Here is a 72,089-nt window from a genome sequence, read left to right on the forward strand (position 1 = left end):
CACAAGCTGTCAGTGATTAAAACTGGTGTTAATATATAGACAACTGTATTTTCTTTTAAGACAAGCTTGTTGTTAATTTTGTTATACTCTATCATTATTGATATTATTATTTTAAATGTTTATAAACTTTCTTATTAGTTTTATTTCGTTTTACTTCTCATTTTATCTGCTGTTTATGCCGTTGTGTTGTTATGAACTTAGAATTAAATTCAGAAAATGAAAAATGTCACTAGGCTGACTCAGTTCTTTTTTTACAAGCTTCATTTACCCCATAAAGAGGCGCAGATAGAGACAGAGCAAATGCTCGCAAAAGTAGGAACGCACGACTAATAAAGAAACAGTTTTCTGATGTGGCTCATTTTACTAGAGTCAGGTATGTTTCTTCAGCCACCAGAAACATGTGGGAGACATCTGTTGCCTGTGGCTCGCATTACCTCACACAGCCGCTGTTTATCAGAGTGCTGGTTGCCTCTCACTGCATTACGAGGGCAAAAGGGTTGTGCTGGGTCTTCTGTGTCATAATTAAATTAGACTTTATTACAGTGACAGGCTGGCTGAGCAAAACACATACGCAAGATTTAACAAAACAGCATCGCTGAATAATGAGAGTTGTATATCACACTGCCATATGTTACGTATAATCCTCTCTGTAAATAGAGGGGACAGTTTATATTCATAAAATTAATAATAAATATTTGTTGTGCCTGAATATTGCATGATGAGCCTTTTTTGTCAATTACAGTAGCCAGCACAGTAAGGCTGGTGCTCCAACTCACTGCCTAGTTGCTTTGTCATCAGTACTTCTCTCACACAGCAGCAATCAAAATTATCAATATCAATTAGAATACACACTGTACTGCTTGATAAATGTTCTTCATGTGCATATATTCAATAAATATATAATTTCACACAAACCTTGCGTGTCAGTTGTAAATATATGCACAAATTATTTCAACATTAATAAATGTTTTTCTTAAGCATTTAATCATAATACGGGAATGATTTCAGAGATCATTTCGACATCGAAGACCGAGTGATGACTAATTTAAATTGTCCGGAATAGCATTATTCAACAATGAAACACTTATTTTACCAGTAACAATATTTTCACATCTTCATTTCATCGTATTTCGCATTAAACATTGTCTGCGAGCAAAAACATTTCAACATGTCTTGGGACTAAATGTATTGCTGTTAATGTAGCAGCACAGCACGTACCATCGTTCATTACATCATTCTCAAACAAAACAGCAGCAAAAATTACAAAAAGCAGGTGCTGACAGGTGTCGTCATCATTAATGCATGCCTGCGATCAGACACGCCGCACAAAAGTTAATTTAGCACATCGAGCCGTATTAACGTATTAACGCAGAAAGAGTTTGAGGCGGACATCGCGTCGATTATGTGTTGTTGCTCAATAAGCTTAAAGTACTTTAGTTAGATGTCAAAGCCACAGATAGAGACACAACTGCACTCAGCCGTTGTGCCAAGCGTGAAGGTGTCTCTGTGCAGGAAGGACATCTGTAGAATTACTTAAATGTGCAAAACAGCAACACACATAATCGGCCGCGATCAACAGTGACTTCACCCTGTGACTCCTTTTTCTGCGTTAATATTGCTAATACGGCTCGATGTGCTAAATTAACTGTGCAGCGTGAACCGTCTGTCCATAGACATCATTAATGATGGCAACTCCGTCAGCACTTCTTTGCCAAGTGAGTTTTTCTCTGTTTTGTTTGAGGGTGGTGTAATGAACGGTGAACACGTGCCGCAATATTAGCTGCCATTCTTGTATGCATTTAGTCCAAAGATCACATTAAACAGCCTTGCTCACAAGACCAACAAGTATTTATTCACAATGCAAAATACAGTAAAATGAGAAATGTAGAAAATAGTATTGCAATTTAAAAATAAGTGGTTTCATTGTTGAATAATATATTTCAGACGTAATTTATTTGTGTGGATTTTCATTAGTCATCACTCCAGTCTTCAGTGTCAAATGATCTTTCTGAAATCATTCCCATGCTGATTAGGTGCTTGAAATACGACAATGTTGAAATAATTTGTATATCTGTTACACAACTGTTACACAAGGTTTGTGGTAATTATATATTTAGTAAAACATATCACACATAGAGTAAACTTATTTATCAAAACAGTACAAGAAAAAAAGTGAACAGTATGTTCTAACTGATATTATTAATCTATTGCCTTTAATGTACTTACCTGAGAAAGTACTGGTAATAAAAGCCAATCAGGATTGAGTGTTAGGTTTACCTACCAAGTACCTACTTTGTACCTAGCTACTGTAATTATTAAAAAAGGTATACACACGAGTAACAGGACTGTAAAATATTTATTATTAATTTATGAATATAAACTGTCCCTCTCATTTTAGGAGGTTTATAATGAATAATACATGGCAGATGTGATGCAGCTCTCATTATTCCAGCGATGCTTGACATTTAAGTGCACGAGATGTGTGTTTGCTCAGCCCAATGTCACTGTAATAAAGTCTGAATTTAATTATGACACAGAAGACTCCAGCACAGCCCACTTTGCCCTGCATGGTACAGTGGAAGCAGTAATAGCCGCCTGTACTCTGATAAGCAGCGACAGTAATTGGGTGTCAGTGAGCCACAGGTGTGATGTCCTCCCACATGTTTCTCTGAGCAATGGTAAAGAGCTATACCTGACTCTCTAATTAAAATGAGCCACATCAGGAAGAGCTGTTTGCTGTGAATCAGCGTTTACTACTTTTACACGAGCAGTATCTAATGTACTGTCCTGGGGCGCATGTCTTGCATTTTATTAGAAATTAAATAAACTTTAACTAAAAAAAAAAAGGACTGAATTTCGCTTAATTCAACATTTTCATTTTCTAGTTTTAGTTCAGTTCATGTAGCTTAACTTGGCATAAAACAGACGGAAAATAAAATGAGAAACTAAAACTGAGGAAATAAAACTAATAAGAAGTTTATAAACATTTAAAATAAAGAATAATAATAATAATGATAAAATTATGGCAATAAAAATTAACAATAAACTGTCTTAAAGTAATGTTGTCTATATAATGTCACTTAATACCAGTTTTAATCACTGACTTTAAGCCAGTGAGAAAAATGGGCAATATTTAACTGTAATATGTTATAATAAATTAGGTTTTCTTATTTATAGTATAATATAACATGATATAATATTAATATTATAATATATTGTATTATATTATACTATAAACAGCCTGGAATTGATTTCACTGTAACCCTAAAATACACTTTAGAATAGGTAACATTTGTTACCAAAGCCTTCAACATGCAGCACCTTAAACACAACACAATGCATGATGCAGTGTATATTTCATCTATATCACACTCAGAAAAACAATGCAGAAAATCGTTCAATGCATTGGGCTCTGTTCGTTATTTTTCTCCGAGTGTGTTCCTCTGAAGCTGCTCTCAGCAGCTGCCTTAGTAAACCGCAGGAACCACTACTACAAAAATACTGTAAAGGTATACGCTGTAAATCCATGTCATCTACCACCTTTAGAGAGAGAGGTTTGGCGTAGTTAAATGACTGCTCGACCCACTTCTGCCAACATGGTGACAGAATGACAGCAAAAGAGTACAGGTGTGACCATCAGCAATGAGCATTTAAACGTATCCCATTAAAGCTTAACAGTCGAGTTCTTCTTGGTTGAGCTACCTCAGAACAGAACAGGCACACAACCTCTGATTCAAGAACAGTCGACTTCACATTCATTATATAGTCGGACAATGACAAAGGCCCAAGAACGAAACTGACAGATGAGAGCCCAATTGTGGTTCAAAAATATTGTTCATGCACAATAGAGAGTCCGCTACTCAACACAAGCAGCGAGCTCTGTACATCCAGAGTCTGCTCTTGATGTGCGTGTCTACATTGTGATTCTGCACATTAAACATTATTAAGGACCGATCAGTGTGACTTCGGGTCTGCCCACAGCCGAGTCCTCACGCGTGCTGGGCATTCATCCTGAAGGGGTCAAGCAGAGATGAGTTTAAGGTCCACGTAGTGTATGCATGTGACTAGAAATCAACCATATTGTGTTTTCAGACACTGTACAAAGAATTGCATTCAGCTACATTCTCATCAGAGGATGGAGGGATGTTTTTCCATTGTTGTTGTGAATATACTGCCATCTACCGAGGCAGACAGTTTATGGTTCAGTCACTATTTGTTACAGACCTTTTTGTGGTGTTCTCTACAGACATTAGACAGTAATACACTAACATATAACCCCAAACGGTTTCAGTGTTTTTTAACTCTTCTTAAGCCAAAAATGCTGATAAAGAACAGACCATGGCAGTGCTGCTGTAGTATGATAAATCATTTATTAATATTTTGTATTTTTTTAGCATTGATCTATTTTTTGTCCTTTTTTGTTGCTAATTTTATGTGCTTCTACTATATTCTTTTTATTATGTTTAGAATATCTACAATTATTTCATTTTTATTTAAAATGTAGTACTTTCATTTATATCACGTGCCTGACAAAGCAACATTTTAAACGTTTAGAATTAATTTTATTGTTTTTCAACAATATTGTAAATATTTATTTCAAACAGCAAAAGGTGTAACTTGAAACAGTTTTAAGTTTTATCAGTAGCCTGTCAAGCGGCGTTTATGGAATAGATTAACGTGAATGGGAGGCCAAAAGCTGATGTTTATTTCATGTCACTCCAAACCTAATAATGTTACGAGCTAAAGTTGTAGCATTGTACCCTACTGCCCCTCGTTTATCTAAACGCATTGCGCAAAATTGCAAAATGATTACTGAACAATGTAAGCATTATAAAGCAACACTGTAATTCTTGATCGTGACATTTTAATTAGCTGTAAGACTTTTTGCGTCACTTTACAATTGAGGGGCAAAGTCTAAAATGGTTGTTTCTAAAGGTGGCCAGTAGATGTCAGTCGTGTCTTAAAAAACAGAATATGATTAACGAAGGTGAGGAAAAATCTTAGGTTGAAAAGTTCAAAATTGAGGAAAACTTTATTATTATTATTTATTTATTTTTATTTCTTTATTTTTTTGCCATTAAATGTTGTTAAAGATATGACTTGTATTGCAAGTGCAATACATACATTATTGCAATATGACTGAAGTGCTGTTATCAGTATGACCGTTTGGCTCACCTATAACGGGAGTGGGAAAAGAAAGTACTCCCAAGCTCTCAAGGGAGTGGCCTGAGCAGCAGTCTCTCCTGTCTGTCTACCTGAGAGTCTGAGAGCTGGACTTTGACTCAGGAACTTTAAGGGAAATAGGAAAACCTAGAGCAACAACTTCTGCAAGGTCAGTGAGCAAATCCTATATGAATACATGGTTGATTATGGCGGGCGAAACATCGCACTAGCTTTTATTTTACAGCAATAGTCGCTTAATAATTCTTAATAATTCACTCATTAAAATTTCAACACAAATTTTGGCTGGGATTGGCCGATCCTGTATGTCGATATATGGCTTAAAACAGGCTGTACAGCAATTGTATATTGTAAAACACTTTAAAACACGCAGATGTGTAGGCTATATGTGTTTTGCAGGGCAAGTCTGCGCAGGTACAGTTATGCAATGCGCATTCCTTTAAGTGGAGAGTCTGTCTGAGAAACTGCTATCGACGATTTAATAGTGAGATCTGCTCGCGTTTGTTTAGTGTTTAGAAGAAGTTTACAGTCTAATCCAAGCTTTTTCCACCCTAAACTATAAGTGCAAGGCAATACAGGACCTCCGTATTCGGCTCCTTTGGGGTGAGATAGATTATGTTCCAGTAAACTATATGTAAGTATAATTAAAAGCTTAGTATTATAAAGGTGCATGTACTTTTTTGTCGTAGAGATGATGGTAGAAGAATAAACTTAGAACAACAGGAACGGTGAGAGTCTGTCCATATTGATGTGTTTATTTACTCTGCCTCGCCAGTGTATACACGTTTAAAAAAAAAAAAAAAAACAACAACACAGAACTGCGTAGATCCAATTACTAATAAACAGATAATAAAACGTTACGACATGTTAAACCAGCTCTAAAATCATCTTGGTGTTTTGAATTTAATATCGAATACTCTCCGTACCCTGCAGGTAAATATAGATGTGTTTTCTCTTTGTGCTCTCGAAGGGGAGCTGTGTTAGCTTACAAAAACTATAGCCCTAGAGGTCAAATCCTACATACTTGTTATCTGTGCTGATTAACCGTTTCAGAACAAGTCAATACTTTCTGGTTGCTAATCGAAGGATCATTTTGTTAAACTAACTAAATCTTTAAAAACAATGCCATTTCCTCTAGTGTGACACTTGACATTTTAGCCCCATGTAAGACTTAAACCAACAATTCAAATAAAACTAACATTAACTCCTGGCGTTCATGACACGGGTTTAAAAATAGTAGCAATGAGGGATTATAATTAATCTCACATTATTTAACGACAGGTTTCATTACATGCATACTGTACAAGGTGGAATTCATGCTTGAGAGCAAAAGCATATAGCCTACTTAGGGAATTCATTGCCTCAGGCAAACAACATAGCAAGACAAGCTTAAAAGGAATATACACATACAGAAACATGGACTCACATGCATACATTCATAAACTAGCATCTTGCTGCGCTTTAGATTTTATGTCGGACACTCATTTCACCAGTATGAAAACCACACTGCAAATCAATCCATACTGTATCTCCGCATTCCAGTAAATACAATCACACGGGGCGCAGAGATAATTATTTTGTTATCGGAAACACTACCACTGTGGGAGCAAAAAAACATAGCAAAGCAACCTTGAATTTTGTCCTGTGGGATGCACTGAACTAGGTATGTGAAGGCTTTAATCTGGTAAGGTTTTAGGTTGTCTAATAGCTATCTGGCATTATACGGTTTCTTTATATTGGAAGTTTTTAAAATGGCTATATTTGTATGCATCTTGATTGCTCGAGTTTTTATGTCTAGATCTCTGCCATTATCTAATGCTCACTTAAAGTTAATCTAAAAAAAAATGTTTTAGAAATCTCCTAATGAATATCTATTTTATGTTATTACTTATGTTACATGCATGAATCAAATTTCTACTTTTAAAATGACTGCTTTTGTTATATTTTAATTTATTTAGACAAAATAATATGTGTGTATATAAACATTATTGTATTGCCATTCATGAAAAATGCCTGTATACGTACGCACGTGGCTCCACCAATGTTAACCCTGTTTTAGGTTCAACCTGTCTTTCTCCCAGATGAGATGATTATGTAATGGGTGTGTGGATATCTCTTTTTGAGGACATGGCGAGCGATGCAAGCACTCCTTTCCTGAAGGTACCCACGCAGGACTGGGATGGGGGCATCAAAAGCACCCTGACCTGGTCCTGTTGAGATGGCGTCCCAAGTGAAGATCATCAAAGCCAGTTTCAGCAGCAGCAACAACTCTCAGCAAAAACTTCAAACTGGTCAAATGTGACAGCTCATGGCAGATGAATATACGATACTTGCCCCAAAATGTTAATATATTTTAGAATTAATTTACTACAGATGTGATGCTTATATATATGTTGAGTCTAAAAATTACATAATTTATGTGGAATTTTGTTACATAGAAAATCGTACTACCCCAAATGTTTGATTGGTTATCTGCATGAATACAAAACTGAATCATGGTATTTATAGTAATAATATGCCAAACGATGGAACGCCTATGTCTTAAAACTCAGGTTTTTGCTTATTCATCAGACAATAATTCAGTCTATTCTGATCAGTGGGCGTTTGGGGCCCAAAAATGCAAAACCTCGGATGCTTTGGGCTGAGGCTTAAACACCTCAAATCTGAGGAGCTCCACTGGCTTCATCCAGACCTGACTGTAGAGAGGTTGGAGAAGCGCCATTTAAAGCCATCACGCTGAGGCGGAGGGAGGTGAGGAGAATGAAAGCGGTCACCGCTGACTCATCTCACCATTATTTGAACTTTCATAAACGTGTGTGTTTCTTTATTACAGATATGATCTTAGGATTCGCCATATATCTCTACTGATTTCAGCGAAGAGGTTAAAAGAGATAGACATTCTTTGTATTTATCATCAGGTCAGCAAACATTCCAGATATCCTTTCTGTCTCTGCTCGTATGTTTTGTTTGTCAGTTGATGTAAACACTGTCTTTTCTGGCAGGTGCGTTGTGACTACATGCAGCATCATGCTAGCAAAGAAGGATGGCATGGCACTCCAGCTGGGCTGTTTGGAGATCAGGTAAAGCACAGGCTGTTACTCATATTGTCTGATTATCCAGCTTAAATGCAGGACTTCATGGCAGGACAAACGCAGTATACCTTTCAATGTTATAACCAGAGCTTTCCCAGAAGTAAAATGAGCAATAAAGTTCAATTATTCACTAATCTAATTTATATCATTTCTAGTTATGAATTATTATTGAATTGTGAGGTAATCTAAGAGTTGCATCGTTACATATGGCTTGTTCTGTTTCCAGGAGGTTTTATAAAAGACATGAATGCCAAAGGTCTAGAGAAAAAGTCCAATTTTGACTTGTTAGAGTAAGTTTAGCTTTTATTTATTATTATTTCTTTAAAAGGTGATATATTTTTTTTTTTACTGTTTACAACTGTTTGCTGGTGATTATTTATTTAGAAAAGATGTTGGTCTGACCTGTTCTTTCCAAGGGACTTATTGACAGTATGAAGGTTAGATTTGTTTTTTCCAATTTTCTTCTGTTTGTCATTATTTTATTATTGGAGAACTTTGAGCCCAGAATGAACATTTCCTGATAATTAAATCGCTTTCATCCATCGGTCCACAATATTTGTGTCTTTCTTATTTCTGCTCTAACAAAAATTCCTCCACTGGATGACATTCTGGGTGAATAAATTATCAGAAATTTTCATTCTGGAAACGAATAACGAACAGGGAAAATTTGAGGGGATTATATGGCAGCTTATACAGACTTAACACAGAGAAATTCTACATCTAAACGGTCAAATTTTTGGTTTTACTCAGCCTAAGCCGCTTGAGGAAATCCCATCCAGCAAACGCTTCAGCAGTATGCATTACTAAAGGAGGACGAGTGTAAGGGATCAAGTTCTTCGAGACCTATAAATCTTCCAACTTTGACGCAGGAAATATTTCAGGAGCAGTGGTAAGTCTTTCATTAGGTGCAAAAATGTGGGGTTTATTCAAAGTGGAAGAGTTAATGCGCTAAATTGAATTTACTTTGAAAGTCCTCTTAATCTACACAGCAAGGTTGAGTTTAGCAGGATTTAGTCATTGGTCCCAAAGGTATTCGCAGCTAATTTTAAAGCAGACTCCAATTTCATGAGCAACTTTGCAACACTTCCAATCACATTATTTCTTCATGCCAGCTGTCATTGTCCAAATGTTGTTTCAAGTTCATGCTCGTTTATTCTCCCCAGGCTGTTTGTCTTTGCTGAATTTAACAGATCCGATGTATCAAGTATAACACACAGAGTGATGGCAGAACGTTGTTGCTTATCGAAATTGAGGGCGCAACAGGTGAGAACGCTCGCCGCAGTATTAGGCTGTTAAACTTTTTTTTTATATGCACAGTGCCAATTCTCGCGGTAAACTAGCGTGACCTTTTTCTCCCCATTCCAAAGCCTCTTCCATCAGTGTGGCGCTCTGGCCATTGCGGAGAACATGGCTGATCTGGATCGATGGCTACTGTCGGTTGCTTAACCACACAGACTCATCTTTAGATAGCTGGTCCAAATAAAAGTAAATCTTAAAGGTAAGCCCCAATTAACGGGATCCCAGAATGTCATTAGTCATTTTAAAAGAGTCATTTAAGAGTTAGAGATTGTGTGAACTACTTCAGGGAATTAATCGTTATGTATTTTTAGATAAATTACTAGGATTTTTTCTGGAGTTCATGGCAGCTCTCTCTGAATTTTGTGCATTTTGAATTACGCCCTTTGTGATTAATGTGGGTTTGGGATTGCCATATTTCTCTGTATTGAAAATTGAGATTTATATTTGCTGTCTTAGGTGTGCAGTTGCAACTCTCTCCTGAAATTCCCTCCAGGTGAGTACATCAACATTCCTCTGTCTCGGTTTTCTTCTCAGACTACAAATACAGAATGAATATTAATTGCTATAACCTAAAGTGATCTCTATGGAATAATTTACGACTGGAATGGATTTGTACATACATTTTAGATAATTTATTTGACTGTCTCCATTATATTCACTCATTCCTGCTGTTAGTAAGTAAAGATAAAAGTCAGATACAGCAGTGAGTATCATACCCTTAAGTTGATCTTCACTGTACATGATAAAGTTCAAGGACAACGTGACAACATCAATTCTATCTTCAGACTTGATATATACTCGGGAACCTGATGAAAAGCCGCCACTACCTGGTATGCATGGGAATTGTTTTATATTCTGGTATTAAAATTGTGCATTTAGTGTTGTTTATTATTGTTCGCACTGATGTGCTCTTGTGTGTTTTCACTTTAGCTAAGGTTGGGACTCAACAGGGAAAGATATTATCCTGAAATGCATGCTGGGCATGCTTTGGGGAGGTCTATGGCTGAGCTACCATAAAAAGGCAAGTACACTAGGCACTTTAGCCAAGTGTGGATGATGCAATGACAATTAAAATGTTTTGCAGGTCAAACCTGGATTTATTCTTTTTGCTAATAAATGTGGCATGATGGAGTTAGATGTCTTACAATACAGCAAACTCATTATTGATGACTCTGGTGTTATTTGTACAGAACGGGGAGAAGATCAGTGTTATGTGAAGACCTGTAAAGAAATGTGCAATTTGACGTCAGAGAGAAGTTTGTGGTGAAGCTGGTACGAATGAAAACTCAGGGTAATTGTTATAGCCTCTATTAAATCCAAGAAGTTTCTTCAACTACAGACATTTTGGATCTGTGGAATTTTAGATGATAAATTATCACAACATATTAAATTGGTGTGTACACAACGAGTGTGTATACCATCAATCACCAGATAATTCATTTTCATCAAGGTCACTGTCATTGTTCTAAAATACGTTTTTTCTGACATATCTCAAATGATATATTGGGTCATTAACATTCCATGGTGAAATAACATTTTAAATATTTTTGGATTTCTTTTGATTTGCTAAGGATAAATTATAAGGTAGGTTTGTGTATTTACATAAAATACACAAATATGATTGTATAATTTCACAAATCACAGCCTGAATAGAAGGATGTGCAAGAAAAACAATATTCCACACAGTATTGTTGTTGATATGAGGAAGCCTGAATTCAAAAGTTTAATTGCTACTTTTCTAGATATTCCAGGTGCAGCTAAAATGTTTTATTTTGTATAAAATGTGAGATTTGTTTTTGCTTATCCTTATTCAATCAACTGTTATAAAGGTTTAAATGGAATGAATGTAGGTAATGGATAGTTTTGTAAAGGTTGAGAAATCACTGGTTGCTATTCTGACAGTGAACTTTGAAAACCCGATCAGTTCTTTTTTATATTTTAAGAAAATGTATGCTCCATATTTTGAAACAATATTATACATTTGAAATGCAGCAAAAATAAAACAATAAAATCTAATAATGAGTAAATTCAAGTATTCTTCTTTCCTGAAATCAGTAATCATGAAGAACCTGGAATTCATCCCGCATATAAACACTGATTGGAGGGATTATAAAGACCCATGGATCGCCATGGAGCTGTGTCAGCACGGAGGTAAACAACAGCCCAGATGTTGGATACATTACCTGTTTGCATTACACGTACAAAACACGCCTTTGGAAAATTCCAGGACTAATAATGTTGTCACTATGAGTGATTATTTTGGGAGGGCGGCATTAAATTGTGGCTGAGATAGAGGGGTTTACGAATCCCTTTAAAATTAAATCAATAAAATTCCTTCAATCCAATGGGTGTAATCCCATTTGCCAGGACCTCGGTGTGATTGATCGTGTATAATCTCAATTAAGGGAATGCCATAGGATATGACTCTATTAACATTTACAGTCTCTGTAAAAGAGCCATAAATCGTTTACAAACTCACAGGAAGTTCAGCATTGAACGGATTCACAACACTGCGTCTCACAAGTACAGAATGACTGACTTGAGCAGTCGACGCATGGCCAACTCAGATGTGTGCATGATTTAATAAGCCAACCATCAGAGGGTCTGAAAAACATCTCAGGGCAATCATAAAGCCTAGCTTTATTTCCTTCACTTTAATACAATTTATTGTTTTGCTATACTAATCCTTGAATGGCTGTCAAAGCTTATAGCTGGGGTATTTGACAAAAATGTCAGCAGAGTTTGACTCAGGTATAACTCTGGGTACTTCTTCTAGCCTACAGATCTGCAAAGCGCTTGTTTACCTACAGGGAAATGAACACATCCACAGGCAGTATTTTCATTCCTTTTATCCATCTGATTTATACTGTGGTTTAAAGGTTTGGGGTCAGGGACAGTTTATGTTTTTCTGCTTATTTGATTTGTGAAATTTAAAATAACTGATTTATTAATGTAGTGTAAAATGTAAATTATGGGTGCAGCCGAATTGTACATTATTACCCATTAATCTGATTTGATGCTCAAGAAACATTTTTATTATTATGCTGAAAGCTGATGTGCTGCGATATATCTGTGCAAACATTCATATATTTTATGTTTCTTTGAATGAAAGTTCAAAGAGCAGCATTAAATGAACATTTTGTACCATTACTGTAACATTATATTTACTGTAACTTTTCATCAATTGAATAAAATATTAATTTGTTTAAGAATAAAATGTCTGTTAATGTATCAAAACATATTTACATTTTAACATGCACTTCATGACGGTGGAAAGAAAGCCTGAGACCATCCCTGGAAATAAATTGTTTTAATGATGTTTTTTAGTGATGATGTTAAATGCACCACCTTTCTAATCGCATTTTTATGCTGATGACATCAATTTAATATAGACAAAGCTACAAAACAGAATCATTTTCATTGGTGGTGTAGTGAATCTAATTTTTATTAGCTATTTGTGTTGATCTGTTGACAGAGATATAGCTGGTACTAAATATACTTGCTTGCCACACCTGACTCGTAGCTGGGTGACTTTGGCCTTTCCAGATACATAGAGGATGAAGAATATTACAAAGGTTAGTCTAGCTGTGTTACACTACAAACGTTATGATTTTGTTTAATCATTTAAGATTCATCATTCATTCTCTGCTGCAACTGTAATCATCCTAACTCCTCTGGTCACGCTATAAAATCTCTAAAATATCATTTGCTGTGTTGTTTATATTCCACTTCTATCAAGCACGGAAATTCCTCATTACCTTGCATTATGTCTTCAGCATCTGTTAATGCTTACTGATCAAATGGATGGCTCCTGAATCCATTAATCTCAGACGCTCACCGCAAAGCCAGTGACGGTGGATGTAATGGGTGAGTTTCCTAGATATAACCACAGATTTCTAACATGTCTATGGTACTAAACAAATTTAGACAGACATCAGCTTGTTTAATTAATCAATATTGCCACATTTTGAGTATATATTTAATATATGAGTCTGAAAGGGTATTCGAAACCAGTATTTCTAAAATTGCTCGTGCTCTATATTAGTCATCGTAAAATTCTCACAGGGCATAATCTTACTTTATGAATCCAATTTCCAGTTTTACATCGCTTAACCGCCCAAAGCTACAAACATTATCAGCACCCAGGCCACTATTAAACTTAATTTATACAAATTCCCATTTCCTTCACAACTTTTACACCTACAGTTCGTTTTAATCAAATTCCTTGGTGCAAATTCACGCTGACGAAAAACACAACTGTAAAATTTTCTGTACTGTAATTTATATTTCTTTTTCAATGAGCATTATCTATAATGCCAGGCTATTTCTCCCTAACTAAAAGACCGGTTAAATAACACACGACTAGCCAGACAGCTTTAACCCTGTCGTGCAGGGAGCCTCAGCCGCTATGTTCTGTGAACTTGTTTCACTTACTTTTTTCTGATTGATGGCTTTACATAAGAGTGCTGGCCTCACCATTAGTACTGAAGCAAGTGGAGAAAGTCGTGGATCCCAGCAGTTACTTAAGCCTACTTAGCCTTTTTCAGAGAAGAGCAACTCGACCATCATTCGCCCTCATGTCATTCCAAACCTGCATGACTTTTTTTCTGTGGAAAATCATAGAAGATATTTCAAAGACTGGTATAGGATTTATCTTGCATTGCAGGAAATGCAGACCGGTTTAAATGACCTGAAGGTGATTATACAATGACGATTTTAATTTGGGTGTGAACTTGCCTTAGCACTTACTTATCCTTATGGGATGATATGATGTTCCTAAACCCTCACTTCTGTTTTCTACCCTGTTGTTCCCTGTCCAGCTGTGTGTGTGTGAGATTATGAGTCGGGTAAACAGCCGGCCCACTGGGCTGACAACCGAGATGTGATTAACTAGCTGGAGCAGGGCAACCGGGTTGCCCAAACCTGAGCAGTGCCCTCTCTGCCCTGTGTACTCTCATGACCCACATGGGAGCCACGACCGGGCGAGACCCACCTTCACCGAACTGGGCGGCAAGATCAGGCTTCTCCCTTCGTGGCTCTGTAATAATGTAGCCCTGTATCATTTGCATTGATGATCCTGATTAAAAAAATCAATGTTTTCTAATATGTAATCAGTGTAATTTGTACAGTGATGTCCACTAAATGGAGAAGGAGTTAGAGGTGGAGAGAGAGACAAATCCCGAACACCCGGTCCTGACTCCCAAGCTTAACATTAGTGAACTCACCAAAAGTAGCTGTCAGCTTTCATACACTGTTTGTTTGCCTCACTCAGCAGCACACAGACCTAACGGTCAGTGTATTTTGTTTATACCTCCAGCCTTCCAGAGTCAATACCAGCCGCTTGAAATAATTCTTGGTGTCAGCCTACATCTTCAGGCACCAGAGTGTGTTCATTTTGTTTAAAATATCAAGACACAAAGCAATAAATTGTTTCTACAGAAATACTGATATTTAATTGTATATCCATTTAACAATAGTATTTAATGAATAATATACTTACTAATTACTAATGCCCCTAGAGTTTACTTACACTGAGAAACGGAACCTGCAAAAAGAGGAAGTATTCCAGAAAGAAAAAATGTATTCATAATTGAAAAACACCAGTTAACTGCAATTGCAAACTAATAACGCTTACATTCATTTATATAGTATACTATATATATTAAAATAGTAAATATAAACATTATAGCTTCCTTTTCGCTCACTCTATAACAAATATTTAAAATTTTACTAGTATTCAGAACAGATTAAGAATGAAAAATAAGTAGGCTAGTTATAAAATTGTATATTTAACTATAAAATAAAATACAAATTAGGCCATTGGCAGTCATTATTATAAAACAGCATACAAATGGTTTCATAACAGCATATGTAGTCTTTACTTCTCTTATGTTCTAATATCTGTAAATCCAATAAAATGTTTGTTTGAGCACTGCACTCTGATTTACAGCAAGTGGAATCTTAAAATATAGCGTTTATTGACTGCATTTTAGTTCTTATGATTTATTAGCAGAAATACTGGTGTGCACTAGAACTAATGTTGTTTGTGTGCATGAGGCAACTGTGTATCAGATGGACTAATAAAATAGCGCACATAAATGCAAAAACGAGTGTAGCCTATACTGCTAGATTTTGGTTTTTTGTTATGTTAACTGTATAGCCTAATATATGGTCCTATTTATATGCTAAAGCTAAATATAAAGCTAAAACCCTTCAAACGATTGACTTTGGTTTTCTACGGTCAGAAAAATAACCTACAAAATTTGTCTCAAATTCCAGTAGATTTAAATACACTCAGATAATTCAAAAACTCATGAGACGAGACCAGATGTGATTCCAATTTTTTGTTGTATCGCTCGCTTTGTAAATGAAGCCCATTATGTTTTTAGGTATATGCTGTATTCATTTGATTTGTTTACTCTTTATTTTCACCAGCTTAATGAGGCTTTATGTGCCAGTTCACCTCAGACCTGGCCAGCCCATGATTACCAGTCACCTGTGGACTCAACTAGCATCCTCAAGCAACCACATCCCCACCCTCGCCGCCGCAGTCTTGGGGTAAAATTAGCCTATTATTACATTGTATTATTACGGTTTACTAATAATTTATTTTTAGCATCGTAAGATTTCTATTATTTATTTTTTTTTATTTTGAAATTAGAAATAATTGGCTTTACAGGAGTTTTTTTAAGTTTTAATAACTGATATTATATTAGAAGCCATCTAATATCTGTGTGTGCATGGGTAGGAGGCTGAGTTCAGTTTCAACACTCAGTAAGGGAAGATGCTCAGCGGTTGCAGGTAGAGAAGGATGCATGCAGGATACTCAAGATGCAGAAAGAATGATGGAGGAGGACACAAAATGGCTAAAAAGGAGGAGAAGTTTGGTAAGGACGACAGACTATTTAATATCTTAAGTGTGTATGATAATATAGGTTTTCCTTATTATTAATATTATACACATTGCAAATCTTGTTTTTCTGCATCAGACCTAATGGTTCAGGAAAACACAAGCATTCCTGAGGTTTGTTTGTTTAGTTTTTGTTGTTTTTTTGCTATTACATTGGCATCTCCATTAATAACATTTTCAGGTGCAAATAATTTACTGCATAATGCTCATTGGTTAACGTTGGTTATCATTAGTTAACATTGCTACCTATATTTTCATTTGATATATTTTATGCATTTTTTATTTATATATTTTATTGTAAAATGTAATGATTTTATTTGTATTACATTGTGACACCTGGAACCACCACTTAAAGCATGTAAGTCTTCTGCATTCTACAGGAGACAACAAAATTTAAATAATTAGTTGCATAATAAAGTCTAAATTAACACTATTATTAATATTTAATATTAATGTGTTTCCTGCTATACTGACTCTGTCATGTATCATTTAAAGTCAATCACAACCTCCTTCAAAACCACCTAGAATTGCAGCAGGTAAGGACTCGCTTGACACGCATAATACAATATGCAGGCCGAAGGCGTTGTAAAGTGCCCTATTATGAGTAATGAAAGGTCGATATTTGGTTTCTGAAGTCCCAACAACAGGTTGACATGCATGCAAGGTCAAAAACAATTAGTCTTCTTTCTATGCATTTAATTTTACCTTGTTTTTTCGAATAGCTCCTTAAATGATTCATGAAGCTTATCTATTTTTCCAAACCCTTGGTCAATTTCCCATTTAAAGTAATTGTTTGTGAGCTTTTAACGCCCAATGCAGAAAGACAGGCAAGGGCGGGGATATGCTAATATTTTCAGACAATGCCGACATTAAATGGCATGGGACTTGTTTCAAAACGACTAAGCCAATGATTCAGAGTCAAATCTAAATTTACAAGACGCGGCACTTTCAGCCTTAAAACTTTGCAGGATGTTTCTATCTGCTTAGAGCTGTGTTACACACTGCATGAAAGGTCATTTTCAAAAATCCATAATAGAGCACTGACTCTACTTCTTGATAAGAAGACACCAGTGTCATGTGTCTCAGCCTGGTGCTTCACAGCTGAGCTGGACCGCCCAGAGGAGCAAATGCAGGCCATGGACGTAGGAAAGTGGTGTGCAGCTAAAAACGACATCAACACACTGAGACATCTACTGATTACATATCCTCAGTCATGACAGAAACCAGCCTCATTTAAATCTGATTCCGCTTATGAGCAATATTATCGGCCATTACCTCCCGCTTACTGTCATTTTAACATTTTTGTCTACAGACTGTGGGACTTCAGTACAAATCTGATCAATAGTGTAAGTGATATATCAATAACCCTGCATGATTCCTGTAGAATGAGGTAGTATTGACCTTGTTTGAAGGTTCTGCAATCATATAATGTCTGTAATGCTTTTGTAAAATATGAAATACTTGGTATAAATCAATGCATTCAAATGTGGTGCTGAAAGTGAATTTAATCTTCTCCGCCCGGACGAGATTATAATAAGAGTATAAATGTTTCTCTCAGATCAAGGTACTCAGAAGCTGTTGAATAAGGACCTGGCTGAGCTCATCAGTAAAATGCGTCTGGCCCAGCAGAACGCCATCACCTCTCTGAGGAAGAGTGTAAGTAAACAGATGCCAGCAGCAGCCCACACTTGGCCATGGATGCCAAGAACCTGCTAGATGCTGTAGACCAGGCCCGGCAAGGCCTAAACTTGGCCAAACCTAAACCTGATGACCCAACCACCGGACAGACTAGAAGTTATAATCTTGGGGACATGCCGACCACAGCTTCAGATAGACACTTGATACATCCATATAAGTTTGAAATGCAGTAACAGGACAAAACCAACACCAGTGACAGAGACATGAAACAGCCAATAGAAATTGAGGCAGCTCTTGCACTGCAGTTATATCACAAAGTGCTTCGTGCAAACATTTAAGATTTAGAACACCCGATCAAGCCGAGGGGGTATTCCAGAAAGCAGGGTTATCTTACAGTCACTCATATCCAGAACTGGTTGATTTAAATTGTGCTTGCAGTTTGCTTTAGCCGTTTTTCTTCAATGTTGAGTAATGTGTTGTATTTTATAATAAAAATACATTACAAAATGTCCTGTAGAAAAACACTACATTTTGAAATACATTCAAAATGTGTCATGGGAATAAATTTGATTTAACTAAATGTTGATTTGTTATAATAGTGTTTTAAAACATTTGTCACTGAAGCCTCATCAAAAGTTTAACTTGCATGTAAGTGCTGAATACCCTGAAATTATAACCTTCTTATATAATGAGCTCCACACCAGATAAATGTCTCAGAGAATTTGGTTATAGCTACCTGAAAGCCTTTGGTTTTGGAGATGAAAGGAGGTTATTCAAGTGTACTTATCCAGAACTATACTTGCTTACCCCCCCAAGCATTTTTGGTTACTTTGATTCTAAATCTCTTTTAAGAAAAGTCTTGTACAAATGTTAATAACGTGAGCTTGCTGAATCCTCCACACACGACTCCAACATTCATCTGACATCTTGTCTTTATTAAATATGTGTTTATATTGTAGCAAAACAATGCAAGAGAGATTCACGTCATGCACAAATATTCTTTTTTATTCTTTGAAAACAACATTAAAGTGTGTCACTTGTAAACGTGACTTTACGAGACAGAACAGAACAAGAGACACGTAAGATACGGATGTAAAGTCTTTATATCTCGTGTCTTTATTAAAGGGAACATTTCCTCCAAATGAGTATTCTGTCATCATTCAGTTTCCTCATGAAATTCCACACGTGTATTAATGATTTTCTTCTTTGGTATGTAAAAGAGGTTTTAAAGAACATGTCCACTGTATGAAAAAAAAAGTAAAGATACCTTGATCATGTTTTACAGAAGACAGACATGCATACCATTCTGTAACTACATGAGCAATTACTTTAAATTAACTTTTTTTTTTTGGGAAAACATGCCCTGTCATGTCTTGTGCCCTATGAATTGTATCAGGAGGTTAGTACCAAGACAGACTCCACACACACACACACACACGTACCCAAAGCACTTTTGTCTAATTTCTTCAGTGTGCACTTTTTAGATATGAAGAGTAACAAGACATGAGGAAATAGCCACCTCAGAGCTTTTATTTGTGTAATCAGTTAAATTAACGTAGTCCTTTCCAGTTGGCACTTTTAATTTTTACAATAATATTTAGGGTTATACATTCAAATACAAGCATAGACAAGCTTCCTTTAATATGTGACTTTCCTTTCAGTAACTGACCTAAGAAAATGTCAGGTATTTGAGGCGCGTTCTTGTCAAACATGACATCTGACCCCATGCGTGGCGTTCCTGCTAGAAGGCGTTCTTCCAGTGGAAGCCTAAACGTTAGAAGTCCTTATTGTTCATACAGTATACTCACTAAGGTGTTTTTTAGATCATGCCCGCGAGCCAGGGCGGAAGAAAAAGTCCGATTGTGCCCAGCAAACAAACTATGATGAACATCCACAGGAAGATTCTGTCTATTACCATAGCAACATACTTCCAGTCCTCTTTTACCTGTGAGAAGAGAAGACAAATGAGCGGATTACTACAGCAGTAACAACACACGTGACCAGAAACTCCCTTTAAGTCATATCAGGAGGGTGGTACTACACACAGGCTACACACAAACCATCTGTTTAGTGTGCACTTTAACTATAATATTTATGGTTACACTCATATAAGTGTTTTTATGGACAAACGTTTGCTCAAAGGTATAGAATAATTCTGAACAGGCTGTATGTCTGGTAAAAAATGTAATGTACTGTAGATTAAAGCCATTGAAGTTATAATTATATTATAAATATAGTGAATAAAAATATTTAAATCAAAATTAACAATATAATTTAAAACGTTTGTTTATAATTTAAAAAGTCATTTGTGTTTTTTAATAAAATTAATACTATTTGGCAATAAAAATAAGTTGCAATAAATGGATGCAAAAGGCCAGTAAAGACATTTAAAAGGTTACAAAACATTTATATTTCCTGAAAAATGTCATAGTTTCCTATATCAAAAAATATTAACCTGCACAAAGCTGGTTTTCAACAATAATAATAAATATTTTTCTTGATTAAATCAGCATATTAGAATGATTAATGAAGGACCAGGAGTAATTACTGCTGAAAATGTAGCTTTGCCATCACAGTAAAAATTTTTATAAAATATGCAAATATTTTTTTATTTTAGAATATACTTTAGAATAGCACTAGTGTCATTTATTTTTTCTATTTATTTTTCATGTTAGAGAATCTGAAATAAACTTACGCTAAAGTCAGCATCTTCTGCTCTCAGGTGGTCTGCTATGTAGTGAACCCCCTCCAGAGCTTGCAGGACACTGGGGGACAGGGGGAATCCCGGGTTGTCTGGCATCATGTTGTCAGGCCGCTTTGTGACATTAACTCTTCCACCAAGCTGCCTGGAAGCCAGGCCCAACTCCAGTCTAGAGGAAGGGCCGAATTTCTGCAGAGTAGGCGGAGTCGTGGCTAGAGGGCAGGGCGAAGGGGTCTGGAGTGAAAGCGAGATCGCAGAGGACAGCGTTCCCAGTTCTAAGTCCTTATAACAGAAGCGTCTGCGGGACTCTTCCTCCCCTCTGAACCAGCTGGTAGATGTACTGAGGGTCGCGTTTGCCGGTCCAAGCACCCGTGGCGTCATTCCTTGGCCCTGCCGCTGCAGGAGGAGGAGTTTCTGCCTGCGACGGCTGTCCGGTGCAGGTCTCCGCATAAACAACCACCGCGGGATCAAATCCAAGAAGACTGAGTGAACCCAACGGGGCATCTTATGAGTGCTGGGCGAGCGGTGGTGGACGTTAAGCACGAAGACGGTGATGACGATGGACAGGGTGACAAAGATCATAGTGAAGAGGAGGTATTCGCCAATGAGCGGGATCACGAGAGCGAGGTGGAGGGATTATTTCAGTGATGAGCAGCAGGAAGACGGTGGTGAGCGAGAGGAGGACCGAGATGCACAGCGTGATCTTCTCACCGCAATCTGACGGGAGGTAGAAGACCAGCACGGTCAGGCAGGAGATGAGCAGGCAGGGGATGATGAGGTTTATGGTGTAGAAGAGCGGCAGACGGCGGATGATGAAGAAGTAGGTGATGTCTGGGTAGATCTCGTGGCAGCAGTCGTACTTCTTGGTGTTGTAGGTGCCCACGGCATTGATGATGGCCCACTCGCCGCTCTCCCAGTAGTCTTTTAAGTCCACCGTGTTCTCGATGCGCTCCAGGTCGATCTTGGCTTTGTCGTAAGTCCACGAGCCGAATTTCATCTTGCAGTTCTGCTGGTCAAAGGGGAAGAAGGTGACATCGATGCTGCATGAGCTCTTGTAGATGGCAGGTGGTACCCAGCGCACTTTACCTGTGTGGAAGAGGTGGGCTTTGGTCATGTGGGTCACCGCAAACTCTCCGTCTGCACTGAAGGAGACAACAACATTTGATCAGATGCCATTTTGTTAAGATAAGCAGTGAAATAATTTCACGCATCATACATTGTAATATTAAAGCTTTCATGTTCGCTGTTTCAATGGCTGTAACAATGAATATGATGTTTTATATTTTTAGTGCTGGACAATGATAAATCATGATTAATTGCACCCAAAATAAAAGTTTTTCTTTATATAATCCATGTGTGTACTGATCATATTTACTATGATAAACAATATATATACACAGTACACACACACATTTATTATGCACACAAAAACTTTGGATATGATTAATTGCAATTAAGGAGCCTAACCCACTACTATTTTTATGCATTATATAATATAGTTTAGATGTTATAATATTACATAAGAGGAGCATAGATTGGATATACACAATTTGGATATAAACGAAAAGTAAATAAAAATAATAATGAAGCCTTAGGAGTGAGTATTTTGACAATCTCTTTTCAAAATATGAGTAATTTTATTTCCTGCTAACAATATAAATCACAAACAACGGAGTTATTATAACTAAACTTTTGACATCATAGAAATTTCAAATTCTGTTCACCAGTGTCAATATTACAAAAAGCTCTGCATATTTTTTCTATATATATATATATATATATATATATATATATATATATATATATATATATATATATATATATATATATATTCTTATACTTACAAAGTGATTCATTCAAAAGCAGTGAGATTTTTCTAATTTCTCTTCAACTACCATTAATGACAGACAGCAGGAATATTAGATTGCTGTCACTTTAAGTGCTGCCTGGATCCAATATACTGTACACGTGTTTTCTTGCTTAGCTTTTTGCTTTCACTTAACACCTAAATTACTGTGTTTAGGAGGATACTTGTAAAGACAGCATTTGACACGCAAGTGTTTTTAAACCACAATACTTAAAAATGCATGCAAATTATACATTTCTGTGTCCACGTAGCACAGCAACGTCACGTGAAGTGACCACGATGACAGTCCAACTCTACCGGGTTGACAAATTTGTACCAGTTAATGACATCTACCTGTATATCTGTATATCTACTGGTCTAATTGGATTCAAGCTAAAAGTGCTAAGCTATGCTAAAAGTGCTATCACCAGGTCCAGAGATCGGCTGAATGGGTTCAAAAACAGTAAAACTCAACTTATTAACTCTGGGGGAGTTTCCAAAAAAAGCGGAGTGTTCCTTTAAACAGTATGAACTGAAATCTATGATGGTGTAGTGCCTCATTCAAACAGTGGGTGGCAGTCTAAATAAGTGTCAATAAGTTCATCTCAGTACACTTCAGTGCATCTCTAATGGTATGGTATTGCATACAGTACACCGTATAGATCATGTCACTGCTTGTGCATAAAAACGAACTCTGCATTTAAAACAGTCCACGCAGCACTGCACAGATAACATCTCACGCTCTCTAGCTGATTTCCTTGCATTTAACTTGTGGGAATTTATGAGTGTTGTTTAGCTCAGATAAATTGTTACTCACTTGTTGTACAAAACTATATCCGGGACCCAGATTAGTTCTGACGGAACCCTGATGGAAGTCACATTGTCGAAGTCTGAAGGTTTCCAGCGTAGTTTATAGTCGTTCCACTCCTGAGTGAAAGGCCACAAATGTTCAGGAAATTAAAAACTAAATCACTACAAACAAGTCTGCCGACTTTGCTCTTATTTTGCCGTGCCAGATTCTTAACATTTTTTTCAACTTTCCTGCTGCACGCACCTGCTTTAGCCAGACATTTGTTGTCATCATCTGATTCTTCTCGTCCTGTGGAGGAGAAAAAGAAGGAAGGACAGTGAGTATTAGATGAGTCAGGATGCTGGGTTTGCTCCAGCAGAAAGCTCTTGGTTCAGAGAGGTCACAAACACCTTATGATTTTAATCTTCTGATGGACTTGGAGCCTTCAAGGACCATGTACCCTAATTCATCAAAGATTCTAAGGGGTTTTTTATAATTACTGCCATTATTTATTGCTATTGACACTCTAGACACTGATCTGATCTTCCACTATAAACATTAAGCAGCACAACAGTTTTCAACATTGATAATAATATGTTTCTTGAGCAGCAAATCAGCTTATTGGAATGGTTTTCTGAAGGGTCTTGTGACATTGAAAATAGGAGTAATTGAGCTGAAACTCAACAAAATTAAATTAAATAGAAAATGTAACTTACCACATCAATCAGCTGGGCAATAGACAAACCAAACTTGACAATGACAACATCAGAGGTGTTTGGTACGGGCCTTGACCACTTGTTGTATCCATCAAACAGCTTTTTAAAGAGTTCATCTTCAGCGTGTGAATGAGTCTTCTCACAACAAGAGACTGCAAATGGAAAAGAAGATGTTAAATTCAAACAGTTAATACTTAGACATGACAAATGATATGTTTCAAGAGATCACCATCGAATGCTGCTACTGTTTGATGGACAGAACTTGGAGTTAAATGTTTAGACTTGGCATATACTGAAAAGATTTTTTAACCTGTACATCGTCTATATTGACGTCTATATTACAACATACGATGATAATATTAATAAAGTGGAGGCATTTTAAATTATTGTTCATCTGTCGTATCCACAACTTGGCATATAAATGGCAGCCATAAAGTAAATTACATAAGCTTGAACTTGGTTCATATACTGGCTTATTTGGAAAGCTTATTTCTTATAGATTTGAGTATAGCAATGCAAATGATTAAGAAAGTGTGTAAATGTGCAGAGCTGAAGTTTAAATATCTAAATGAACTAATGGGACAGAGAGTCTATTAATTTATCTAGGGCTCACTGACCGGGCTATTTGCATGTTAAATAACTAAAACATATAGTATTAAAGCGCTTCATCAGGGGATTAACTCCCATTCATTTCTTTAATCATATATAATTACACGCATCATCACTTCTCATCCGTCGACTGTAATAGATTTGCTCAAAAATATTTCCATACGGTTAAACTTCAGCAATATCACGTGAGCAGAGAGCCGCGTTTCAAATATCAGCTGCAGTGTCGACTGCCTCAGGTGATTACAGCCGAAAACAGCATCGTTTGTGAGTGTTATCCTGCTTGTACACAGCAGTTTAAGAAGTTAATACCGATTAACTCGAGTTTCAAGCTAAAATTTTGCCTGTTGGTCGGTCTGTTGTTGATCTGAGCGTCGCGCGTGCGCGTCTCAGAGCGAGCACGTGCTTTCGCGTTTGATCGCGTGTGACGACTCCGTTGTGAATGAGCTGCTGAACTTGAAATATCACACCAAAAACACAGGCCTATATATAAGATATATTATTTTAGACTATTTGTAGCTCACACAGGGAAAAACGTTTATTCCACTCCCTCGCTTTTACACTGTTTTGTATTTAGGTGTACGGTAAACGTGCGTTCTTGTTGATCCTCTTTTAACGCAGTGTTCAAAGCTATATTATGCAAGTTTTCTATGAAAAGAACAAAATTTGAGAGTGCAAAAGAGAGTAGCTATGCTGTGGGTGAAGCTCAAGCAAACAACAAATACCATGCGTCATTCAAAATGCCATGTCTGTTTATTTTGAGCAAAGATCACACAAAGGTGTGTGTGTGGATCAAAATATATAATAATATGTATTCCATAAAAGATAAAAATTGTAATTTTGAACTCTCTTTGAAAGTGGTTTATTTAAAAATAAATAAATATAACAAAATTGCATGCATATGATACACGCTTTGTTGGTGTCCATATAACCCATTTTTTGTAGTAGCCTATATATTACAGTCGCCTACCCCATACCCTTAACCTACCAATTGTGTATCATACTGCATGCATGTCAAGGTCCATTTTTGGAGTTTAAGTACGCCAAATAGAAACAATTGTGTCAATTGTACCACACAATCGAAATTTCTGAGATTGAGGCCAATGCTATCTTTTCTTTTAGCATACTGTTTTTCTCAAACTAATAAGTAAGCATGTTCAGATGCAGTGAGTACTAGTATGTTCGTAACCATGTGACAGCAACTACATGCAAAAAAAAAAATGTTTTTATACTGCTAATATGTTCTCTATTTAAGTTTTATTTGGACCTTAAAAATGCTCTGAAGAACATTACTTCAAACACCTGATGTGTGAGAAGCCGATAATGTTTAATGATACGCGGGCCAGTGTGGCTAACTGAATGATGACTGATTCTCTTCTTTTTCTAAGAGGAGATCTCCTGTAATCTCTGCACCTTTGCTTGACACCTCTGCAGGATAGTGGCTAGACACCATTAAGCCGGCCCACTCAGGTCTCATCTCTGAGCTGAGGAGGCATTAACACAGAACCCTGAGGACAGTGTTTGCACATAGTCTGTGTCAGGCCTGCTATTTGAGTGCTGCGGCGTGGCTGGAGCTGCTCTCTGAGAGCAGTCATTTGCTGTGTGGAGAACTGAGCTCCCTCGGGTCATGCTTGGCACAATGAGTCACACTCTGAGCGAGTGACAACATGTCATTAACAAGTCAGATTTAGGGTCTGCACCCCACAGGGCATTAGCACAGTGGGACATGATATGAAACCCAAAGCACAGCACCGACTACAGTCAGCGGAGGGAAATATTTTCTCACCTCTGGCACATTTCTTGCTTTTTTAAGCATATTATGGACAGGCCGTGCAGTTCAAAGTTATTATTACTCTGAGGCTAGGAATTTGGTATTTTTAGAAAAAAAAAAAAAAACAAAACAAAAACTGTAGCGATGATGTAATATATATACTTATAGCTTAAAGTAAAAAAAAAATTTTTAATATGCCCACTAGAAATATTGTTTAATTAGAAGAATGTGTTTTTAATTTAAATTTCATTTGAATAAAATAAAATAAAAATAGAAATAAACAAATTAAACTTTTTTAAACTGGTGCAAAAGCGCGTTTTCTTGAAGAGTTAGCATATTATTATTATTATCTATATTAATTCATCAGAAATAAATGAAATTATTTAGAAAAAATAGGTAATTAATAGTTTTCACTAAAACAAGGTAAACTGCGTTGACTTGGTATTTTTATCTTTGTCAAAAATAAACAAAATGATGGAAGGTTGATAAAACTTTTACACTGCAAAAATGTTTACAGTTGTTTTATTTTTAAAGTTAATTAAGGCTAATGAACTTATAGCCTAGCCCTGGATATAGCTAATGCACCACAATTTTACTTTTCACGTTATTTTATATAATAAAAGTTGTATTCTAAAAAATAATACTTTACTTGTATTACTGTAGACTATATTTTTAGTTCATATGAATATGAATTAAGTGATTTTTCTACAGCACGCACTAGGCTACAACAGAACCTGCTGACATGATGGTTTTTGTATTCAGAGTAAAAGAACATCAGAATTCTAGGCTCGTTCTCAGTTCGGCTTTGGAACGTTGAAGCGCGCGCGCGTCCGTTCTCCAGCCTGCGAGGAGCGCAGCAGGTCTCAAAGCCTCGGACCTGAAATCGGATGGCGACCTTCTTCTTCGCGTATCTCCGTTCAAAGTCTGGAAACTTTCCAGAGCTCGGGATGTTCTTGAGCAAATCCGATGCAAATAGCGGCGGTAAAGCGCGTCCAGCGGCAGGCTCGCCGGATGCCCGCAGTGATATTCATTCATCAGGAGTCCGGCGGCTGCTGACAGCGAGCGGGCGCATAAATGAAGAGACGCTCGTGGAGAGTGCGAGCGTAAACGCGGAGTGATGAGCAAGACCAATAAATCTGCCTTGATTTAAGCGGCAGCTTGGCCGTGGAGAGCACATTTCATTTTACTGGCAATCGTGCGCGCCATCCTAATGCCTGCGCGTCTCTCACTGTGGATTGGTGAAAGCATCTGCATCCTAAACCAGCTCGTGGTGGACTGCTGGTTTAGGATAAACTGGTCTCCCATTGTTTGAGCTGGATGTTTTGACATTTTCGACCCAACCAGACCGATCGAAATGATCAATGCGCGTTGAGGATATATCAAATGCACAATCAAAACAATCTAATATAAACTTTGTCCTATTTTTAAGGCTCCTTCCTAGAGGAGATTCTGGTTTAGGGGGACCAGAGCTGGTTTAAGTTGACCAGCTGCTATAGCAAGATTAATGTGGTCAGTAGATGTGCCAATAGTCAGTTTGAACGAAACTAGATACCAAAAAAAACTGAAGTGAAACTTACTTGACTCACATAGGATAATGCAGAGAAGAGAAATCCTCAGGAAGAACCGCTGATTCTCAAAGCGCTCCATCATACAGCCAATTACTTTCAGTACATTTCTACGCTTTCATCTGCATTTCCGTACAATTCAGTGCTTTCTGTGTTTTTCTGTCATGCTCTGCATCCTCTGCCGGTCGTGGTTAGGTGCTCTCGTCAAGTTTTTATTTTTGTTTTAAATTACATTTATCACTGTTGGCAAAAAAAAAAAAAAAAGTGTTGACAAAAATAATTTTCCGTAAAATGTTTCGAGCGAAGCAGCTTAAATCCACCGTGTTTATGAACTCGAACGAAGTTTCTTTCTCTCTGCGCGAAAAAGCACGGCAATGCGCTTTCTGCGCACCTGTTCAGCGAAAGATCAGGAACACGGATTCCGAGTTGCGTATTGCACAGAAGTGTCATTCATTTCCATACGCATCCGAAAATGAGGGTTTTTAGAAGAATGTGCGTCCCGGAGTAACTCCATTTGTGTCACAGGGTGTATAGATGCACTCATGACCTGGCTCCTGCTGTTTCCAGGGTTTACTCCGGACTGAGCATCTCTCTCCGTCCTCCCATCCGCTTTCATGTAAGACGGAAAGGGAGGGAGGGACCGCATCGAGAGCTCACGAGCCTGGAGCAGTCCAAAGGGCCCGAAGCACGCGAGCAACAAGTCTAAATTAGTATTATACTAATACTATACTAATTAATAAAAACAAGACAATTAGCTCACGTTTAGTTATAACGTTCGCGAACTCACATGAACGCAATTCCTGTCAAAAAAGGGCCAAACCTGTATCATAAAGTAACTGAATTGTTATTGCAGTTAATTTCCGCTAGAGGTCAGGGTAGATGAATAAATCCTGATGGGGAGCTAGAACTCCGTAAGAAGGTGAATGCAGTTTTTACTGAGTTTAGAGACATCTAGTATTAATAATATCGTGCTGATTAAACACACGAGACCTGTAATCATGAAGGCACAAGTAAGAATGCATTAATTATGTTATTGCTATTTTTACATAATACAAGCAGCCTAAAAAATCCTTACTGTAGTTGCAGTTCAGGGTACTTATATTTTTGACCGATAAATAGCCTATGTCTTTTCAGCGACATTTACAGTCGTTTGTGGCAACTGGGTGGTATATTATATCAATTTACAGAGTTCACACTCACAACAAGCAATTTCTAGCAGAGGAATTACTCAAAAGAAAAGTTCTCTAATTGTACTTAAAAAAGGAAGCCCTGATATTGACTTTTTTGGATATCATATATCAATACTATATAGCATTTAGTTGATGTCCCTGAAATGAATTCTTTCACACAAGCTGTGTATGAGCTGCCTGCACACACACAGAAATCCCTTCAAAAGTATAGATACAGCAAAAGTGACCACAGTTGACCAGAGTTATACACTTATATTTTAATAGTATACTTACAGTATATTTTAATCATAGACTCGAGTAATCACAACATATTTCAAAATAACATTCTTTAGTCCCAAAGACATTGGATTCTTTTTTCTTCTGACTCTTTTAGTCACGTTTAAATTTTTTTCTTAGTGACATCACTTCCTTTCTTTCTTTTCCATCTTGCTCTCTCTCTCTCTCTCTCCAGCACATAAGAGTTCATGCTGCTGATTTCCAGACCCTCACACAGTCTTTTCACCATCTGCTCCCTAGCGCCAAGACAGCCAGACCATAGCTGCGGGGTTGTCTGTGCTTGGAAAGAGAATATTCTTTTAAGATGTCACCTCACTGCCAAGATTTTTTTTTTTTTAATTTCCTTGTACACAATGCCATTATGTCTTCATTATGGCTCGCAAATGAACATCGAACGAGACAGAAAAATATAGTTTGCATTTCTGTCTATTCTCTGCATAAAAGTGCCTTTAAAAACATAAAATATAAAATGCAGTCAATTGGTCCACATATGGACTGTTGAAGGTGACAACATTGTTTTACTGTTTGTGGATAAATATTAATGTGACATGCCATATAACACTTTTATCTGTTTTTCCTGTCATTTAGCTTTGCGCGGCTGTCTCGTGTTTTTCCTCAGCTGTTCGATCATCTCCACATGCAGGGTTCGTGAGGAGCTCTCCAGTCGAGTGGCGATGTCTGTCGCAGTACGCAGCATTTCTTCAAAGGCAAGGGACTCCTCTTTTATTCTTAGAAAAAGACATAAAGTAGACACAACATCAGAAATACTCAGAGAGAGAGAGAGAGAGAGAGAGAGAGAGAGGCAAAGAAGGAAATGAACAGGGGCCTCCTTAGGGCCTTAGTTTGGTTTTTCTTGAACCAGGGGCCTCAAAGGGGCTGAAATTCACATTCCTTCCAACTGTCCAGGCTGGTGATGGAAACCCAAAAACCAGAATCAAAGTCGCGTCATTGTGGTCTCTGTGAGGCTCTGTGAGCTACAATGTTTTTTCGCTGTGTTTATAAGCATCTATTTCTTGATTATGATCACTTTAACTGAGAATTTTATTTGGTTGTAATTTATTTTATTTATTATTATTTATTTATTTTATTTATTATTTGATGCATTTATATGTTTTACCTTGAATGAGCTGCTTTATGCAGCCTTGAAACACTTGTGAGCAGGCAATTTAAAATAAAAATAAACTCTATATTTGGATATAATAATCAGCAATTAAATTGATCAAAGTGACAGTTAAGGGAATAAATTCCCTTATTTTGTATTTTCTATTCACCAAAGAATAAAAAAAAAAAAATTAAGCAGCACAACATTTTCTTGAGCAGCAAATTAGAATGGATTCTGAAGGATCATGTAACACTGAAGACTGGAGTAATGATGTTTTACATTTTCACCTCTGATGTTCCTTCACCATTTCTCATGTCTAAATAGCAAATTTTACAAATTTGTAATATGTATTAGATGTATTAGACTTTATCCATTTTTTCAGGTTTGTCGCCTTAGCTTCTCAAATTGTTAAAGCCCTTGGAGTTTAGCCTGGAAAACAAGGGCATACGACTGCCTTATTAAGATTCAGCTCAACTCACTTCTGAATTCCAGCCAAAGTGGCTTGAGCATCTCCCTCCAGCTGACTCTCCAACTCTTCTGCCGCTTTTGTCACCACGCTCTCACAGCTCACGTGATCCTCTCTGATTCCAACGACGTTCTCTTGGATCACCTCCTCGTAGCGCTGATCTCCCATCTCTGCTCCTACAAACTGGACCAGGTTCTCCATCACTGCCTGGTTGCCATGTTGAAGGGCTTTCAGATAAGTGACTTCTTCTCTGAAAGCTCGTAACCGCCTTGACGTGACTTGACTGGTGTGAAAGTTGACATAACAGTCGCCGCCTTCTGTCTCCGGCAGGCTGTGAAAAACCGGCCCGGTCCTCTCTGGCTCATCCCCGACTGAATGGAAGACCAAAGAGGAGGAGTTTCCTGTGACCGCAGGCCCCGAGACGTCCCCTGATCCCCACTCTCCATCATCGCCGCTCTGGCAGTACACTGGCATCACCAGAAGCGTGAAGAGCCAAGTGACCAGAGCGGAGTGAAGCCTCATCATGACCCAGAAGAGAGAGGAACTCTATGACCTGGGACTCGACGGAGTGATGGATGAGAAGCCAAGCAATGACAGATGTGAGGTCCCTCTTGAGCCCCTCAAAGCTTTTCCTCACAATCACCACTGTTGCAAAGCTCTGACCTCATCTGTGAAGAAATAAACAGACGCTTAAATAATGTTTTGCTTTGAAAACAGACCAATGCTTTTCCTCAATGGAAACTATTCCATTATACTGGGTTTTTTTTATGTTTCCGAAAGAGTCTCATGCTCACCATGGTCAGATGCATTTAATTAAAATACAGTAAAAACTGTAATATTGTAAAAGGTTATTACAATTTAAAATATCTTTTGTATTGAATATATTTAAGTATTTAATTAGAATAGAATAGAATCTATTCCTGTGATGACAAAGCTGATCGGTTTGAATTATTTGTTCTTGCAATTGTTAGTTTATATCTCACAACTCGGTTACACTTTATTTCGATAATCCACTTTAGACACTTCTACTAACTGTATACTATTTTGTAACTACATGTCAACTAAATGCGTAGGTTTAGTAGAATAAGTTGACATGCTGTATGCTGCATGTTGTGGACCCATCAAAATAATTAAGCAGACAGTCTACTAATACTCTGATTACTGCTAGTTGACATATAGTTGCAAAGTTACTTACAGTTTAGTAGTAAACTATCGAAATAAAGTGTTACCCACAATTTTGTCCATCCCATAGCAAAGCAAGCTTCCATAGAAAATATCTGTGCTGCTTAAAGTTTTTGTGGAAACTGTGACAGATTGCATTTATGAATTTGTTTATTTATTTTATATACAGAGTAAAAAAAAACCTAAAGAACAGAAATATTTGTTAAAATTTTGTAACAATGTACAAGCCTTATCACATGTAATCAAATTAGTAATAGTACCAAACTGGAGTGTGTAAAGTGATATATTCAATATTAATATAATATAATACAATATGATAGATTCTACATAGATACCAAACTGAATAGTAAATAATCGAGAAAAATACACACATCTTCCAGTAATTTGCTGAAACTTACAGTAAGACGTGGAAGACAATGAGAGGTCAGAGGATGAAAGAGGTTTCTGTCTTTGAGAAACTCTACTGTCTGCCAGCTGTACAGTGAATGCTAAATGAAGCAGTAGACTTTTACAGGGTTTTCCGGAGCATGTGGAGGGGGCTTCCTGCTGGTGTGTGTAGTGAGCACATTCATTTATGTGAGGGCCCTGAGGTGTAGCACATGACCTCTCTGGAAGGGGAGGCTGTTTGTTTAGTCTTCCATGTACAAGGATGAGTGCCCTCCACCCTCTCTCTTTTTTCACTCTTCCAAAGAAAAAGTGTATGGCCCATCTTAGATTATACAATCACATAGGCTTCAGACTCTTTCCTGTCCTTCTGCATAGTCTCCAGCATCGTCTTGGGTTAATCTCGGAACGATCATGAGTGTTTTTAATTGGTTTTATGAATTCAAAATACGTTTGCCTTTCATGTTGTGTAATAAAATAAACACAACAATCAATAAATAAAAAATAGAAACGGACGGTTCCGCGGTTTTTACATTTGCTCTCTTGACGCAGTCAGGTCTTCACTTCATCTCTCATGGGTCCAGATGTGACTGAACTGACAACTCAAACAATCTCTTTCAATGTCCTGTCTTACTCCGGGGAGTCCCAACGCTCCTCTCAACATCTGTAAATGTGTGAAATGCGATATCTGTCTTCGAGGGAAGACGGCAGCTCTTTTCCACAGAGTGAGCACTTTTGGATTCTGTGGTAGCAAATCTTCCTGTGCGTGTTCTGGGCAGCATGAAATCGTGTATTTACGTTTTTCGCATTAGTGCAGAATATCAAACCTGTTGGTTTATTGCAGTCATTTTTTTTTTTTAAACGTTTGATCCGTGGGGTTGCATTCGTACATACCTGTCAAATACCGTTAGTAATTAAAACATTTCCAAAAACAAATGCACTATCAATCACTATCAAGCTCTTTTAGTAAAGAACAATTTAAAGGAGTACCATCAAGAGCATCTTTGCCTCTCTGTAGCAGTAATTTGTTGTTCATGCTCGCTGATTGGCATTTGTGCTTCATGGAGGAAGGATAATATCTGTAACTCAACAGACCGACACAGCCCGTAATGAACTTCTGCTCTGCTGTGCATGCAATGATGAAAGCAGTGATTTATTTCTCATTTAGTCCTGAAGCACGTTGAGAAAATGAACGAATCTCTTTTATTTATTTATTTATTTATTTTTTTGCATTAAACGCTGTAATGTTTTTTGCAAGGTGTTTTTTTATTTTTTAATTAAGTCTGAAAGTGTCAAATGTATTGAGATGAGAAAAAGAAACACCGAAACTGTTTTTCGTGTCTCGAAATGATGCATATTGCTCCCTAACCAAGCAGAGCAAAAGGCCGTCATATGCAAACATTATTTTTAGATTTACTGATCAACACTGTAAACGAACGACTGCACAGAAGTCTTGATTTGATTAGTCGCTTCGTTTTGATTCCGCACAACTGCTCGTACTGCCAGTCCAGAGCTCGTAATGTTTTACAACGGAGAAAACAATTAAACCTTTTAGACACTCAAGTGATATTACTGGAACCATAAAAGCCTATTCAAACAGCGCTTTTGACCTTTACGTTTCCTTCGGGGCACCTTTTTAGTAGCATTGTGTCATTTCGAAAAATACATGCCAAACCAGTTCAAAGCTGTGGAAATGCAGTATCTTTTTTTATGATGACTCTATCTGATGCCGAGTCATGATTAACCTCGGGTAATAATGCCAAGTGTCTGGAAATCGTCGCGTTCACTCTTGTGCTGGAACTCAACCTTCAGAACACATCTGCAGCGTTGGACGACTACGCATATAGGCCACGAGTCTTTTCAAGTTCTGGTTTTTACTTTTGCATTAAAGAGAACTTCGCGTGCAGCTAAAAAAGGAAGTGTTATTATTTAAAGGTTGAGTGTTGTGTATGTTAAACTGTAAGGCGGTGTTCCCATAATTTAAAAAATAACAGATATATATTTACACCAATCACTAATTAGTCAATCAGTGGCCAGCTTAGACCGTGAATGCAGACAAAAGAGCTCTGCCATATTAATCAAGACAGGTCTCGTTTTTTAAAGTAGAAACATAAATAAAATACTTGACAGAACTCACCAGAATCTTCTGCCATGTCACAAGGTAAAGCCATGTGTCTGGTCAAAATGTTCAAAGTGCTGTTCTTTGCTTTGCCATTCAGAGGCAGAGAAGTGGAGCACACATAATCAGCCTGCCTTAGACTTCTTTTCACTCCTTCCAACAAAGTTTGGGAACCTGAAAGTCTGTGTCCCTATTTGGAGACTACTGGAAGGGGAGGGAGTGTTTATAAAAAGGGAGAAACTCAATGATTTCTTTCTTTGTGGTCAGAGAGTGAAGGAGAGAGAGAGAGAGAGAGAGAGAGAGAGAGAGAGAGAGAGCAGGAGAAGAATATTAGGGGGAGGGGGAATAATCTAGTTCACATCTGTGCCCTGATGTCTGATAATGTATGAGAGTTTTCGCAGAAAAGGGTCTTTTCATGACCATACCAGATTTTCACACAGCTATTCATTTTAAAAGATGCGACAAGATATGAATGAATGAAAGGAAAGCAAGCAAACCAAAAGCTCTGAAAAGTACAAAACATGTTTTTATAGCGGGTGAAAACCAGCTATAAAAACATCACATGAGCTTTTCAAACCTAAATTTTATACATCATTAACTGTCAAAAGATATTAATATAAATGTGTCTTGATTTGACACTTATTCAGGTGTTAGTCAGATGTTATACCACCCTGATATTAAATGCATTTCATCTTACAATCTCACGCCACTGACTAAGTTTCACTTATACGTTTAGTCTTACGTTATACATAAAGTCAAATTGACCTAATGCAGATTCCAGTAATGTAAGCTCCTGAAAACTCACCATGCATTTTCCCAGCTTGTATCTGATTCTTCCACCGGACACAGGACACATATAAAGAGCTTCTTTATGAAAAACAGACAAAACAGAACAGTATGTCTTGTGGAAGTATTATAATATTCCTGCCTTAGATTTCACTCATTAGAATCAGCAGAGCTGTCCGGTCATGACTTCAGTTTTTAATGTTTTTTTTCTTTCTTTTTTTACTTTTGATTCATGCGTAAAATATGAAATAAGAAGTTAAAATCTTTATTGCACAAAGATTTAAAATGTTGCAAAGGAATTTCAAATTCTCTCTCTCTCTCTCTTTCTCTCTCTCTCTCTCTCTCTCTCTCTCTCTCTCTCTCTCTCTCTCTCTCTCTCTCTCTCTCTCTCTCTCTCTCTCTCTCTCTCTCTTTCTCGTTGATGTTATATTCATTAAAGAATCCTGAAAAAAAACTGCTGGTTTCTACAAAAGTATTGCATAGCAGAAATCTTTTTAACAATGACAATAATAGCAGGTGTTTCTTATTAGGTGTTTTGAATATGAGGTGTTTCGGCAGAAAATCTGCATATCAGAATGACTTTTTTGAAGGATTATGAGACACTGAGGACTGGAGTTATGATGCTGAAAATTCTGCCTTTTCACCACAGGAAGAAATTATATTTCAAAATGCTTTTTTAAAATTAAAATTGTACAATTATTTCACAGTATTATATATTTTTGATCAAATAAATGCAGTCTTGGTGAACAAAGGAGACTTTTTTTAAAGAGATTAAAAAAACCTACAAATAGCAGGCTTTTAAGTGATATTGTGTTTCAGTATAAGATCATAAAAACGTATTTTTAAAAAAGACCCAAGTGACTGTGTGTTTACTGCCAAACATAACGACAGACATGCACATACATTATAGAGAGAAAGAAGAAAACAAAACAAAGTCCATTAAAATAATTGACCTCCACTGGGCCTCACTGGGCCTGTGAAAAATAGGAAGAGGACCGAATCGTGTTATTTTTCTCCTCATGGTTTATATTTTGTCATCACTCTGATTGCAAAGTTGTTCTGGCAGTTTGAGAAGTACACTGTTTATTCATTGTGTAAACTTGCCAGTGCGCTTTAGATTTGGATGAGAAATACATACGAATGTCATTAAATACAGTAATGTTCTCAGCACAAAGAATTAAACAAATGAAACTATATTATGTAAACGGCATTCTTTCGACACAGTTAACGCAGGTCAAAAACAGGACGCCTGTTAGATGAACGCTGGGAAAAAAATTACCCAACACACACTTAAAAGCTTGACGGTAAACTGTAACTGTTTGAAAACTTTAACAAATCATTTGTAGGTCTGATGAAAGATGAGGATTACTTTTCAGAAGTTTCAGAAGACTGACAAATCTGCAGAAATGAAGCAATAACACTGGCTAAAGGTTTCATTTACAGCACAGCCGAACTTCAGTGAACGGCGAAAGTCATTGATCAAACCAGCTAAACATATCACGTTTGGCAGACACTATTATCCAAGTGTTGACAGAGTTGCTTTAGGTTGTATTTTGTATGTTTACCTGGTTGAGTTCAACTGTATTTGTTCACTGGTGTAACATGGAAGGACACAAAATATACACGTTTCTGATGTGAAGTGTGGACCTCTAATCATCTCTGGAGAGCAAATAAATAATGTAGTGATATTTTGAAAAATAAAATCGAATAAAAAAGTGACCTGGTCTCATGAGATCAAGTTACATAAACCATATCCTTAAACATGAATATATTTACTGTGAAGCTTAAAAACGAAATTTAAATAGAGTATGTGTGTGTGTGGGGGGGTTTCTTTGACCTACATTATGCTGCTTAAAGGTATTTTTACAGAAAAACAAGGAAAAAAAAGTACAAAATGATACTTTGTAAGTATCTTTTATGACAACACAAAAATATCACAATAAATATGTACTCAGATGTACCCAGCAGTTATTATTCTCTTTAATATAAACCTATATAACACCATGGTAGTCTATGTAGTTATGATGTTACTACTATGACGTTCTATACACACACACACACACAAACACAAATTTGGTAACTCTTTATTTTTACATTCATTTCATTTTACGGTTACACCTACTAATTGCTTATTAACATGGCTCTAATCCTACCCAACACCTAAACTTAACAACTACCTTACTATTATTAGCACATTAAGAATTTATTGAGGGAAAAGTCATATTTAATTGTTAACAAGTGTTAAAGATTCTTAAGTGTTACCATGAATTAAATATACTTCATTTATGTGACAGAATTTGCTTGTTATTCTTATACAGACATACTCCATAGGGATGGGAGAAAAAATGCATCGTGATTCTCTCTTTAAAAATTCTGAACCGATTTTGAATATTTGAGAAACGATTCTGAGCTTGTTTTTTCCCCAGCATATAAGACAGGCTTCATAGCACAGAATTTGTGATAAAGAAAACCCCATAACTAGCACTGTAAAAAAATGTACTGTTAAATAACAGTAATTTACCGTTAATTTTAAAGCTCTTCATTTTGACAGCATTTTACTGTTATACTACCATAGAAATGAACTCTGCTCCAATTGCTTTAAGCAGTTTGAGTTTAGATTGGTATTCATGCAATGTTAGTAATGTGAACTTATATCATTGGAGTCCACTGAGAAAAAAGATGTCTTAGTACAAAACAGCAAGCATTTTAAATTACCGCACACATACTGTCTTTAAATAAAGCAGCAGAACATCTGTGTTTGTGTCTCTGCATTGACTGAAGCACAGACTCTACTCTCCAGCACTATGGGGGCCAACAAAACACATTAATACAATTCAGTTAAATATTCACTCTCATTATCAGTCCACGCCTTTCCATAACTGTTTTCTGTGGATCTTAACCAATATTTCATTTAAAAAATTTGTTAGTAAATTGCTGTTTTTCATTGAATTTACAGGCAGCACAGTTGCCACCAATGAACTGTTTTTCTACAGGTTGTTGCAATAAATTACTTTTAAATCACATTTCATGCTGGGTTTTTTTCATCTTACATCTTTAACCCTTTAACCACGCAAAAAAATACTCATGAACACTTATAATGTGCACACTACAGAGTGTTAAAACACTGAATCAGTGAAGTTAATGAGATAATTCTGTGATGATTCAGCATTAGTGATGAACGGCTGCAGAAACACTTTTAATCTACTTTTAAGATGGCAATAGACTACCGACACACAGATATTCCAACTATAAACAAAAAGGAGCTCAGTTTCGGTTAAGACGTAAAGTTGCAAAGATGCATCTGCACAGCAGAAGAATTATTTGGGGAAAAAAGTGGATCAAGAATCGTATTGGAATTGGATCGTGACTCGCAGAATCAGATCGAATCGTGATGGTTTCTTTTATTTAGGAGCCAGTCCTCTGCCCCTTGTTATCTAAACTCAATTTTAAAACTCTGTGTAAATCTGTTTCATATTGAATTTACTTACCATTTTCCTCAGAGGGTGCAAGCAGCAGAAACCAGATGTTTTCTGATTTGTAGATCCACCGCAGGATGCATAACGTCACATAATTGTCATTACCTCTGAATTTAGCCAAACAGATGTGCATCAGAGCAGCTTTGTGATTCTAATTCGATCATAAGTGTATCAGTTCCTGATCTTTCTGAAATAAAAAAGATCATTTTGTCAGTCATTTAGAACAGAAGGGTTTGGAATTGGCCAAAAGAAAAAAAAACCTGGTAGATAAAAGGATTCAATTTAGTCAGTCTCCAAATTTAATTTGAAAGCCACATATATTTCAGTTGGGAGCTCTGTTCTCTGTCTGGGAAATAATAATTTGGCCCACTAAGCAGTCAAGCGCCCAGTGGAGAGTTATAATTGGCTGCTGGTCCTGACTGCTCTGAGCATGTATGACTCATCATATCTTCTCCATCTAGAAACAGTATGATCAAATCTATCTATAACCGTTACTTATGTTTATTTCCTGCCCATTATTTCCATCTACCTGATTCTTAAACAGTCCATGTTTACTGTGTGATGAGAAATATTTGCCTCATATTGGCTTGAATACATGCGATTAATCTAAAATAAATAATAGTAGTAAAATAATACACTAATAGAAAAATACTGAAGTGAATTTAAATGAATTTAAAAGTGTAGATGTCTCTTCATCACAACAGATTCTGAGAAATTTAGCTTTACATCACTTGTTCGTCAGTGGATCCACAGTAAGTTCTTCATTACACATCATACAAGTCCATAGATATTTTTTTTTTTTTGCATGCATGATCAGTGTATATTTCTCTCCTGCTTGACACAAGATGTCTTCTGCACAGGAGAAATCATCTTAAAAACATCTTGATGGATTAGATTGTTATAAACATGACTTTTTTTACTGAGTTGTGTGTATTACTCGTGGATTATTGTGGTGTTTTAATCAGCTGGTTGGACTCTTATTCAGACGGCACCCATTCACTGCAGAGCATTTATTAGCGATGCAACGCTAAATTTCTCCATGTCTTTTCAGATGAAGAAACAAACTCATCTATATCTTGAAAAGGCTGAGGAAAAGTACATTTTCAGCTAATTTTCAATGTTGGGTGAACCATTTCTTGGTCCTACAGTGAATCTCTCTTGCAGCTGATGCCGTCAGGTGATGAAAACGTCTCTTAAGACGCAATTATAAATAGACAGCTCACCTCAAAATAGTACATATGCCTGCTATGGTGTGTAAAAAATCCAGTGGGTCAGCATTGTTCCACACACACATATGGGTGTCACATCCCCGGCTGTCAAAGTCAAAGGGCGTCCCAGTCAGCATCCTCTCCTCTAATGCTGAGGTCGGGGGGTGGAACATGAGCCAGACAGGATCTAATAAAGTCCTGCGTCAGATATGATTCACATTTGTCTTATGAAACTGAGACAGGTTGTGTTTTTAAAAGTCACATGTTCACTATTCAAATGTCCTTGTCTGCAGTCAAAAAAAGCATCTGTGAACTGAAATTCGGATTCAGTGTTATGAATGCATTTAAAGCAGGGCTGACAATTAAAATAAAATGTGGAAGTAAATTAAAAGAGAGTTGTTTAATTCTAGATTAAAATATGTTTAATCATCCAAATGTTTCAAGGTTTTGTCAACCCTAGTGAAAAATAAATAATGTATGAATGTATTTATATATGTACTTTCAGTATACTAAACTGGTGTAATTAAACTCTCCTAAATTGGAAGAACAAAGTTTGTACTTTTTCAATTGTGTGGAAGTTGAATTTTACTTTTTATAGGAAAATGAAATCAAATGTAAGAATAATTAACAAGTGAATGAATGAATAAATAAATATTCAAATGTTTTATTTATGAGTTTAAAAACGGCAAAAAATAATCATTTTAATTGAAATTATTACATAAAATTATTAAAATTCAATAATAATTAGAGTTTTGATTAATTAGCTTAAATGAATCCCAAATTAAGGTAATTCTACAACATTATGTTACGACGGCAGGGCAAACGCAATGAACAAATTGTTTTATTTCCATATCATTGAATATAAACCTGCAGTCCACAGCAATCCTTCCATTTAATTAAATGAACACATTAAATTGACGGTCCTAAATCAAACACACAGCTTCTTAGAGACGGCTAACAAGCAGCAGAAAATATGACCAAACCAAGCATGTACGTTGACGTAATACACTATTGAGCGCAATTATGCTGCAAACCAGCACCCCATATCCCTTAAAGCAACGAGTTGGCTGCTTAAATGCAGTGTAAGAACTTCATATCTAATTGCTGGCATGCTAATTGTGTCCCACTTCATTGCACAGAGTGCTAAAATCCTGCACGGCTCATAAAGCACAAGAGATTGAATGGGCTGATTGGCTTCTGTTCATGATTTCATGGCTGCTTCTCTCTATCCATTAAGAATAATTTTATTTATTTATTTTCTTTTCAATCTGTTTTTACGTGACTCTCCTCTTAAGACTCCCAGACTGAAGAGGCCCATGGTACCACTTCAACCTGAAATTCAGTACCATTGAAAACAAGCGTGTTGTGGGCAAAATTGAATGGGAGCTTGATTGTGCAAACAGTTAGGTAATCCCATCTCATTTTGTAAACACCAATTAATTGCGTTTACCCTTGGCCCCTCGCTGTTAAGGATCAAAGATGTTTAAAAGACAAGAAAATCATTTAAAATCCCCAAGTGCTGTTGGAAGGAGTCTTCAAAGCTAAATCTTTGGATCGCTATATGGCAGAATATCCCTGAACAGGACACCCTTTATGCTTTTCACATGATGAAACAGCTGCATATGGCAGAAAAAGAAGTCTGCCAATAGAAATAAAACTTATTAGGCAGAGATTTATGTCCTCCCTAAATCAGTGCAGGAGGTTAAAGATGCTGTGTAACATTTGAAACATAAAAAAGACAGGCTATACCTCTCTTAGACTCCTAGAAACCACTAAACTGCTTTGCTTCTGTCAGTCTTCTTCTCAAGGACAACTAGTTGCCTTTGGCTAGCAGTAAAACCTTTTGCTGAGATTGGAAACATGTTTATGGTACATCCAGTATCGGTCAACGGATTATATAGCAGAACATCTAATATTTATATATATATTTATATATATCTTCCTCACATTGAACACAAGAGCCTAGTAAAGAATGTCTCACGTGTCTCTTCAAACATTTTGGACATCTTAACTACAGGTCTATAATATTTTTTCTCTTTCACTACTGTAACTAGGTAACACACAGAAAAATCCAATCCAAAATCCAAATTTTCAGTGCTGTTACATAACTTTGAACACACAATTCCTATACTTGAAGTGCTACTGGGACAGGTGAAAGAGTGGAGACAGGTCACCGTTAGCTCCGCCAAGCTGGTCCACCAGCTCCTCCAGACTTGGGCAGACCTTGAAGACTAATTTTACAAGCTAACGAAGACTGAGGGAGACAGTAGATTCATGTGCCGGCTCGTTCATTTATAGTAAGTTTGCTTTAGATTAGTTTCTTCATCGCAACAGTTTTGAAGAAATGTAGCTTTATATCACTTGCGTACCAATGGATCTTCTGCAGTGAATGGGTCCTGTCAGAATTGGAGCCTAAACCGTTGGTAAAAACATCGCAATAATCCACAAGTAACCCACATGACTCCAGTCCATCAATTCATGTCTTATGAAGTAAAAAGATGCATGTTTCTAATAAACTAAATCTAATAAATAAAACATATTTAAACTATTGCTTCTGGCTAAAATATTAAATGGCTAAATGGCCATTTCTTACAAAAAGAAAACAGTCTAAATGGTACTAATCATTTATGTTGGTGGATTTTGATGTGAAGGGTGAACAGGGGGTGAACACTTTCTGGGTCATTGACTGGTATTTTGGCCAGAAGCAATGATTTAAAAGTTAAAATGCCTTAAGGATGGATTTGTTCTCTACAAACATACAGTTTCACAAGATGTTAATTGATGGACTAGAGTCGTGTGGATTACTTGTGGATTACTGTAATGTTTTTATCAGCTGTTTGAAGTCTTGGCTTCTATTTCCCCCTTTTTGTCATTTTTGTATGTTTTGTCCTAGAGCTCTTCCTCCAAATGTTTACATTAAATTTTAGCATTTGTGGAATACTTTATTATATTATATTATATTATATTATATTATATTATATTATATTATATTATATTATATTATATTATATTATATTATTTAGAGCTGTTAAACAATTAATCACAATTAATCATTTGACAGCACTAATATAGTATATGTAAATATAGTAAATGCAATAAATATTTATATAGTAAATGTATTTATATATAAAATATAAGAATATATAAACGTGTATATAGATTTTTTATTAAAATTGTTCAGATGATATACTGCGTGTATTTATATATACATAACTATATATATGCAGTATACACACATATTTTATATTATTATATACATATATTATGCAAACGTATATTATTTTGGATGTGGTTCGCCCTTTGACAACAACTATATTATGTATATGTATGCCATGTAAAACACACTCACACAGAGAACAGTCTGTCTGCTTGGGATCCGACTCACTAGATTTGCGATATTAATTGTTTTAAAGTGCCATGGCAACTGTTCCGAATATTGATTTCATAAGCACAGAGGAGCAGCTGCTCAGCTTGAACAGAACATCTTCACGCTTTCCTCTCAGCAGATCAACTCTGTATCATAAAACCACAAGGATTCCCAGAATCAGAGTTGAGCAACAGGAATCTGAGTTGGGCTGTAATACATTCTGGCTCACAAAGCATATGGAAGTCCACTTCACCTCCAGAGTATATTTTACAGTGCGGTCAAAGCACGCATACCTTGTCCTCTACTTTCGGGTGTATAGCATTTTGTCTGCGCAGGGTCGATGGAGTAAATGTCCAGACAGTGTCCTTGTTCACCTTGGGGATGTGTGGTCTGCTCAGCCATCATCAGAACGTACTTGCTTTTAAATTGAAGGTATTGTGGGTTCAGTTGCGAACAGCCTTGTCTATTGAAGCAGCTCACATTACTATGCTGGGACGCAAAATTAGCAGATGGCAGCGATCTGCTCACAGTCTAGCAACTATTGCCAAATCACATTTAATTCAACTGGAAGGATCAACCGAGAACATTTTAACCTCCCTCAACATTTCTTTGCACTAGAGAGCTTGGTGTGATATTTCTTAATTCAAGCTATTTTCCTCACACAGAATGGAAATCAAGATAGCTTCCGCTTTGCATCTGACGTCAGAACATTGAAAACACAAGATACACATGCAGATACACTAGCTTTTAGATATTTTACATAAATTATGCCATTTACTAAATGAAAAATTACTTATATACTAGATAACATAATGTGATATAATAGATTTACACGTATACAGACATAATACATCATTTGATACAATAATACATTTCCATAAATAGAAAATAGTGCTTATATTTTTTCATTATACTGTAATACTCATAGATCATATTGATGCATAAAACATATAAATGAAGACACCATCTGCACTACATTTTTTACATGTTTTACAAATTGAAATAATTAATTTAAAACATATAAACACATATTCATGAACACATTTCATATATAAAAATATGTGTGACAGTAGCAGTATAAGCAGTATATGTTTACTGGAAAAATATTAGGATTTTTATTTATTACAATTGGATGTTAAAGACATGTCAACATGGTATATTGATAACTATACATCTGATATTTATAACTATACTATATACATAGTGCATATGTACAAATATGAATTATATTACGTTTAATGTTTATTACCATAAACATATATTATACTATGTAATGTAAATATTATTATTGTCACATATTTTTCAATATATGAAAAGTGTCAATTCCTGATGACGCTTCCATTATTCACTATTTTTTTTTTTTATTGTGTTTATGCATTATTTTCAACAATATGTTACATTTAAAAAATAATGTATGTATTATCTTTGTGTAAGGGTACAAACGAAGTGAACCTTCTTTTAGGACAGTAGACAGATCAATCATACAGTTAGACTGAAGGAGAACTCAACCTACAGTAACCCATTTTTCTAGAAATGTCTGTAAAGAACAATCTCTCGATGATGATAGATTCTGGTCGTTCATGTTAATGAGGGGTGTTTCACTTTGGGAGATTGCTGAGCTAATGCTTCGGTGAGAAGGCTTTGCGTGCTGGACACACTCGAGTACATTAGGCTGATTGCCGTTCCTCCATTTATACGGGACACTGGCAGAGGCAGCCGTCTCAAGCATGTGCGCTAAAAACTACCACTATCAAAATCCTATTCTGTGCAGGATGCTTTTTAGTTGCTTTGCGTTTATGACATTGTCTAAAATGTGTTTTATTCTGTTGTTGGTTGGTGATGGATGACCGTAGTTTGATTGACACAGCCGGGGTTCAGTCACTCATTGTTTATTAGAACGTCAATACAATCAATCCTCACCAAAGTCAGCCAATCTGTAACATTGCTGCCTTAAAAAGTGCTATATAATGCAGTAGATCTCATTTAGTTTCATATTGATTTTCTTTGTATATCCTCATATATAGGAACGACCATTTTCGCCTGAAACCACTCTTAACATCAGACACATATGTCACAGAGGATAAGTTTGAAATTTGTCACCATCTTATTGTGCGCTGTGGTAACCTCACAGAGCCCACAGGTTTAAAAAGCTTTAGATTGTTATCTGGGCTTGCCAATTGGAGAGACAGACTACAAACAAGGCTTTAGCACGGGGCCGTACATTGTTTAAATCTGTGGCCGTTTATTGAGTGGCTCTAAGACTGATGGATAGAAGGGATCTTTTATGTTCAGACACACCTTTTTATTGCCAGACAATGGAGTCTAAGATTAATGGGGTAGGCAGGCTGATGCTCATGAGCGTTAGACCACTGCCGTTTGGCATCCAGCCCTGACAGAGAGATATCGCTTATGCAAAAAGGCAAACATGGCCTCTTGTTTGTGATAATTACAAATGATGTGCTAACACTGAAAGTGATAGTTCACCCAAAAATGAACATTCTGTAATTAATTATCACCTCATGTCGTTTCTAGGCCTCCAGTTGAACCACTGATGTCAAATGGACTTTTAACAATGTCCTTACTACCTTGAATATTTTTTCGCGCATCGAGTCCGTAGAGGATTAGATAGCTCTTGGATTTCATTCAAAATGTCCCAATTGTTGTGAAGATGAAATAAAGTCATCTTAGAGCAATTAATAACATATTTTTCATTTTTGGAAAATGTTCCAAACTGTTAACTATGTTAAATTGCTGGTCAAATAAGTTGTATTGATTGACATTGACAACTAAATAGATGGGCAAAATTTAAATATATAATGCATATTTTCATATTTCAGATGTTTATGCTTTGGCGCATGCCTACCTCAAGTAGGTAGTGTTTTAAGCATCATAACACTATGTACGTTTGGTATGAAGAATTTAGATTTTTTTCAAAGCTGCAGTTTTGTATAAAAAATTTACAAAATGTATATAATTTGGCTTGTCCTGAATCACTACTGTGCACCTATAATAAGTGTCTATATTCACACTATTTAGGCCCGTTGTGGAGTTGCCTGGTACCTGCGTGATTTGTGTTAAACAGAGAGAAGTAGTTCTGGCTACACAACAAGCACGCAATTCTGAGCACCCAAAAGTTACAGACTGCTGCTTTAAAAATGGATTATGACGGTTTACGATTTAATTCAGGTAAAAATTGTTCCTTAAATGTAACCGTTTTTTACAGCGTACATAATGACTATTAGTTAACATGCTGCTTCATTGATTGCCAGGTAGTTGAATTCTGGGTCAGTGACCTTGTGAACTGCACTATTTGATCATATTAATCATATTAATTAAGACCATGAAATTGAATTTAATTTAGAAATAGGTTTATTGACACTATAGCAGACAGCACACACAATGTGAAGACGCGGACAGGCAGCTTTACAGATGAACAGCAGATGTTTTGTCATTTGCGTTGCAAACTTGCTGATTGCTTCATGCTACATGCTGTTAAGGTGCCATTGATTTCACACATCCGAGCATGCCTTTAATCCATCCTCATCACAGTAAGTGATAGAATCAAGACGTTTTACTGTCCCTGCGTGGGAAAATTCATTAGGAATCCAGGATGATTTATATTGACCCGCCAACTCCCTGATTGCATGTGACATGACTTTTACAACTGCTATTAAAGTAATTCTCTCCTCTTCCAACAGCGAGAGCCATAATACTCAATGCTTTCTGGTCCCTCCATTTTAAGGACAGTTTCTGCGTTTTCAGTAATTTTAACTGTTCATCTTTTGAGCATCAGTACAGATAAGGTTTTATAGAGTACTCTATCTCTGTTTGTGTCAGAATCTGGGTCAAAATCATCATCAAAATCTAATGAATGTGTCAAAAAAAGCATAAATCTGTTGTAAATGAGATTAAAAGGAGCTCAAAACCATGCAGATTAAGGGCAAAAGTCATTGTTTTAAGCATTATTTTTTTATTGCAGATTTTGTGTGTTTGCATGCTCTGGGGATTCGATCGTTTCTTAATTCACTCACATGTACAGTATACACTTATAATATACACACACTAATGTTGTAATTTTTCCAACGGGGTTGAAGATATTTATTTCGTAACATCGACTACGCTGCATTAAAGCAGTTAGCTTTTATAGGCTTTCCTCTAAAAACAATGACTATTCTGTCTGCTTAATCAGGCTCTACCTAGGGAAAGCTTTCCACCGTAATGTGAGAAATGGCTCTATTAGGATCTAATTAAGTCCAGATTTAGGTGATTGGGCTGGGTGACAGAGTGAAGAATTGTCCCTGTGTTAAAGGGACACAGGGGGTGCGAGGAATCATGTTGTCAGGATTTGAGGCGCTTTGATTGCTGACAGGCTTGTGGTGCGACGCAATTCACTCAAGAGCTCAGTGGGCGATGACAAATATGGACAGCAGGAGTCAATAGGAAACAAATGTCTATTCATCGCAATCAGGTTGATGGTAAACTGCAGGTTTGATCACAAGATTGCTGGTTTTTAGTAGTTCTTTCTTTGTGAGCCAAGGTTAATTGCTAGGTAATGGTGAGTTACTTTTACAAAAGAACAATAGCTTCAAAAAATAATAAAATATAGTTTTGTTTATTAAAAGCATAGTTTTGTCGTCTGCCACTTTAATGCTTGTGCTTATGGTTTTATCATACTAGCAGAAAAAAAAAAATTAGTCCAACAATACTGTTTCTTTGTGTCATTATCATTATAGCTGTGATGTGGACTTTCTATTCTCATAGAATTTGAAGGATAAATGAAACAATAGTTTATAGTTATTTCGATATATGCAAATAGGAGAAACATCCCCTTGAAAACTTTTTTTCATTCAACAAAAAGAACCTTTTAATTGAAAAAAGGTATGTTAAAAGTTCTTCATTTTATATCCTTTTATTTTATGTTTTGAATATTTATTGATGTAAATCTTCGCACACTGTCTTTTTAAGCCATTAGACTTTGCTCAGTACTCTGAGATTCTTCTAAAATTAAATCTTAACCTCTGGACATGAATTAATTTGAATAATGAAATTAAAATGCCACCCGGCTTATACTAGGCATTTTATGTGTGCTATGCTTTTGAAGTCGAATCTCTCATTATAAAAAGTCACAAGTACAATGAAACTCCATGCGGCATACAAAAACGGGTCTCTGGGGATCTCGACGATTTAGTTTCTTTTTAATGCATGTTTGCATGTATCGAGAGAATAATAATGTCAGAAATGACACTCCCTTTTTGCTTCCACAAAGTAAAACTTGTGTTACTGATTGCGTAGATCTCAAGAGATCAAAGCGTCCTGTCCTAGTTGTCTGTATGGTGTAATGTTAGGGTATTACACTGGTCATGTCTGGTCATTTTGGCTTTTGCGGGTTTTACAAAGTGCCATGATCAAGGAGAAAGATCAAAGGGGACATGAGCCTGTGCTCAGGGCAGTATTCCAGGTCTTTGGCTATCTTCACTGTGTACCCTCTGCCTTCATCATCCTCGGCACCTCATTACCTTGTCTGAGCAATGGATTTTCCATCAAGTGTGCCTCTTCCATTGACACACTTTTTCACACTCTCTAGCCTAATCACACTTAAAAGTAACTATACGATTAGCGGCCATGTTATTGGGCAATTACGACTGGATTGACTAGTGACGATGGACGACTTAAAATATGCATTCACTGAGTGAAAAAATACTGTATTGTTAGTGTGCTTTATTGTATCACCATACCATGTAAAAATGCGAGACACGTGGATGGGACCTGGATGTAGGATTTTCTATAACACATTTAATTCGCTCCCAAAAAGAACGAGACAAGAAAGGAGATGATTGCTGACAAGATAAAAAGCGGCCTTTTGTCCAGCAGCGCTATTTTAGTATTTGAGACCATTATCAAACAGCTTCGGCTTGTGTGCCTTGTTTCGTATATCAGTATTGATAGGTAAGTGAGATATGCTGAAAAACATTCCTGTATGTATTGAACAAAGGATTAGAGACACGTTGCTGTGAGATACAAAGCTAACCATGACTGCAAAACCAATTTCATTAGCATTGCAATGCATCATTTATAGTGTCTATTTTACACAAGCGTCAATACGAAGGCATCACCCACACACCTCAGGTTAGAAACTCTCCGGTAGGCTTTATTGCTGCTCAGATAAAATGTGCATATGCAATGCAGACCCCAGGCCAATATAATTCACAAATGGAGAAATGAAGTTGATATATGACCGGAATGCAACTTCTAGAGAATGACCAGTGACTGATATTGATAAGCATGCTTAATAACCGCGTTCAAGCTGCTCTGAAAGCGATGCAGGCTAATGCCACGCGTGCCATGTGGTTTATTTATTCAATGCTAAACAAGCAGAAAAAAAAGGCATTATATTACAGAAATGGAGAGTGAATATAAATAATAGAATATAAAAGGGTCTGTGCTGGTGAGAGCATTTAACGTGACACAAATCTGTGCCTCAAGCAAAGAAAATGGAGAAATGCATATTTCTTATTAGTTAGCTGCTTGTGCAATGTTGACGGAATGAAAATAATAATAAAAGGAAAACAGATTAAATTTAATTATGAATAAGATAACCTTGCGCCTGCCATTGTCCTTCATATTAGTTTCATATCTCATATTTGCAGCCATGGCTTACTCTACAATCAATCATAACTTTGCAATTATTTTATTCACCACACTGTTCAGAAAGTGTTTATTCCAGTGTAGTGAAATTACTGGCGACATGCAGTCATATGTGTTTATAATGAATGATGCAGAGGATGCTTATACTTTGGGTTGAGGATAAATGTACTTTCAATATGAGCACAAGTCATTGTTTCCCCATGGGTATTCGTTAACCGCTTTGTGCTCTGCACATCCATAGTCCTTTACATGCCATGAAATCTGGGTTCAGGGTAGACCACTTTTAACATATTATAAGAGATTTGAAGAAGGCTTTCTTGGTTGGTCACGTGACCATCGCAAATAACTTTCTTACATTTATCATACTTATTTTAATATAAAATACAAACACTCATCCTCGAATTTGATTGGTCTAGCGACATTCACACTGATGACTTGATCAATGTATGGTAATATCCTTAATTTCAACATCCATGTGACGTACTTTACATTTCCGTGCGTTGATCATGACTCGCTGTCTACAGAAAGTCAGAGAGCTCTTAATTTGTCATCTGAAGATGAACGAAAGTCTTAAAGTCTAGAACGACATTAATTGAAGAATTTTCGTGTTCGTGTGAACTAAACCTTTAATAGCAGTGCTTTTTGTAGGTTATATCATGTGACCAGTAGGTGGCAACAGTGACTATATTTATGAGTCAAAAAAATCATTTATTCAACCGATTCATTCAGCAACGAATCATTACTGTGTTGCTTTTCAGAGAAGTTCCTGTGTGTTTTTTTTTGTTAAACAGATATGTTATTTATTTCAATATCAAGCTTTTTATATCAAACTGTTGTTAAATATCACATACGCATTTCGTTCTGCTGGTCTTGAAATCCGAATGTGCGGTATTATTATTATTATTATTATTATTAAGATTTAACTTGGTTTGACTGTTTGGTTTCCATCCAAGTTTTATTTACTTAAATTAATGAAACAGTCATTCCTCAGGAGATCCGAGTATAAAGTGTGACTGGAGACAAGCATGCTGCAGAATCCTAACTGACACTTTAGTCTATATTATCGACATTAAAAAGCGTGTCTTGGATTTATATTTAGAAAATGACCGTAGCCGCCTCTCCACTCAGCTCAAGCTATTTATTACATATGGCTGTCAGTAAGACTTTTGGTGAAATTGGCTGGCAGAGGAGAAAGAAATCACCCGCTAAAGAAGTAAAGGTGAGATTGAGTGGTCGTAAATCATCTCATAAATCCTTTGATTTAAGGTAAAAGAAAATAAGATGAGCTCCAAGGGCTGTTTGTCAGGTCGAGGCCGCATGGCACAGCTTTCAGGTGCTGTTCCTGATTTATGGTTATAAGTGTCAATTTCCCTGCAACGTCTTCTGTATAAAAGTAAACAGGAGCGGTCTGCAATATGTGTTTTTTAACAACTTAAAACCTATGTCTGTCGGTTTCTTTGCATAGCATATTTATTTATTTTTCTGGCAGGGCACATGCTTAGAAGCACCCCAGTGGAAACCGTTTCCTGTCAGCTGCCTGGACTCGAGGCGGCTCGTGCGTCCTCTGTTTTGACAGGGTCCTGACATCGAAACTGCTGTGATTACAATTAGAGGTAATTGAGATTTTTAAGTAGATGCGGGACGCAGCAGTATTGATTAGCATGCGTTTCATCTCGGGGCACATCGCAGCAGTCAACGAGACAGATGGTGGCGTGGATTGAATCCACACTATGCAGTGAAGGGTGCTCGAAACATTTCCCCGCTGAGGACACTTTGGCAAAGGTGAAATGTGAGCTGTCAGATACGCAGATGACAGGAGGAAATGGAGTTCATGTAGGTTCATTCAGAGACAGTAATCCTTACACTGTTTGACATGTTCTTTTCGCCTCGCTACTTAAAGTACTTTCCCGATTAACCGTTTTGTAAGATATTGTTTGTTTGCATGTACACACTATCATTTTATTTGGTGAAATAGTTCATGGTGGGTTTCTTAGTTGCTGTTGTCACACTATAGAAGGAAAAAGGTATTCTGCGAAGCTTTTTCCTTTTTGTTCACGGTTTTCGATTGAGAATCGTCACAGCTATCACACAGTTATGAATCTTGTGCTATAAAAAGCTTTGGATGTGGTGGAGATTAACTCGGAGCTCTTCAGCCTTGTCAGGCCAAGGCAGAATTTGATGGGAAAACTATTGAGATGGCAATTTTGTATTCATTTTTGGGCATAAGCACATTTTCTATTGGTTGAAAGCAAAGCAATTGGTTGCGAATGCAGTTCAATTCACCAGAGCATAAAATATTTGTGATTTTCCACGAGACTGTGTTGCAATATGACATTTATTATTTTTTCTGGTTCATGTATTATACTTGAGCAACTGTTCATTATAGAATTATCGGTTAATTATAGAGTCAACTAAATGGAACTGACAGTTACTCATAGAATTAACAGTGATTGTATCTCAGATTGAAATAATGTAAATCTAAAATTAACCAGTTGAATATTAATCACGGTCTCTGATGTGATCTGGGGATGATAAAATAGGCTGTGACAAAACTATTTGAAATTCGAAAGATTGACAAGTGTCATTTAACAAAATTGAATATTATATTAATATTATGCATATTATATTAACACTGATTCAACAAAAATACAGTAGTCCTAAAAAGAGGGTTTTATGGTAGTCTTAGCAATAATAATTGTAGTAAGGTGTCTTGCAAGAAACTTTGTTTAATGTAAGATGGCGTCTATAGAAATAAAACACCTATACTGGTTATCTAAATTGAATCTGTATTATTAAATTAAGATCTTTTATCCAGCCGAACCTTTTCCATTGGCATTATACGTTAATAAAATAATAAGCGCTTGATTAAGACGATGCGGAAAAAATCGATTATCCATTAAGAAATGTGTGGCTAGCTCTAGCAGAACTCCGGTGACCTTTTTATCAAGTGAAAGTCATTTGTGACAGTGGGTAATTAGCACAACGATGAACTTGATTAGTGTTTCTGCTAGGCAATAATCAATGATAAGAAGAAAGACGACATCTGTTCTGGGACAGATTTTATACTGCATGCACATACACACCCACTCTTTGGCATCCAGAGGGATGTATGACACAGATCATTGTCCAGAAAAGTATTGTCAAGTTGAAAAGCATTTAAACTTTGTGTCTTCTGAACGTCTGCTGGTAATTGAGTTGTGCTGTTTTCCATTTCCTCATTCTGTTTTAAGCTGTCTTTTCAGTCATTGTGGCATCACTAACAGTCAAAGACCCGGATGGCCTTGTAAACAGGCCTGAGGGATGTTGGCAACCGTCACTGCATTGCTTTATAGTTCCATCCATATTCTCAACTGGCTTTTCACTGGATTCACACCAGATCTAATTGAATAGGAGCCGGGCTGCTGTAACCTTGCCAAAGGCAAAGAACTTATTAACCTAAGAAGCAGCTTCTTTAGATCTGTCTAATACAATCAGAGGAAGGATGTGGCTTTTTATTTTCAACATGTACTTCAAATACAAGTTAAACAGAAGAAAGATTATGGATTAAGAATACAGTTGTGGTGCATTTGGATCAGTGACTGTGCATTTTTTAATATGTGAAATATGCTATTCAGACATACAGCGCCTTAAATACTGTACAACTCTTTTATGACTCTTAGCATGTTTTCCCACAGTAAATTTCAACTTCACTTGGTGCAGACCAACATGCAGAAAAAGCAGAAAATATGAAATTATATAATTTAGGGCCCCATGCAGCAGACATTAATGCTTGTGCATGAAGGTCAGAAAGTCTCCCAAATATGGCAGTATTTGCAGTTTTATGACAAGGCAAGGATATTACTTCAGGTTGTAAAGTGCCATGTGGTCTAATCTCTTAAAAATGTGATCATATTTTTTAATATACTGTATACTGCCGATCAGTAGGTTTTCAGATGTGTCCGTATATCAAATAAATGATACACTTTCTATTCATCAAAGAATCCTTAAAATGTATCATGTGACACTCAAGACGGGAATAATAACTTCTGAAAATGTATCTTTGCCTTACAATATTACTATTCATCTAACAGTCAAATTTTGCAATATTAGTGTTTATTGTATATTGAGCATATAAATGCAGCCTTTGTTTGCATTTAGTGAGAGACATTTTAAAAATCTTACTGACCCAGTCCTTTAAATAGTAGGTTCCATATGTATGTATGAATATAACATAGAACAACTACAAAGATTGTTTCTAAGAACTAGCATTTTAAACCTGTAATAGCATATTCTGGTAATACACAACAGCAAAGAGGTGTTTTCACCACCTGGTCTAAACTCATTATACTGAGGGGGATAAGAGACACTTGAAGTGTGCAGTTTTGATATATATTCAGCTAGCCTGAATAATAAATTATGAAACAGGGTGGATTTCATCCCTTGACGTTATATCTGTTTACACTTGAGAACAAATATGTAGTTCATGATGAAATGAAACGAGTGATTTTGCTGATTTATTTGCGATGTGAAGGATATTATGGTGACAACAGCGTAATATCCAATCCATAGAGATATGCTCCCCTCTCTGTCAAGATTGGGACATGACATGAGAAATACCTGCATTTACTTTCTACATAATGACAAAGATTTGACGCTGGCAAAGCGAAGCAAAGCACATCTATTGTGAAAGTTGTGCATTCGTCACAAACAATCTTATCAGCAGCTGCCGTCCACAAAGCAGTGATTATGTGTGAAATATGATTAGGTGGAACCGCAAGTGACTACCTGCCACTGATATTAATAGAAAACCTTTGAATATGATTTACATGCTATTGAATAAAATCAGCTCATCGCTTTGTCTGTTTTTTTTCAGGAAATATATCATCAGCACGTAGTTTATTCTGATACAATTTACTCATATGTTTGTACTGAGCTTCTGACATCTTCAAATGAATGATTGCTTTTAGCACTTTATATCCATTCCCTATTGCAGAACATGTCATGGTAAATATAATGAGGAAATTATTGTCATTCCAAATGATTGTCTTCCAAACGGCTACATCCTGCTCTCTCCAAAGGCTTCCGTGATTGTTCTCCCTTCTGTCCCCTTTGTAGTCATTATTTGTGCCGTTTGAAACGCACTATAACTCGAAATCACCCGCTCAGCTGTGCTCGTTCCGCGCCATGCAGTTAATGTGTTCAAGACAGATCACGCTTCCGTGAAGTCAGGCGAGATGCAGAATGCTTTCACAGCTAAAGCACCTCTTCTTCCAAAATTGATTCATATTTTCATAGGTCAAAGAAATTGCACCTTAAAATTATCCCATTACAGATCTCTGCCATTATGAGATTGCCTCTGGCACATTCGCTTGGAATCAGTCGTTATACAAAGAAAGCCAAAGACAGCAGGAAGTCACTTTTTCATGGGGACTCATCAAAACTTGCATTGATTCTCCACCACCCTAATTTTCAAAGTTCACGTGCTTTGCTCCTGTGTTAATTAGTCAGCAAACCCTGCGAAATATGAGAGCTAAATTATTTTACATTAGTCTATGGCTGCATTTAGCTGTTATTATCCAAAAAATGAAATTCTTTTGGCTCTGCGCGGAACTTAGTCAGCATCTCTAAATGAAGTCTTGACGTATCTGGATCCATTTCTGATCTTTTTATTGGAAGAGTATCTAATGACATTGATTTTTCTTTGTCTTAACTGACACATTTACTGGCATGAACTGTGCACTGTAAAATTAAATTCTGTAAAATGTACAGTGAAAAACTGTCAGCTGTGGATGCCGAAATTGTACCGTTAAAAATACGGTTGCTTTTAGCTTAAATGTACAGTAAATACTGTAATTTCATTCATGTTTATATACCAACCTATTAAAGTACTGAAATCTGTTTTGTACCTGAAACACACTGATAACCAGCAAAAGCAGGTAGTGCTGAGAAAGTCACATGATGAGCCAAAGCCCATCACAAGCAGCTTTTAATTAATAACATATATAAGGTGCTCAGTGTCATTCATACAAATACTAAACATCATCATTGTGAGACTCATTAAACTGAAATATGCAATAAACAGAGATGTAATAGACGTATCAAAAATAGATATACAACCCTGATAAACATAAATGATAAGAAAAACTAAGAAGAAACATAGTGATTTTAAGGAAAAACATTAAACATTAAATTCAAATGCAATGCAGGGAATTCGAGGAACGTCAATTTACTTTTTTTTTCCCTGTAAATTTTACAGGAATTTACCGTTAACCATTTAACCAAAAAACAGTTTTTACTGTAGCATTTTCACCATTTTTTATGCATTTTCAGTTAAAATCCCAGCCACTTTTTTACAGCGTTATGAAAACTACCTTCTTCTCAAACTACCTCTTTTGAAAATAACTAGTGAAAGATAGTAAATCAATCATAATCCAGGCCCATATGTCGTACTCTCCAGGCCGTCTGTGAAATTTATGTTAAACATGAAATACTTGACATTGATGGAAGACCTTGTTTTGTTCAAAGCCTCATTTCTGATGCATTGCATTCAAGTGGACACTCCTGCATCACAAGCTACAACTGCAGATAAGGTCATGTCTGAATTTCCTGTTACTTTAAATTAGATATAGTAAAAGTAACAGTAAAGCTACAGTAATTAAACTCTTTCACTTTGAGACTGCAAGAACATCTAACCCGCGATGTTTACCTAAAGGAGCTATTTTAATCCGCTTATGCATTTATTCTTGCTGGTGCAAAACAATGCATTTAGGTTTATGTTTCATGGTAAATATTGCTTTTAACTTAAATAAAGTCAAGTTTTAGTTTCCACATAAAGCATATTTTAGGTTACATTTTTGGTCAACAAATAATTCAGTTAATACTTGTTTCTTATTTTTGCATTTTTAAGGATCTGAATTCACTCTAAAGCCGCAAAAAAAATGGACTAAGAAGCAGTCTCATTTTACTCTTAATCAAATTTGAAACAAAAAAACAAACAAACGATAAAAGGTGCTTTCTTCTACACAAACAACATCCAGTTCAATTTTCACATGCCTGGTTAGAATGCTGAGGTTTAATTTGAGTCATCATTGCCTGAGCTGAGGAAAACAGGAATAAATAAACATATTCAAGGTGACAACCGGGTGTCATCTCACTGAGTGCAGCGAGCGTGCATGGAATGAATTGTTGAGAGGAACAAATGAGATTGGTGATGGAGAAAAGGCAGAGCCTGTGATTGGATGACAGATGAGGATGGTTCGCTGGTTTCCTGTCTGGCTTTTGGATTGTGATGGATGGCAAAACCAGGTGTCACCTGGGATTGCCTTTTCCTTACCTCCACTCACGCCCTTCTGCAAATTTGCTCTGTCTCGCTCTCTTAATCTCACACAAACAACCCTCACACACACACACACACACACACACACACACACTATTCGTCTCTTTTTTTCTCACCATTTGTGTTCCAACTTGTTTGTACTGCAATATAAGGAAAAGCTAAAAATGTAATATTGCACCAAATAAGAGAAAATATATGAATTCTGTCTAAAAGTTCTCTTCTCAATATAACAGTTCTTTGCTGAACATATATGAATGTGTTTCAATTCAAAGCGTGAATCCTATCCTGCTGTGCTGCCAAAACAAGTCATAAGAATATATATATATATATATATATATATATATATATATATATATATATATATATATATATATATATATATATATAATTTTTGTTGTCATACACAAATGGTTCTCTTTTAAAAATCTGTTTGGAATATTACAAATTAAAACAATGTAAAAAAATTTTGTTGCTTAAAATAAAATACATAAACAACTTTGTATTAAGTGTCCCTAATACCTGTACATTCACATTGGTGTGTACATAGTATGTAACTACAGTTTAAGTACACATTGGTACATAGTATCTGCAGCTTTAATGTTTGTGTAATTGCACGCATGTATGAACCCACTGAATGATATGTGAAAGTACACTTGTGTAACAGGACATTGGTAACAACACTTGTGTGTCCCACTTTGTATGAGGTAATATTAACTACTATGTACTGTATACACACAAAAGGAAGTACAATGTACTTATTGTGTTCATAGTATATTGTAAAACTCATTTGCTGTTACTGAGGTGGGATAAAGTTAAGGACAGGTTTGGTAGTATGGGTAGGTTTAACAGTGGGTAAATGTGTGAGGATGGGTCAACAGTGTGCTTATTAATGTAATTACAGAAATTTATTATATATGTATTTACATGCAGGTATTTTTCAAATATAAGTACAATGTAAAAACAAAATGTACACAATAAGTGCATTATATCAAATGGTTAATTTAAATATAAGTGCACAGTAGTTAAAGGCACCTAATATAAAGTGGGACTGAAAGGGCACTTTATATGAAGTAAACAATGCATTTACCATGGAAGCACTCGGTGTTACTTAAGTAAAAGTACATTTCACAAAAAAATAAATAAATGACTAAATAAATAAATGACTAAATAAAATACTTAATAATAAAATTACTTTTTTGACCAAACTTACCACAATAAAAAATATGATCTCAGTGATACTAAAATAACACTAAAAACATGAAATGACCAAATTACTTTAACATTGTCAGTGCTTTAAAGTAATGCAGTTTAATTAGTTAACAACACACCCACTGAGCACAGAGAAGTGAATTATTTAGATAACTTTCCATTGTCATTGGCACAAATCTGTCATTTCGGAAGAGCAGCATTAGTCCTCATGCTGCCGTCACATTCCATTTCAAATGGATAAATATTTCAGCATCACTTTTAGGTTCCATGACTAATATGAGAAAAGGGCCATTTTTTTTTCACCTTGTTTTCCAGGTCTGTGGTTGCATGGATTACTGATTGTTTGCCTAAAGCTTCTGATTGCAGGGACAGTAGATGCATCTTTATAATGCTGCAATATTATGTGAGTGAGCTTTATTTTCTTGGGAATTCCTTGCGGACTAATGCTGTTCCGCTCGCTGTGATGAAAAGTTAATATTGCCACATTGATATGTAATGCAATCACACTTTTATAACAGCTGGTTGACTAATTCTTGTTTTCATTTATCAAGCGTACTCGAGCATGCAAGTAAATCCTATCTTAATTTTCTACAGCGCTACTAACTTTCACCACGTGAGCGGCCTTTTAAGCGACCTTTGTATATCAAAGACCTCAATACAATGATATCTCAAAGCATTCAAAAAGAAAACAGGCCTTTGACGTTCTCTGACGATAAGATGAACGCGTGCCATATTTCACGAGAATTTAACAACGTGTGTAAATGTAAACAATCACGAATGGGAATTTTCTTTCATAAGCTCGCTTTTTCATCTTCCGATAACCTTTCTTGTTCTTCTGGCGAGCCTTTAACCCTCAGAAATGATGGCGTTAGAAGAGAGATTGTGTTTGGTGTCTCTCTCAGATCATTTGTCTGGCGTGTCAGTTTCAGTAGGAGTGTGTGGAGAGACTGATATCCACGAGGCACTGGGCTTGTCACACTCTGTTAGGGCCGGCTGATGTGTTAAATGCCAGGTGATGTGCGCGGAGTGGCAGCTCTCTCACACCCCTCTACAATGATGACACTCTGACATCTGTTACGCTCAAAGTCATCTAATTTCTTTCATCTCGCTCTCCCTCCCATCTCCCCCTCTCCTCTTCCCTTTTCATTTGGCATTAAAATCAAGAAAATATGCCCAAATGCACAATAGCAAATTGCACAAATGGCTTACAGCTTTACTTGTTTTAATATTCATTTTAAAATACTCATAGTGCCAATATATTTGTGAGTTGTAAAAATGATTAAATGTTTCTTGTAATTGTGACTTTGTACATCACTATTGCAATTTTATTTAGCATAATTAGGACTAAATAATTGCAACTTTGGTTTTCAGAATTGTGCCTGTTTATCAGTATTGCAGTTTTTCATTAATTGTGACTGGCACAATATATAAGCGTAATATAAAGCCACAATTAGGAAAAATAAAATTGCAATAGTTATGTATAATAACTATTGCAATTTTATTTTTCCTAATTAATAACTTTATATTACTATAGCAATTTTATTCATCATAACTGTGCCTTTATATATCGCTATAGTAGTTTTATTTATTATAATTCTGACTTTATATATCACAATTGCAACTTTGATTCTCATTTTTGTAACTATATATCATTGTGGCAATTTTATTTCTTGTCATTGCGTCCTAGCTTCACAGACAGGGCTAAGAATAAGCCAGGATTAGGCCATGAATTAATTGACCATTTAACTGATTTTTGATGTTAAAATGCCTTAAATTTCTTACTTGCCTTTGAAAAAAAAAAAAATTACTGGTGTGTATGTAATGTTGTCAATAAAACTGTAAAATAAAATGCAAATAAATTTCTTTTTAGCAGCGCTAAAAATTCTCATAATTGTTACAATAACATATTGTTTTATTACTTTTAATATTTTTAATACAGTAATAGATCTTGTTTTATTAAATAAATTTATATGAATTCATTCATTCTTTAATTACACTGTTTGTTTAGACTCATAAGTTTGTTAGTTTCATTAAATCTGAGTCAGTTCAAACAGTGGTGCCAGCTTTTGTTTAGTTTTTTTTATTATTTTGGATAAATTCTGTTGCGGTATTGTTTTGAATGGTAGTTTCTCAGTGACTGGTGGTACACAACTGTGATGGGCCAGATGCTCCTTTAACAAGCATCATTTACTTCAGAAGCAGAGAGCTGGAGATGGGGCGGTAATTGCCATCTGGTGGGAATCGTTCAGCAGAATCATTTTTAAGACAGCAACATACGCTTTTATCACTGCAAACTGTTTATATGTTCAGTTGCGTGTTTGCTGTCTTACATGGAAGAAGCTTACTCAACGCTTTCGTTCAGTCAAATTTCAATCACTGGTCATTATGCACTCCCTGTTTATTTGGCTGGAGTGTGTTTTGGCTCTTTATGATTCTAATAATTCAAGGAGAAAGTACAGGAATAAGTTAAGGAGTTTTGGTGCTGACTCCAGATTGATTGGGTTTATAGAGCTCTCCAGAAACGGCATTTTGTCTTGTTTTGTAATGCATTTAGAGTCAGCATTCAGCCGTTCTGTCGCTTTGTTCTGTCTCTAACTCTGAATGCGATTTTTTTATTAAAGCCTCAAACACAGAGAGATTGCATGACTGATGACATTGCCTTGACTTTACCACAAAAGATAGCATATTACCCAAAATAGCTGTGCCTTTGGCGTTTCTAGATTTCAAAACAAGAACATCTACCACCTTATATTAAGCATATATTTCATAACTTCATTCTGCATTTAGGAATAATCCTTTTTTGATATATTCATTTGATATAATTATATCCTTCACCTAGCAATTCATCCAGCAAGAACTCTGCTATCTGATGTTTCAAAGGTGTCATTAACTCAATCATTGGGACAGAATCCTAAAGAAAAAAAGTTCATTGTTATCATTCACTCAACTTGTGATGCTCCAAAGCTGTATAACTGACTTTTGTCTGTAAAACACAAAAGGGTATATGTGGAAAAAAATGCTGGTTGCTCCCTTCCATGCAGTTACAGTGAATGAGGGTTCAAATCAATTAAAAATACAATAGAGCTAGATATTAATTTATCTCCATAAAAAAACAAACCAAAAAAAAAACCCCAATGCAATAAATTAAAATACAACAAAAAAAAAAATTAACTAAAAACTAAAATTAAACATATATTTAATATTACGCAAAAAAAAAGTTATTCTTGATCCATTGCCCGTTTGTGTTAAATGTCTAACTTTCTGTTCATAGATTTATTGGATTTCTTTGTAACTGATTCTTTAACATCGAATTTTTAAAAATCTTAACAACTCTTCAGGATCGAAAGTGCTAGGCCCACGCCGGATCGATGATCAGAGGAGGTGTTGGCAAATTTGTCTTGGCTGACAGGAAGTCGATGGTTGTGCCTAACTAGTGGATTTACACAGAGGAGACTGACATGACACACGGTGGCCCGCGGGCCGACCCTACTGCCAGCGGCTGGGTCAGTGTGCTGCAGGCCCCGCACTGTCAACCGCTACATGAGTAATGGGCTGTGAGGGGCTTTGGTGGGACTGTTTAATTACCCGTGAATTATTGCTGTGGCAACTCCAGCGCCCAGCTCTGGAGGTCCTGGCCCGGTCCAGCTAAATGAGGTGACAGGAGCTGTCGTGATGGAGGGCTTGTAAATCTGACACTTGGGTGACAATTCTGTGTCCATGCTGGTCACCTTGGGCCTCATGGGCCTAAATCAGGACAATTTTGTGCTCTGGAGCTATCAATCAACGCAATTTTGTCTTGTCTAGAGTTGGTTGGTTTGAGGTATGGAGCAAGATAGAGGAAGATGTCCCTTTAAGAACATTTAGCCTGTAGGTTTTAATTAATAGTAAAAAAAAAAAAGTGTTGGAATTTGTACGTCTATTTCATGGAATTTTTAATAATATGTTTTAGCCTAAAGGTCTAATCTTATCTAATAATAATAATAATAATAATAATAATAATAATAATAATAATATAATTAATCTAAATTTTTACTCCTCAAATCTAAAAATGTGCCTGCAAATTCATCAACAAAAAGGCAAAAAAATCTTTGATTTTAAACATAATACAGCTTCATAGTTTTCCTAACTTCCAGACCTACATACAAAGGTAGATCAGTTAACCTCAGAACTGTTTTGATCGCCTTAACCAGGTCTTGATTATTCTCTGCATAGAAGTTCATGCACATCATGTTTTAACTGCATATTATTTTATTACGAGGAAATGTTATTCAGATTTCTATAAATGAGTTCAATATACTTGTTATTCATTGTTGTTTTTCACTAAAGTGGTAAATTCATTACATTTGTTTTATTAATATTTGTTTTAATATTCTTAAAATATATATATAATTTCAGTGTATTTAGTTCCTTTTGATTTTTAGCCTTCACTACTTAAAAAAGTGAGTAGATTTTAGCTTGGAAAGATGCAGTTTCAAATTAGATTCCCAGAAAGAAATTTCTGGCATATATGTTAGCTATTGCAATAATTATGTAGGCATGACTTTGAATATTTATCCTTGGCTTCACGTACATTGTGGCATAATGACAGCAGCTTACCTGCCAAACCGTTCTAAGCAATATTTCCTAATATGACATGTAATGGACGACAACAAATAAATACATGGATTCTGATTTGATAGTACAGTTTTCATTCCTTTAATGTAATATAACATGGAATCTGGACTGTTGGACTTGCTCGTGTGAAAAAAGTAAATTTGACTTAGATTTGTGTTAGTGTCTTCCATGACTGTCATTTTTTCAGTAGAGCACACTTGTCCATGGCTGAAGTCTTTCAAAAGGCTCCTAGAGAGTAATAGTCAATGTTCATTTTGAATCATAGTCAGTCAGAGCTGGAGGATGAATTAAATAAAACTCTGTGAATAGTGGGGACATGCCCTTTGTAAGTGCACATTAACAAGGTTCTCCACTGAGGCCGATGTGAAAGTGCAGCCGCCGTATCAGAGCTGGAACTCTACTCTTCAGTACATACTGTAGCCTATGAGGCCTATCTTACACCTCATTAGACATCAGCTTGAGCAATTTATTATGCCAGGCAAGGAAAAAAAAATAAAAAAATATGTCAAAAGAAGAAAAATGAACACAGTACGGCACAGGCAGGTTTGCAACTCATTTATCTATTGTTAAAGAGGGCCTGAATAGAGCTGATATGTCTGCATTCACACATATACACATATATCATACAAATACATGACAAGAAGCCCCCACCCAGACATTAGTTTAGCAGCAACACAGCCACTGCATGGAATGAACAATTTAGCTTTGGTTATTAAATATAAAAGGGTCATTATTTGTGTATTCGGTGCTAGGAGGCCATAAGATTTTCTATTACCTGTTCTTTATTACAACAACACACTTTAATTAGCGCATACACACTCACATATGCATGTTAAGGTGACCCAATAATACATAACAAAAATCTCCAAACTACAATGAAGTTGCCACAACATAATCACTGTGTTGTGCTAATTTCCCTGTGTTGTGGCTTATTTCCATTGAGCTAATTTGTTACTGTTGTGTTGCTATTTGTTTCCATTGTATTGTGACTTCTTTCCATTGTGTTGTGACTTGTTGTCGCTGCATTGTGGCTTGTTTCAATTGCATTGTGGCTTGTTTCTTTTGTGGTGCTATTTGTTTCTGTTGTGTTGTGACTTGTTTCCGTTGTGTTGTGACTTGTTTCCATTGTGTTGTGACTTGTTTGAATTGCTTTGTGACTTGTTTCCGTTGTGTTGTGACTTGTTTGAATTGCTTTGTGACTTGTTTCCATTATGTTGTGGCTTGTTTCCATTGTAAAGTGACTTGTTTCTGTTGTGTTTCTATTTGTTTCCATTTTGTTCTGACATGTTTTCATTGTGTTACTACTTGTTTCCGTTCCATTGTGTTTTGTTTCCATTGTATTGTGACTTGTTTCTGTTGTGTTGCTATTTTTTCAGTTGGGTTGTAACTTGTTTCAGTTGTATTATTGTGACTTGTTTCCATTGTGCTCTGGATTGTTTCTGCTGCATTGTGACTTGTTTCTGTTAATTTGTGACTTGTTTCTGTTGTGTTGTAACTTGTTTCCGTTGTGTTGTTATTTTGTTTCTATTGTACTGTTACTTGTTTTTATAGCATTGTGACTTGTTTCCATTGTGTTGCTATTTGGTTCGATTCCATTGTGGCTTGTTTCCGTTGACATGTTTCTGTTGTGTAGTGTCTTGTTTCTGTTGTGTCACTATTTGTTTCCGTTGTATTGCTATTTGTTTCCATTGTGTTTGTTACTTGTTTTCATTATATTGTGGTTATTTGTTTACGTTGTAATGTGACTTGTTTCTGTTGTGTTGTGGCTTGTTATTGGTGTGTTGCTATGTGTTTCCGTTGCATTGTAGATTGTTTCTGTTGTGTTGTGGTTTGTTTCCATTGTGTTTTGGCTAATTTTGCTGTGAAGGTTTCATTTTGTTGTGCTCTACTGGGTTACCATGGTGTATACCTTTCATGTCAGATTTTTTTTTGTCTGTCTAGTAGTTTTTTTTTTTTTTTAGATCTGTTTTCTACCTTTTCATAGCTACTGTAAACTGAAAACCTCTGCCAGAGTGAGTTTCAAATATGGTTGTGACTTTAAATATTGTACTTGCTATTTCATGTTGCACAAATTACAATCTCACAGTGTAACACAATTACTTAAAATTTTTTTATCAAACTGGAAACTGACTTCCATAATCATAAACCTTGAAAAAAGAGCTCAAAGACTTGTATAAGAAAGCTAAAATGCCATGATTGTTCTAGCAAATGCACTTGTATCTCATGTTTGCTTTGTTAATGCTATCGGTTAGGATTAGGGTAGGCTTTAGTGTACAGATAGGTGGTGCTAAAATATTGTACTTCAAATTATATTCCCATTTGAAAATAAAGTAAAATGTACATTTTAAGCACCACTGACGCAACATTTCCAAACTGCTGTGATAACCGCTGCAGCTAAAATAATAAAACATACATGTTTATCTCTTTTGAGAGACAGGAAGAAAACAAACATTTACCATTTTCGGCTCTTTACATGTCACTTTAAAATTGTTGCATTTTGCAGAAATGCTGCCACATATTTTCCAATAAGCTTGGGCATGGGCTGAATTTACATGATGACAATTAAGGAAGTCACAAACTATAGATTTAATACAATTATTTAAAGCCCGTCTTCATTGGAAAAATTAATAACGATATTGGTCATGTTGATTCAGATATCTCATCTCACCTCAAAATATCCTGTCCATGCGATTGAATGTGGTCGATTTGTCAAAGGTCAGGGGAAGCCACCGCGAACAAATTAAAGACTGCCAATCCCGTCCTCATAAATACAGAGTTTTTCCCAGATGGCTGTGGAAGAAACTGCACATAAATTGATATGCACTGTAAATTCAATGTAGCAAAATGTTTAGCGTCCGCCGTGAAGTGGATATGGATGAATGAAGGATGAAATCTATTTAAATATGTCCATGCATAAAATTCTTGAAGGTGAATATGAAACTTCAGAGGTTCCTCAAGTAGATGATGAAATAAACATTTCTTTATATTGTTATTCATGCATTTGAAGAAAACAAAATGTATATATTGTTATTCATGCATTTTCAAAAATTTTGCATGCATTTTGAGGCCACAGTTTTTTCCATTATTAATGTCTGAATGAGCCTGGAATCCTATTACTGGCACAGTACATATTTCTGAGGCTCAGTGTTTGGAATCTGGTCCTGTCACACTTCCCATATATCTCAAGGGCAGAATCTGAAACAGCTCGTGCCCAGCAGATAAAGTGGAGAATAATGGTCCACCAGCTTTTCATCAAGAGCACTAGTGGAATCTGAGGAGTTTGGATTAGCTTTAAAATAGTCTGCTGTGGACATTGAGGAATTAGCTGTTATTTCGGCTGGTTTTAACCCTTTTTTGAGGGTCAGAGCTCTGATATCGAAGCATTTAGTGGCTCCCTCTTTGAATTGGAGACCTCTTCTCCTCAATGGGGATTATGCCACTATAAAGCATCAACTAAAAATGGAATGCCCTTTATGTGTTTCTCTGCTCTTACAGTGATACTGTTTCTTGCGTTACTCCAAGCAAAAGATACATTTAAACAAAGAACAAGCTGGATATGTTGTCTGACTATAAGCATCTCTTATAAATCAGTCTTTAAATTATATCTCTGAATGACTCTCACAATGTGTATTCATACACAATGGGCTATGTATTGAAAAAAAAATCAATAAAATACCTTTGTTTGAGAAGTAGGTTTACTCGCAGAAATTCTTCCCCTCATCTTTGTATGTTCAAACCCTGATATAAATTTAAATGTTTCCATTTACATTATTTATAAAACAGATGCTTTTTATCCACAGAATGGGCTTTCAGTAATGCACTTCCATCGCTTTTGCCAGATTAGCTCTTTTGAATAGGGCTTTGCTCTGCTATCTCTTTACATGCTTTCAGTGTCCATATTTACAAATCTCAGGGGCGAATAGACTAAGTTGTGTCACTTTTGCAGCATCACTCAATAACGATACATTTGCACACAGCACTTCAACATTGATCTTTTTCATATAGTTTATAGTTTGCATATAGTTTGGATGGATGGAGTACCATAGAGATCAATGCTGCAATTTTTTATAGTTTCAGTCCCAATGCAACTCACCTCAGCAGCCCAGTGTTGTCAGGGTATAAATAAATGCCTATAGAATCAGATAGATCTGTGTGGCATGACTTTGTCAGGCACCCAGCCAGCTTCTGGATCGGGGTTATGCATGGCTGTTTCCGTGATGAAGGTGGTCATGGCCCTATTCACCAGCTGTTGCCAATCGCAGAGCCTGTAGCAGCTGTCTGAAGGGAGAGGAGAGGAAGGACATGGAAGGACTAACCTCGCTTTGGGCTGTTTGCATGCTCATTTCAAACTGTTTATAGGAAACCAACTCATGCAAAGTCTAGCCGTATGATATCATATGCCTTTTTTTAATTGTCTTGTTGTATATGTAAACCCTTTGGTCCTTCCACTGAGTCCTCTCCCAAAAGACCACACAAATGTTATTCATACTGAGTTCATCTATGCAGTGTTTTTACTGAGAACACATGAGAACATGCCAAACAGACATAAAATGCTATTCATTTTACAGTCACAAAACTGACTTTTTTTTCTCAGAATTGTGATATTAACTTGCAACTGGGAATTATAAAGTCAAAATTGTAAGATATAAACCTGCAATTCTTAAATTTATTCTGAAAATTGCAAGACATAGGCTCCAATTTTTTACTTTTTTTTTATTGAGTAATACATAACCCACAATTCTGACTTTTTTCTCAGAATTGCATTATATAAACTGTCAGTTCTGACTTTTAATCTCAAAACTGTGGCATAAACTCACACCTGAGAAATAAAGTCAAAATGGAAAGATGTAAACTCACAGTTCTCTTTGAATTGCATGATATAAACTTACGATTCTGACTTTTTTTTTCCCTCAAAGTGCTGTGATATAAACTTACAATAGTGACTTATAAAGACAAAATTGCAAGATATGAACTAAAAGCAATTCTGACTTTTTGCTAAATTTATATCTCGTGCAATTGCAAGTCATTTTGTAGTCATTGTCATTACAAGAATTGTATGACAAACATGTAATTGCAAAAAAAAGTCAAAGATAAAATTCTGACTTACCGTTTTTTTGTTTTTTCAAGTTCAGTGATGGAAACGGTATTCCATACCGATGAGCCTAATGCATCTTAATAATGAACCTAATGAAATTATCTTAAAGCATGATCAACATTTCGGCCCAGTTCATATTAATCTCTTTTCCTGTTACATACAGAAATTAAATATAGCTTTGATTCAGAGATCATTTCTCCTGTTTGGATTAGAAAATGATTATATGTTTGAATCACTGCACATCACACAGCTCAATGTGGCTTATTTGGTTTCCCTCTTGAATAGAGGTTCAATGCATATGTTATCACAGGGGACATGCTCAAAGGCACCCGTCCGAACTATCCTCCCGCATTACTCTCTATATCGATTGCATTGATCCCCAGGACTGTTAAAATAGGTAGAGTGTTGCATCATTTATCAGACACGGTCTAACTCAACCTGATTAACCTCTGAAAGTATATGTTAAGATGAATTATACTCCCACGCCTCAGCACAGCGATCCACAGCCACCATCAACGAACAGCCTGCAAGATGCTGCAGAGGTCACACATCTCTCCAGAGGAAAGCTACAAGAGTCAGCTGCCTGCAAAATTAAAGCCAGGGCCTACAAGCTTAATATTTTGCCTTTTATTTTAGCTTGTATTTTTTGGAGTGGCCATTAACTGGGTCTCTGCCGCTTTGTCTACTGTGCTATAGTTATTAATTAATTGCATAGGTCCAGCGAAAAGGAATTGATTGTCTTGAAGTTAAAAGCATTTAATTTAAGACAGTAAGCTTTTTCTTGTGGATGCCTGGTTTTCACACTGACCTTCTGGAGAAGCAAAAAATGAGCTTGCTGTAAGGTGATTAATGGTTAGGGGAAAAGCCTTTGTTTAATCTCTGGGTCAGCAGAGTTATGAATATTTTGAGATGTATAGTTTACCTCACATCTTATTACATTAGTAAACTCTGGTTAACATTCTTATTTTCATATTTATGAGGTCAGCAACTTTGACATACACTTCCTGGAATGCACATGCTGTATATGCTTTAAATTATTGCTTGTATGTACAAATGGATCAAATAACATAGTTTTTATCTAATTAATGAATTTATTATTTTCCAGCCATCCAGGGTCATGCAAAATCCCCATCAGATTTTTCATGAGTACTGTGTAGAACACCATTATAAGCACTTTGTAATAATAAGATTTAAATAGGTATAGTCATTTTTAAGTGTTGTCTAACATTTTACATCTAAAGTACACAATTTTAACTGTGGCTTATCATTTAGCATTTCAACATTGTTGCTATTTGTTGCTATTTGTCACATGTAAAGACTGTTTGTTGTTGTTTTTCATGTCCCATGTGCTCTGTGTGCCCTACTTTCTGACCTCTGTTAATTGTCTGATTGTGTTCAGGTGTGTCTAGTTAATTTAGTCATTTCTTTGTGCTATATAAGTTCCTGTTTGTTTTATGGTAAATCGTCCGGTCTTGTCTATGTATATGTGTGGTTCCAGTCTGTCTATGTCACATCTCTGGACTCTTTGTTTATGGTTTTTGTCTCGTGCCATGTTCTCCCTGTGCCCTGCCTTCCCTCCATGTTAATTATATCATTGTCTTCAGCTGTGTGTAGTTAATTTAGTCATTTAACCTGGTGTATTTAAGTCCTGTGTTTCCAGTTCCGTTTGTCCGATCGTCAATGTCCCTACGTGGTTTTTGTTCTGCCTGCCTTTGTATCTTTATTTTGCCGTTTTGGGATTAAATCCATTTAAGTTCATTTTAAATCTCGTGTGCTTAGTCTCGCAAAAGCGCGAACGTGACAGTCTACCTGCCTAAAAACACAATTTTCCTCTTTTTAGCAGACAGCAAAAGCATACACTCGCAGAAACTTTCACATTTCACATCCAGGAATATTTAATAAGCAAAGCAAAGGTGCATTTAACAATTTTTTCTGTTGTTAAACAGCTTGCTGTAAGATACCAGTTCCACATGTTTGGCACCATGACCCAGGTGCTAACCGATCCTTTTATAGCGCTCTATTTTATGACCTTTGCTTGTGTTTTAAAATGTCAGTAACCCAGGGTTAAAAGCCCTCTTTCTTTTTGCGTTTTTGTTTATACCTTTGCATCCCAGGACATCATTGCAGCCATTTTACAACCATCCGTGCGTGAACTATGATTTCACTTCACAGTAGATTTTATTAAGCTCCAGCCATTAAAACTATATGTTGACTCAGGAGACGTGAGCCCTTCAGTTTATTACCGTCCTATTAGATCATTTCTGACTAGTGCCACAATGATTTTTGTAACTAGATTTTTTAAAAACAAATTAAGTCTGGATTTAGGGTATACTAGATTTCTCAGCATGACTCATTGCAGCAGCGCACCTCATTCTGAGCTATAATTACACTTGCTGAGCCTTAGTGAGCATTGATTTGATAACCCTTACTTCAACATCAGGAGCAGCATTACGCAGACCCATGACTTGACGGCTGTGTTTTTATTATATTATTGTTTCCAGAGGCTCATTATCAGTGAATCCATTATTTTAACCGCACACTGGTCACTGCAGTCAGTAACAAATCAAATCAACAAAAACATTTTTACGTTTCAAAATTATTTCATTTTAATATTTGTGAATTATGAAAGTCGCTGTGAATGTTATAGTGAGATAAAACTTGCATGGACAAATAATTTAGAGAGCCAGATGATGGAAACAGCTAGTTACAGCACATACTGTAAATTAATAACAGCCTTTTTTTTCACTCGGAATATGTAGATTGCAGACATTTGCTATTAGCGTGTCTGAAACACTCATTCAATTAACTTGGGGCATAATTTATAACTTCAAAAGTAATTTCAAGCGAGAACCTGAAAGAGAGACTGCTCAAATGTTAATGTCTTGCGCTGGAGAGCAAATTGTGACGAGACTACTAATATCTGGCAAGTGTATCAGCAATAACACAGGCTCATTTCACGCAAGGTTATTGTCTTTGCGAGTATTCAAATGGCCTCTCTGTATAAGATGCGTAGAAAAAAGGGTTTTTCATCTAGAGCATTTTTCTGCCCAAGCAAACGATGGAACGGCCTGAGATTGTGAACCACAGAAAAGTGGTCGCTGGAGTTGTTTCCACACCATTTTTGTTTAGAAATGGAAATATACTTACTTTGTTGTCAGTCTCACATGATTTATGTCCACTCCGGATCGCTGCTGTTAAGGCACTAGATCTGAGAGTGCAGCTCCCTGTCCACTGGCAAACCCGCGAGCACCATTAATCTAAAGCCATTAAGATGGAAGCATTCCACTGCCTGATAACGGATAGTGGTTTGGACGGATTTCCTCACTGGACTATAAACACCAAGTGCAATGTGAATCAACTGAAAAAGGTTGTGTGATGCTGCAGCCAGCCAGATTTATCAGTTTAAAGCCCCGAGATGCGTTTTGGAGGTCTACTCTTATGTTGCTTGCCTTCAGTTTTTACAATCAGATCAATGCATTTTAACTAGGACTGCACAATTAAGCCAATTTCTAATTGCATTTATAATTACAGATGCCACAT

At 36.3% G+C, this 72,089-nt stretch overlaps 1 protein-coding gene and 2 pseudogenes across 1 annotated transcript; 1 reads left to right on the forward strand and 2 right to left on the reverse strand.

Moving 5' to 3' along the window:
• The first annotated feature begins 7,308 nt into the window (after positions 1-7,308).
• On the forward strand, positions 7,309-9,719 carry LOC122325475 (annotated as a pseudogene).
• Positions 9,720-19,880: 10,161 nt separating this feature from the next.
• LOC122324416 lies at positions 19,881-28,888 on the reverse strand (annotated as a pseudogene).
• Positions 28,889-29,542: 654 nt separating this feature from the next.
• On the reverse strand, positions 29,543-35,035 carry si:ch211-142k18.1. Its single transcript, XM_043218784.1, has 3 exons — positions 34,853-35,035; positions 31,163-31,817; positions 29,543-30,309 (listed from the first exon to the last, which is right to left on the reverse strand). The coding sequence occupies exons 2-3, from the start codon at positions 31,672-31,674 to the stop codon at positions 30,162-30,164; spliced, it is 660 nt and encodes a 219-aa protein (XP_043074719.1). The 5' UTR covers positions 31,675-31,817; positions 34,853-35,035; the 3' UTR covers positions 29,543-30,161.
• Positions 35,036-72,089: the final 37,054 nt, after the last annotated feature.

Source organism: Puntigrus tetrazona, chromosome 20 (genome assembly GCF_018831695.1).
Source record: "Puntigrus tetrazona isolate hp1 chromosome 20, ASM1883169v1, whole genome shotgun sequence".
NCBI classification, from domain to species: Eukaryota; Metazoa; Chordata; class Actinopteri; order Cypriniformes; family Cyprinidae; genus Puntigrus; species Puntigrus tetrazona.

Coding starts and splice junctions, on each gene's coding strand:
- si:ch211-142k18.1 (XM_043218784.1), bottom strand. CDS start 31,674: ATGATGAGGCTTCACTCCGCTCTGGTCACTTGGCTCTTCACGCTTCTG. Junction 30,310..31,162: donor ACTTTGGCTGGAATTCAGAA/GTGAGTTGAGCT, acceptor TCTTTTTCTAAG/AATAAAAGAGGAGTCCCTTG.